This window comes from Phaseolus vulgaris, chromosome 2 (genome assembly GCF_051622355.1).
Source record: "Phaseolus vulgaris cultivar YP4 chromosome 2, ASM5162235v1, whole genome shotgun sequence".
In the NCBI taxonomy this organism is placed as follows: Eukaryota; Viridiplantae; Streptophyta; class Magnoliopsida; order Fabales; family Fabaceae; genus Phaseolus; species Phaseolus vulgaris.
Window position 1 is genome coordinate 28,846,933 of NC_143499.1, and position 61,013 is coordinate 28,907,945.

The 61,013-nt window shown below is 30.8% G+C and overlaps 5 protein-coding genes and 1 long non-coding RNA gene across 9 annotated transcripts; 2 read left to right on the top strand and 4 right to left on the bottom strand.

The window, feature by feature from the left end:
• The first annotated feature begins 2,714 nt into the window (after positions 1–2,714).
• Positions 2,715–7,007, top strand: LOC137811268 (uncharacterized). 2 transcript variants are annotated; one of them, XR_011081042.2, is made up of 3 exons: positions 2,715–3,015; positions 4,799–4,900; positions 6,713–7,007. It is a non-coding gene; the product is annotated as an uncharacterized LOC137811268 (long non-coding RNA). The 2 variants fall into 2 exon arrangements; XR_016518601.1 differs by lacking the exon at positions 6,713–7,007 and having other exon boundaries at positions 2,723–3,015; positions 4,799–5,636.
• LOC137811267 (protein HAIKU1) lies at positions 3,014–4,731 on the top strand. The gene has a single exon (XM_068612939.1). It carries the CDS (start codon positions 3,339–3,341, stop codon positions 4,296–4,298), a length of 960 nt encoding a protein of 319 aa, XP_068469040.1. The 5' UTR covers positions 3,014–3,338; the 3' UTR covers positions 4,299–4,731.
• A 12,589-nt stretch (positions 7,008–19,596) lies between the features above and the next one.
• Positions 19,597–20,850, bottom strand: LOC137811270 (abscisic acid receptor PYR1). The gene has a single exon (XM_068612942.2). The coding sequence runs from the start codon at positions 20,654–20,656 to the stop codon at positions 19,997–19,999; it is 660 nt and encodes a 219-aa protein (XP_068469043.1). The 5' UTR covers positions 20,657–20,850; the 3' UTR covers positions 19,597–19,996.
• An 8,495-nt stretch (positions 20,851–29,345) lies between these two features.
• MSP2 (microspore-specific promoter 2) lies at positions 29,346–31,631 on the bottom strand. The gene is made up of 4 exons (XM_068610780.2): positions 31,535–31,631; positions 31,242–31,388; positions 30,361–30,570; positions 29,346–29,644 (listed from the first exon to the last, which is right to left on the bottom strand). The coding sequence occupies exons 1-4, from the start codon at positions 31,607–31,609 to the stop codon at positions 29,480–29,482; spliced, it is 597 nt and encodes a 198-aa protein (XP_068466881.2). The 5' UTR covers positions 31,610–31,631; the 3' UTR covers positions 29,346–29,479.
• A 2,572-nt stretch (positions 31,632–34,203) lies between these two features.
• BOU (Mitochondrial substrate carrier family protein) lies at positions 34,204–37,874 on the bottom strand. 2 transcript variants are annotated; one of them, XM_068612941.1, is made up of 3 exons: positions 37,763–37,874; positions 35,288–35,679; positions 34,204–34,888 (listed from the first exon to the last, which is right to left on the bottom strand). In XM_068612941.1, the coding sequence occupies exons 2-3, from the start codon at positions 35,677–35,679 to the stop codon at positions 34,387–34,389; spliced, it is 894 nt and encodes a 297-aa protein (XP_068469042.1). In that variant the 5' UTR covers positions 37,763–37,874; the 3' UTR covers positions 34,204–34,386. The 2 variants fall into 2 exon arrangements, with proteins under 2 accessions (XP_068469042.1, XP_068469041.1); XM_068612940.1 differs by having other exon boundaries at positions 37,428–37,874.
• Positions 37,875–58,538: 20,664 nt separating this feature from the next.
• Positions 58,539–60,721, bottom strand: LOC137811271 (protein MIS12 homolog). 2 transcript variants are annotated; one of them, XM_068612943.1, is made up of 7 exons: positions 60,445–60,721; positions 60,306–60,363; positions 60,082–60,201; positions 59,816–59,908; positions 59,602–59,731; positions 58,800–58,937; positions 58,539–58,728 (listed from the first exon to the last, which is right to left on the bottom strand). In XM_068612943.1, exons 1-7 carry the CDS (start codon positions 60,564–60,566, stop codon positions 58,667–58,669), a joined length of 723 nt encoding a protein of 240 aa, XP_068469044.1. In that variant the 5' UTR covers positions 60,567–60,721; the 3' UTR covers positions 58,539–58,666. The 2 variants fall into 2 exon arrangements, with proteins under 2 accessions (XP_068469044.1, XP_068469045.1); XM_068612944.2 differs by having other exon boundaries at positions 58,800–58,916; positions 60,445–60,641.
• Between the last annotated feature and the right edge of the window lie 292 nt (positions 60,722–61,013).

Below are 61,013 nucleotides of genomic sequence, written 5' to 3' on the forward strand. Positions count from 1 at the left end.
ATTCTAAAGGAGAGATGATTGGTATGATGTCTCTCTCAGTTAGAAAAATCTTTCATCACTTAAACGATCATCTTTATAATAAAGAGAGTTGGTTCGGTCTCTCCTTCACTCAAACACTCACTCATCACTTGAATCTCAATGCTTAAATTATGATATTTGTTATAAAATCCAACAAGTTCTAGAATCATCAAGCACATTTCCTTCTTATCGCTTTAGAGACCACATTGTCACTTGACTGATATTAATGTAGTTACATGGTCTCATCTATTCTAAAACTTCAACATCAGTGCACATTTAAATGCTTAAGCGATTTCTCGTCGTATTAATGTGACCTATTTTATGAGAGAAAACTTAATCGACATCTTCCTTTGATAATTCTCAAATAATATTAGTGATATGGTTTGTTACTTGAACATCCATGTTGGTGTTTGATCAACATTGAGCAATTCATACAATGATGACTCACTACTTAAGCGTTAGTTGAGCAGTACTCCACCACACAAGTTATATCATTCATAAACACGAATTTCATAATTAAATAATTATAACATGTATATTTCTAACACAAATAATGTTTAAAACACGCCAAATATCCATTTCAAGTATTATAATATCTTCTTACTTTGAGTTAATGTATATATATATTAGCTAAATTCATACCAAAAATCAAATATCAAATAAATTTCACTATAAAATTAGTAATTGTAAATGCAATGATTAATTTACATTGAAATTTTAGGGTATTTATAAAAAATCAACTAAATTAGTTGATTAAATACACAATTACAATTATTAGAAATTGGCTAGGAGAGTTGAGGTCCTTCATCATGAAGAAGAAAGTGAGAGTTGAGGTTGCACTGTGCCAAAATGTTGCTCAAATGTTGAGTATTCCTCAAAGTTTTCAAGAAGAAGAAAATAGAGATCTTAATGCTGAGAGTAGAGATCCCGCCAAACCTTTAGATTCATCAAAAGCTACATGGAAGACAATATGAGTGTTCATCAATTAATCTATGAGATAGTGTTTATCCATTGTATACTTCGAAAGACATAACCCCTTTTCAGAGAGCAAAAACAATGGTATGAACTAGGAGAGAAAGTTTAACCTTGTATTCGTCGTTAGACATAAATACTCCATGATAGACATATTCCATGATCTGATGATCATGTAAACAATCAACCTCCATACCTTAGTTAGAAGCAGTTGTTTGGCAAACCATACTTAAGGGAGTAGTCAGAAATGGCTAGAGACCCAAATAATACTTGTTGAGCTAAGAGTGAGTTGGTAAAGAATACCCAAGGGAGTAGCTAGGAGTGACTAGGTGCTCAAAAGTACTCGTTGAAATAGGAGTGATTTGTTATCCGAAGAAATACGCATTGAGTTAGAAGTGGTTTGGGAAAGAATACTCATTAAGTCATGAGTGACTAGAGTCACTAATACTCACATGATTAGTTAGGAGTGCCTACGAGTCAAAAGAATACTCGAAGTGTACTTTATAACATGAGTTTGCCTAGTAAAACTTAATTTATTAATGAAAATTGTACGTAGTTTGTTGGAAAAAAAACTAGTATAAATCATTGTGTTTTTTTTTTTTTATATTATACGTTATTGTTATATGCACTAACCAATGAGATATCATTTATTATCAATACATATATTTAAAAATTATTTTTATTTAAGTGCTTTAATTAAGATTTTAAGTAGCATATGTTATAATTCATCATATGCGAGAGATATTGATTAATGATTAGATAAAACAAATTAGAAAATGCGGAAGTATTAATTGAAGTTACTATGCTTGATAAAATTTATTGGACGAATTAATTACATTCTGATCACTTGAATATTTACAATCAGATAGTTTATGGAAAATATTTAAATTTGATAAAAAAACGCAGTTAAACTCTTTCTTATTGTGTTTTTTCATCTTATCACAAATTACAAACTAACTTTCCATTTTCCAACTTCCACAAACTTTTCAATGTCAAACTACTTTTCTAAAAATAATCTTATTTACCTCTTTTAATATAAAACAGTGAAGATAATATAAAAAATCATTATATCTTTTTATATAAAAATGATAGAAATATTTCTATAAACATTTATAAGAAAAAAATAAAATAAAAAAGAAATTAAATTGTACATAAATTAAAAGTAATATTTTTTAGAATTTAATATGAAAGTGTTTTTAACAGTATAAACTAAATTTAAATGATAAAGAAACTTATTTCATTATTATTATTTATTTTAAAACGTTTATAAAAAATATATATAAAGGCAATATTTTGGAATGTTATCCCACACATAATAGAGTACATTCTGCCAATTCATATATATATATATATATATATATATATATATATATATATATATATATATATATATATATATGGACGAAAAAGAAAGTTTAAATTTTTACCTTAAAAATATAAATGTATTTATTATTCATTTTATACCATTAATATTAATTAATATAGTATATTAAATATTTATTAACTTATTTATCTAGAACACCAATTACGAGGACTCAAATTTAATCATAATCTTATATATGTATTTTTACGTTTTATGATAATTTTATTAGATTTAAATCCAATTGCTTTGTATGTATCCCCATAGGCCTGTGTTGTGTGGAGGAAGTCACATCACCGTGAAATTGCAAACGTATTGGATATACCCAAAATGCCCTTATATTTCATTCGTTCGTTCCCCCATTGACCACTCACCCAACTCCTTCTATTCTCCATCCTTAGGGTTTTCTATGCTTCTTCTTCCATTTTCTCTATTTCACACTTCCCAAAATTCATCTCCACTTTTTGAATAAGTCTTGCTCCCTCCAAAGCTTCGCTTTTTTTTTTTCTCAACAACCTTTTCCGGGTCTTTTCCTTTCCGTTAACCCATTTTCCCTTTATTCTGAGCTCCCACTTTCGTAATTTCCAGTTTCGATCTGATACCGTGCTGAATTTTCGGAAGCTGGTCCTCCAACCGTTCAAATTTCTGGCGAAGCTCCGAAAAGGGTATGTTTTCTCCCTCTTACTTCGGCTTTAGGGTTAACTTTGCTGCTGCTGGTGGTGGTATTGGTTTTTAATTGGAATAGAAGGAATTGGGAATTTTGGGTGTCGATTGCGAGTTTAAGATTTGCTTGACTTCAGGATGCTTAGATTACAGCTCAAGCTTGGTTTTGTTCATGTAGTGTATTAGAATTGTTGAAATTCACCGGGTTCTTTAGGTTTGGATTTTGAAGTTGTGGGTGTCGTTGGAAGCTTATGAGCGTTGGTTTGGTTTGCTTGAAGCGAAGAACAAGTGGTGATTTCTGAGTGTAGTAAGGTTTGATTTGGAAATGGATAACTCCAAAAACAGGCATAATGATAGTTTGGGTGTTAACAAGATGGGAAAAAATATAAGGAAGAGCCCTTTACATCAGCCCAATTTTGCTAATAATGCTGCTAGACAACAGCCTCAGCCTCAGGTTTACAACATTAGCAAGAATGAATTTCGGGATATTGTTCAGCAGCTTACTGGATCACCCTCCCAGGATCATCCACCTAGACCACCACACAATCCACCGAAGCCGCAGAGCATGCGACTGCAGAAAATTAGACCTCCCCCGTTAACGCCAATCAATCGGCCTCGCATGCCCCCGCCGATTCCAGTGCCTGCTGCTGCCCCTCATTCAGTTCCTCACAATAATGCCATACCAAGACCTGCTCAGTTTGGCCAACCGTTGCCTACTCCTGGGGATATATGGTCTAATACGACCGAGTCACCTATATCTGCTTACATGCGTTACCTTCAGAATTCAATAATGGATCCAAGTTCAAGGGGTAACCAAGTTCAGCCTCAACTATATCCCTACCCTCAACCTCAAGTACCTGGCAATGTCCATCCGCATCCCCCTCCCTCGTCTGCTTTGTTTCCTAATCCTCCCATGCCCATGTTCCCTTCCCCAAGATTTAATGGTCCCATTCCTCCTATGAATGCTACTAACTCTTCAGTACCTACTCTTCCTTCACCACAAGCAAATGGCCCTCCTCCCCCTTTACTTTCTCCAACCTCTCAATTCCTCCTGCCTTCTCCAACTGGTTACATGAATCTGCTATCCCCTCGATCACCTTATCCTCTTCTGTCACCTGGCATTCAGTTCCCATCTCCGCTTACACCAAATTTTCCGTTCTCATCCATGGGGCAGTCAGGGATTTTAGGTCCTGGCCCACAACCGCCTCCTTCTCCTGGCCTTGTGTTTCCGTTATCTCCTTCAGGCTTTTTTCCCATATCAAGTCCCAGGTGGAGAGACCACTAGTCTTCTGAATTCTTGTTTGCTTCTTTCTAACTGAAGAGGTCCTAGGCTTGTTCTTTGGCATGTGATGTACAATCAAGTTGTAAGAGCTCTTTTTGGTTATCTGTAGTGTTCATTTCTCATTTCTTTGTTTGTCTTTTGTTGACAACCGTAATGGTTGCAATCCTTTTTACTTTGACAAGTTTTACATTAGACAATATATTGAAGATCAGACAACTCAATTGGACAGTTGGACAGGAGCTGTAAGATGGAAGACTGATCTGTAGCTCAAAAGGAAGTAGGATTATAGACAATATTTGTTGTGTATGTCATCTTCTTTTGTAATATAGTGGTTTACATCTCAAATTTTTTATCTTTTCCTATGTAAGGTATTTTGAAATACTTCTTATGGTTATTACCATGTGATTTGCTACAAATATATTTTACTTCTGCAGCATATTTTATTGTTCTTATTTAAAGTAGTTCCTTATTTGATTTAATGGCATACTGGTGGAGATCTTTAGCTGCCTCTTTTGGGGGACAAAGGAGCCACACTAAAGGTCCAAGAAAAATTATACGCTGATTTTGTGTAGATTGATTCCATCTTTCTTTGGGCTTGTTTTCAGGTAAAATGATTTTCCTTGGGGTTACTGTTTATGTTTTACCCATTTGTTATTAAGTATAAAGGAGTACATTTTTAATTTTGAGTTCTGCTTTTAAAGGGAGTATGTAGGGAGAGAATAATATGGCTGACTACTTGACTGAATCATTTATGTTGATTTTGTTGTTTCTTCTTTTGTTAAGCATTTGGAAATCATTTGATGTTACTTAACCACTAGGCATATTATCATCTGTTCTTGACCATCCCTTGGTGACCCTGCTTATGTTCTGATTCTTTTGCTTATTAAATTAACTTTTATTTACCTCAGAATATGCTGCTCCCCTGCAAACTCATGGGGGGCATGTGCATAATATCCAGAACATGAGCCTGAAGATAGATTACTCAGTTTCCGTGTCATGTCATGCATTGAGAAGAAGCATTAGTTAGTTTTGTGGCCTCACCGGTTTTTAACTGTTAACGTCTTTCTTTTCTATCTGACTATAGGAGTGGGTTGTTTAATGTGTTCTTTTCACGATCATGCATTCCTTCTAGGTCTGACTTTGAATATTTCTTCTGCATCTTCCATTTCATGTTTCCTTATCTTTGGCGGAGCGGGGTGTTGATTCAAATGGAGATTGTATTTTATTTTAGTTCAATAAAACTACTGCACATCTATGATTCTCACTTAAAATTATAATAGTGAGAGAGACTGATCTTGATCTATGAGAGGTCCAATAAAAATAACTTTTTCAATATTTTTTTTTCCAATATGCCTCTTTGCAATTATTTTTCTTTCTTACCGTTTCTTGATGGTTAATAGTGAGTAATCTTCATTGCAGAGATAAAACCCTGATAGAACCCCTGTTTACTTGATTTTGCTAACATCCATCCATCAAATTGGTTACCATCAGTTTTAAAAGATAACTTTAGGTTTTTTTATTTTATTAAATCATTACTTAATTAATTTATTTCCTGACCCGGGGCCTAGGAGACAGTGATGCACATGATCTAGAGAGCTTAATGGTCATGAAATTTAAGTTGAATAAATTTGCCAACCTTCTGGATGTTACTCGTGTGATTTAGTAAAATCCTTGGTTTGGTCTGCTTTAATGTTCTGCAATTTTAATTTCGGTTTTGATGACCATTAAGAAGTCAAGGAATAAACGTATTAGGGTCAGCCTAGCGATGAAGAATTTAAGTAGTTGCATAGGGTCTAAACTCAGACTTCATTATTGCCATTGTAAAAATAATTCAACGAGTTGATTGAAAGTTTATAAAAAATATGGAAATTTGTATGTAACTTTAAATGTTGTATATTTTAGTAGTTTTTTTTTTTTTTAATTCGTTTACTAATGTCCTATAAAATACCTTTAGGGAAAATACTTCAATATTAGTCTGGCTTTTATAATTTGCTTTTATTGACTGATTCAAAACGTTAAGTTAGATTCTTTCATCGGTGTGCTTTGTAAAGTTTGTTTCAGCATCTCAATGTGCCAACTTTACTTTATATGCACGAGGGTTTTAATTCCTCCAAAATAGAGGGTTTGTTTCCTCTGAAATAAGAAGGTATATAATGAAAAACTAGGGTGCATGATGTCTATATGTTAAAACAGGCTGATATTTTAGTAATCCAAATCAAGTTTATGTCTGGGTTTTTCTGGAGGAGTTCAATGCCCGATGATAGCAAGAGACTGATGGCATTTTTGGATTTTCAGTGGAAAAGTTTTTCTTGTTCCTTTTGCTTAAAATATGATTTTGATTTTCCTAACAGATATGCAAATACTCTATAATTGAGTTGTGAGTGATATAGTAGAAGGTGCTTTTTATTTTACTGCAGCTGTGGAGATAGATAGTTCTCTCGTGAAGCAGTTGGAACCATGTCAATGGACAAAATCGTTGGCCCTCATCTTGGCACTGGTTCTGTCAAAGGAATCTGATATGCGTTTAATTATAAATATTGATATTAAATACTTTTCTAGTCTCTATAATATATTGTTTTTTTTTCTTTATAATTTTTTTATGTTATCCTCAGTTTATTTTTTTTTTCCTTTAGGAATAATTCGTTAAACATGAGGAAATTTTTTGTGTCAAACATCAGTTAGCATATTACACGTCATTTAACACCCACCTTAGCCCTATATCATAGTCTCAGTTAATTAATCTGGGAGAGCTGTTTGTAAATTGAAGAAGCAAGTATCTTCCCAAATTTACAAGCATCTGTTTTTTAATATTTCATTTGTCAACCACGTCACCAATATGAAAATATTGAAGATCAATATGATTTTTTTTGTTTTAATTCTTATCAATATACTCCAAATATATAATTTTTTGCCCTTCTACCTTCCTGTCACTGTGAGCATCCTTTTCTGACATTTATACACTACAATATTATATAGAAAAAATGGGGATATCATCATGAAGCCATCACCACTTTAAATTAATCATCATGATGAAATCAACTCCCACACAATTTAATTACTTCATTTATGTTCTATTAATGACTTCTTATCTCCCATCACATTTAATCCATTCTGCTTTATTTCGATTGAAGATTAGAGATAAAAAAAAAAAGAGAGTAAAGAGATGAAAAGTGAAAGAATGAAAAAAAATTATTTGGACTCAGTGATATGAGTGAAAATAAGAACAAATTAAATATTTTTATTTTTATTTACTTTTAATAATATTATTTTAAATATTTATTTTATTATAATAAATTATGTTTTCTGTCCAATCTTTTTTTCTTTGTGAAAAGATTTACATTCATATTTTTTATTAATTTTGTGTTTTTCAAATAATTATGTGCCTCTTCTTTTTTGTTTCTTTACTTTTTTTGTTTTTTTTTATCACTGGAAGCAAATGAATCTTTCAACCTTTTTTTCATTTATTTTTTCCATTTTTTAAATAAATAAAAATTAAAATAAATTAATATTATCAGTTAATAATATTGATTCATTTTATTAACTTATTTTTCGTTTATATATATTTTACTGTTTTGGTATTTTAAAAAAAAAATCAGTTTTCATTATCTAAATAAACTATCATAATGAATAGTCATAATGAAAGATGGAATTTGTTATCATATAATTCTTATAATTAATAAGAATTTATTACCTTTATAACAATTTTTTATATATTTTATTAAGAGTTTACTATTTATGTTTTTTTTTTGTAATAACAGTTATATTAGTTTTTTAACTATATTTGTTATTTTTTATTATCATACAAAAATATAAAGACGTAAGCGTGAGAAGACCCTTTTTTTCATTAATATAAATTAATAAAAAGTATAATGTTATATATAAGTACATATAGATACATATATATATATATATAAATTTATATTTTATTTATGTTTATATTTTTTTATCCCCAAATATTCTTTGTAAATTTAATTTAACTTAAATTTTAAATCTTAATACATAATATTGAATTGAACATATTTCTCCATTTCATATAAGTAAAATTTAAATTATTATAATTTTTAATAAAATTAATTTAAAATAAAATTCTAAATTTTAAGATTCATATTAGAAAAAGTGATGCGTATCGAGTTTTAACAGTTTATTTAATACTTTTTTTTATTAATTTTAACTCCATATTTATTTAAGTTATTTATATTCATTTAATGTAATAAAATATTATTTTATTTTATTTATATTCAAAATATTTGTATAATGACCCAAAAATTTACTAATCAATAAAACATCTACATTAGTAGTTACTAGTTGGTTTTAAATGTTTGTTGAGATAAATAATCTCATATGAATTATATATATATATATATATATATATATATATATATTAAAAACTGTACTTGTATAAATGGATAAGATTTAGATAATACTTACAATTGGTTGTAACAATTGTCTTTGATATCTCAGTCGCTTTTATTTCTCCTTCTTTATCGTATTCGCTTTCTAAGACTCGGGAGTAAACCTGTAAAAGGTTATCCGACGATAAAGTAAATACTTTGTATAATAGTTAATTATATATTGACAAAAACATACCTTATTTGTGTTTAACTCTTCTTAAAAGTTACTCTATAACCTAGACTGATTACCAAATTTTAACTCTTTTGTGCATCTCTTCTTCATTCTCCACTTCTTCGAGATAGAGGAATTTATTAGAAAAAAAGTAGTATTAGTAATTTAGTTTAATATTGTGTTTGAAATAAGGAGAGAATTGAGAATGAGGTGGTAAGAGAAAAGAAAAAAAAGTTGTGAAAATAATATTGTTTAGATAATTACATTTTTTTAAAGTAGTTTTTATTTATATGTTAAAATGTAAACAAAATTAATTAATATATGTACAAAATAATTAAATTTTTATTGGAGGAACGAAAACCTCTTTACTATTGCAACTTTTGGGTTAGGGTTTTCAATATTTTTTAATCTTCGGTATAAACAAAATTAAATATAAAAATTATGTTTTTCAAACATTATTTTACTTTAGAGTTGTGCTTCTAAAATAATTATTTTCAAATTGTAACCATCTCAATAAATTTAAAATCAAAACTAAGTTAGTGTTAACAAAAAATCATCAATGATCTTTCATTCACATGAAAAGAATAAACTCAACTTATACAAACCACCTTATATACTTAACTTACACAAACCAAACACACACAAACTATCACCATAGTGTTTTTAATTCATTTGATTACAATAAGTAAAATAAATCGTCCACTACTTTGGATAACCAGAATTAATATGTCTCAACCAAATAATTTAACTCCATCTATCGATTAAACAAAATGAATGATCAATTAGGTTGTCATCTTGATCATGTGTGGTATTAATTGTTCATGACAAGATCCTAATTAAAAGTCTGGTTCAGAAATCAAATCACTTAGTAAATTATAATCATGTGTGAACAAAAAAAAATTAGATCTAAATAAAACTTCCAATAATAGAGTCATAAGGAGATAATATAAAAATAATAATTTAAAAACAAGTAAAATGAGATTCAACAAGATTTTTTACTCATTACTATCTCAATATATCCAAGTGTGCTTAGATTTTTTTTTTTTTTATTTGGTTGAGGATCAGGAAAACAAAAAAAACTGAAAGAAATATAAAAAAATAAAATAAAAATACATTAGTATTGTATAGTATTGTAGTTGGGCTCACTCAAGTTTTGTGAAAACATAAATTAAAACAAACACAGACTTAGGCTGTCTGTGTCAATTCTTTATTAAATAAAAATAAATTAAAAATAGTAATATAAATTTATATTTTCTCTTTTTTATCTTCGTTTCTACTTTCTTTTCCTCTTTATTTCTTTATTTATTATCAAACCATTATTTAAAATCAAAATAATTAGTGGTTAAAAAATAGTAACGAATTTAAAAATTAATTTAATTTTTTTATTAATAATATTTAAATATCAATAATTTTTAATTTATAAAATAATATTTAACTTAATATAATAATTAATATTTTTTATTTTTAAAATTATTTATTATTTAATATTTTTTAAAGTGAATTATAGTCAAATTTATTAAAATTCTTAAAAATTTACATTATAATAATAGGACCCGTTCATTACAAATGAGCTAAATAAATGATTAAATTAATTATAAGATTGGATATGCTGTTAAATTAAAGGACAAGGTAAATTTAAGTTAGTAAGAAATAAAAATTATAATACATATGTACGTATAAAATATATATATATATATATATATATATATTTTCTAAAATGGGTTAGCTCATAAATTTTCGGATTGGATCGGATGCAAAATCACCCAATTTAACCTATTCTATAATTCTTTTAACTTTACTTAACCTATTTTCTGAACTTTTCGAACGGATCCTTAGATTGAATATAGTTTAACAATTATATATAAATAAATAAAGGAGATTCAATATTTGTGGTCCAAAAAAGAAAGCAGGCTATTTAGAATGAAACATGCAATTCCTATTTGAGATGATTCTTAACATTAAAAAGTTGAATAAAAACAAAAATATATTTCACTAGTTTAAAATTAATTAAATAATTTTGTTATTGAATTGAGTTGAATTTGATAAGAATTAAATTGATTTGGATGAAGTGGTGGTAGGTTATGAATAACAACAAGAACAATAAAAATGACAGAAATGGATGGCACAGAGTTGTTGCGTAATGCTCCATTCGTAAACAAACTCTCTTCCTCATAAGTCCTAACTCCCAACATAAGGGTCCCAACAAAATTATTTGTTCAGATTCATAAAACCTCATTTAACATCAACTTACCTCTTACATTTCTAACAAATTTTTTTTCGAACACTGTGTATAATAATATTATGTATGCTCATATCTTTCTTCTATTTTTACAACAGGGTTTTAAACAGAGGATGAATAAAAGGTTTTCAACAATATTTTTTTTTTACTTTGACAACAGTAGATTAAAAGAATCATTATAGCTGTGATTTATCAATACAAATTTAAAATTGTTTCATTTAAATAAAAAGTTATTTAACTCTGGTATAGAGTTGTAATAATATATCATTATTTTGAGAGAATGGTAAGAGAATATGTAGAAAGAGCAAAGAAATATGATTGAAGTATTTTGATCTGATTGGGGGCTTTAGTTGTGTGGGTGAGAGAATAGGCAATAATGAAGTAGGAAAATGGGTTGGATTTAGAGGAAAAATAGTGTAAAGTTAGTGTTTGTAGCTTCTATTCCTCCTTGTCGCTCTCTATCTCCAACTTTTTACCTTTCTTTTAGTATCAACTTGCCAACTTGTATCCACCCCAACACCCCAATTGGATCATCTCAAAACCCTCCATGTCGCTTTCTTTCCCCTTTCTTATCGTGGGGCTTAGTGCTCTTCACGTGCTATGTTTACTCAAACCATATGTGCTAAAAGGATCAAATATTCTTTAAACATCTTTTTCAACTTCAAATCCACAATAATTCATAATCATTTCTTTTTCTTCCTTTCGATTCCATCAATACCCAATGCATTAGAACTAATATCATGGATTGATATTGTGTGAAAAGAACGTCTATCAACATTCATATATAAAAACATCAATATTCTATCAGCATATATAAAAAATTCTTAATAATTAACAATAATTAACCTTAAGACAACATTTATTAGATCTCCAATACATCCCTCATGTCAAGAGTGATAGCTCGTGTGTGAGATAACATATTATGGGTGATCCGATAACGGTCTGATAGTAGGTGGTCTGATAAGCCCAACAAACACTTTCTATGATAGACTTGAAATGATGATATCATATTACAAAATGGACTTTAAGCCTAACTCAATTTTATAAAACCGGCTCATGAGATGTCATGAGATGAGGTTTACACCTACTTACACATAATGAAATATCATAATCTCTAGTCTAATTAGATACATAATTTTAAAAAAAAATATATATCAGAAAATAAATAAAAAAACAAATTTACACCAGTAATAAAAAGTTCACATATTTTTCTTATACTAAATATTCTAATTGAGAATTTAAAGGTAGATGGCAATAAGGTGAATTGGATAATTTGGATATACCTGCCCAAAGGGGTGGTCTGGTCTGGTCTCACACGTCCGACAATACATTCTGCATAACTTTCCCAGGAAAATAACTGTTCAACTCCTCATCTTCTACTATTTCAAAAGTTGCTTTTCAGCTCCACTAGCCCCACAACACAACACAATCTTATTTTTCTCTTCCAACCCCTTTTCATTTATTTTATAACAAAACTAAATTACAAACTTACACTCAAAAACCATGTTAGACTGTTATTTATTTTCAAAATATTATACACAATAAATTTTTTAATTTTTATGGTAATTACGTTAAAAAGTATACAAATATTAAATTTTTATTTGATTTATTCACCCACATATAGGGTACTGTTGTTTCAGTGTCATCATTCTGAAAACCGCCACAAGTAAAGAGGGAAAACAAGATGGGCCCCACTTGCTTCATCTTCATACCGATACTTTTTAATATATTATTATTTATTGAAATTTACTTGAATTAGATAGAAAATATGTTAATTTCATGTTTTTTTTTCTAAAGTTTAGAGAGACAAAATAGTTTCACTAATTATTACCCAATTGAACTGATATGATGGAGGCATGTGGAATGCCACGAGAACAACCGTGCAAGCAATGGAAAATGAGTATTGTCGATACTTTTTTTTACTATTGAACTGTGTTCTCCGCTTATTCAATAATTAAAAAATAATTTTTAACGACCACAAAATGTGATTTGATGATAAATAATATTATTAAGAAAACACATTGATGGTGATTTTTGGTGGAGCAATAAAGCATGTTTTGCGACAAATAATTGACTAAGAACTAAATTGGAAGCAAAAGAAGTTTGATTGAACTTGTGCACTTCAAGGCAAGTTGTTCATACACATACACTCTACATTCATAAAATGAAGTAAATCAATTGAAGACTGATAGAGTCAAATTTGTTGAACTCTTCTTTTCAACATAAATTCCCCAAAACGATGGAATAACATGGAATCTACATAGTTTATTCCTTTTTTGAGCTTTTCTCACATAGTATTATATTTTCAAACATTCATCATTTCTTTTTCTTACATCCAAATTACAATTCTGTAAACTATTATTTTATTATAATATTCTTTTATAAAAAGTAGTTGTTAAATGAATGCAGGTGAACTAAGAAATGTTAAAAAAATAATGATATATTAATAACTAATTAATTTTTCTATACTTACTTTACAACAAACAATATTATTATTTTAATATTTTTTCATATAATTTAATTACAAATTTATTTTTATTATATATATTTTTTTCTAAAACCATCACATAAATTTTTTTATACAACTTTAGAGATTGTCAAAGCATAACTTTTTCATTTTCTTTTCCATTTAACTACCACAATCTATTCAATCAAATTTACATATGCTACTTTTTATATACATAATATTTAAATATACGACCTATTACACGAACTTATAAACATAGTATCCTACTATGTTGTCTTCATCTTTTTTACTAAAATAGTACAACTTTATCTTAAATTTACTTAAATGTGGTAAACTATATTATATTTGTGTTGACCTCTTTTTGTTTTGAGCCTTATGATGTTTTTGATCTTTTCGATTTCTTTATCTAGTGTTTTTTTTTTTTTCATGTACTCTAGAACATTTAGTAATAACACATAAGTTTCCATCTTCGTTTTTTTGTCTTTATTCTCTTTCTTCCTTGAACATTTGAGCTTTTAGGTTTTAGCTCTTGATCTTGTTTTGCAGGGAGTTTCTCCTAATTTTTAGTTTCATCGTGGATCTCCCAATTTTATCTCCTTCATTTTTGTATTATGGTATCAAAGATCTTCTTTTAAAGAGATATATTGCATACTTTGATATTTTCTTCGTATTTACTGTTCTTTCTTGTTTCTAATTCTTATTTGTGGTGTATTTTCCCCTGTCTTTCAAATATGGCGAAGAAACAATCAATTTAGAGTTTTCGTTATCTTCACCCTGACGAGAATCTAGCCACACCTATTTGTTTTGCTAGTTTTTTATTCTTCGAACTATCACTCCTAGCATATTGGTTGTAGCAGTGTTAAATGCGAAAAATAAGATTGCGTTCATTATTGGTACAACTCATCGACCAACGAAAATTGATCATACTTTTTCTGCATGGAATCGTTGCAACAATATGGTCGTCTCATGTTTAGTTCATTCTATTTCTATTCCTATAAGACAAGGTATCATATGGATGGATATGGCTATATATATTTGGAATGACCTAAAAACAAGATACTCTCAATGGGAACTTTCGCATATTTTTTATTTACAAATGAAAAATACCTATTTGAATCAAGTTGACTTGTCTGTCACTGAGTATTTACAAAACTAAGAATAATTTCGGTTGAACTTGAAATTTTAAACCTGACCCTGTGTGTACTTGTCAAGTAAAATGCTCTTATTGTGTTTCTTTTATTATCTATCAAAGAAAACAAGAGGATCAAGTCATATCGTTCCTTCACGACTTGAATGACTAGTATCACAATATTAGGTCTTATGTGCTTTTCATGAAGCCTATACCTCCTATAACAATTTATTTGTAACTCAACAAGAACGTCAACCAGCCCAGTAATGTTAATAGTGTCAATCTAATGTAAACCGTATTGTATATTTTAATTATAAAGTTTACTTAATGTTTATATAAACTAATTATAAATATATAAATTAAAGTTGTTGATGTAATTAATTAAAAATTTATGATTAAAGTTTTTAAATTATGATAGTATTCTTTTCAAAGTAGCACATACATTGACACAGACACTAATACGACACGGACACGGACATGAAGATACGTATACCCTCTAAAATGTTGGATACGGGAACACGAATTTATATATTATATAATTATGAATTATATAAATTTACAATAAAGATTTATATGCACTAAATATGTTTCAATTTTTTTAGCAGAAAGATGTTTTTCATGACTGGTTCAAAATGATTTGTTCCTTATTTTCATAATCATAATAAAAATTTATACAATAAGTTTGAATTTTTGGAAAATTAATGTATTTCTCATTTTTAAAATTGTGTAGACCCATGCTAAAATTGTTAGGAGTCCAATAAATGTTTTTTTTGAATTAGACACTTCACTGATATGTGTCGTACGAGTGTCAGTGTCCGATACATGTGTCCGACACAGACACACCATTTAAGAGGAGTGTCCAGCTTCATAGATTCTTTTAAAAAGTAATGTTTAGGTATTTAATTAATTTTAAAAGTTAGTTTTTTTAGATGATACGTTTTAAATAACTTTTTAATTTAAGTATAGGTTGATGATGCTATTGAGGTGAGTTTTCTTTATTAACTTAAAAGAGTATATGAAAATTGAAATAAATTATAGTAAATATTTTAAAATTATGTAAAAAAATTATTGAATACACTAAAGCAAGAATTTTAAAGAAATGGTAGAATCATGTCATCATGTATGAAAGTTTGTCTATGTCACTCGTCTAAGTTTCTCTTTTCTTAGAAAAAAAAGCAAAGTTCTCATTCAACTCTAATTGAAAAATATGATGACTTAAAAGAAAAGATTGAAGTTATCATTATCTTCTATGTAAAAATAAATAAAAAAATATGTAGTCATCAAATTAGATGATAACTTCTTTATATCATTTTAGTGAAAAAAACATTTTTTTTCATGCATGATGGAGAGTGAAAACCGTTTTACACGTAGTAAAGAATCAATGTTATATCAATAAATGACTACAATATATATATTATTAAAGACAAGTTGTGAATTCTTTTTGTTATACTAAGAGTCAGAGTTAGTCAAACTTTCGGTCCTCACTGATCAACAACTAAGCCAATTCATTGTGCTAGTATCCAACCTCTCTGCGAAGATCGAAAGATCGCGTGTCTGGTTACACAAATGATTTATCGACCTCTCGGTCAAAAGAGAATCCACGTCACACTCCGGGTTAAATGCTGATAAAAAAAAAACACTTCGAGTTAAATGCACTAATCCCAATTAGGAGCAACAAAGTATGATTATACACTTATTGGGCCTATCTTAATCGTTATAACAGGACAAGACTCAGTAGAATAATATAAATAAGAGAGGACCCCTATAGTGAAATGTAATGTGATTTTGAATTCTGAAGTAGACCATTCAAGTAGAAATCAGTTGACTTGAGCGTCGAAGTGTCTTTACAAGTATATCTCTCAAACATTTAGAAGAGCAACCGAAATCAAAAGAAGATAAAAGGAATTTGATAGGGGATATTCGGTCTCAAATAATTTATAAGAACACTTTTAATTAGGTATAAAAAGCTCGACTAATCTAAAGCAAATAAACAAAGTGATACTATTCGTGGTGTATAAAGTGAAACGAATTCATCAACAAGAACAACCTTTCTCCATTCATGGTTTCAATTGCTTTTGGACAGTGCTCCCACAAAACTTAAATAATTTCATTCACATATTTATAATGCCAGAAACAATTTCTTTTAATCATACTACTTGTTATTCGAAGAAAAATACAAAAATTGAGGTCGTTTGACGTTTTTTTTGGAATTATGTTTGTATATTGGTATAGTCCACAAATTAAGTGAGGCTAAGAGTTTCATTACAAGGAAACAAAAGAAAGCAATGCAAGTTGTTAGAGGCAAAAATCTGATCCATACGATTGTCCATGTCAGTATACGTATGTATGTTGCCTAACAAATCCATTCTAAAAGGTTCCAATCTGGAAAATCAGTAACCTAACATGGAGACGTTGACAGTATCAGTATCCTCAACAGTGACAACCTAAAAGTTCCTCAACAATACTCGTATATATGTGTGTATATATTATTATTATTATTGTATTAACAATAAATATGATCATGAAAAGTAAAACCCTACATTGCCAGCTTATATAGGTACTGGAAAACCATGCACATCCAAGTAGATTTGGATAAACACAAAGGGGCACCACATTAATACATACCTCTGCTAGCAACACAATGAACGAGGCATCAATATCATGATAACAGCGACCAGAACTTGCAGGCAAAGCATGCATGGGGCCCTAGCATTGTGAACGAACGGTTCATAAAAATGCAACTAACTAGAAGATTTGGATTATTAAAAATGGCCTTATTGAGTACCAAGAGCCACCTTTTTATATTTAACCCAAGCTGCAAATGGAAGAAGCAAAACTACACTACAAAAACTTGGCAGAAAACGGGTCCTTCTCAATTTCCTACCTTTCTTACAAATTCCCCTTTTCCACACTGCAATTCAGAGAAAGATGCTCCACACTAGCTACCATCTGACACAATTATTTATTCCCAAATTTTCTCACTACCCACCACCTACTACACTATGTGAGAAACAAGAAGACTATGAATCAAGTAGGTGGCTTCACATTCTGATTATACCCTCCCTATGGGTTGCAGCATATCTGACCCATTTTAACCATTCCAAAAATATATCGGATAACTTAACTTCAGAATTTGTTAGGTTCAAATATGTTTTATTTTGACAGTGAGTGAGTGTTGGCCGTTGGGTGAACCCTACAGACATTATTTCTGGTCCTGTCTAATTTCTTATTAAAGTCAAATGTTTTTTTGGCCTCAGTGTTATTTTTCTTTTATATTATGAAGTTAATACGTGTTTCACCCACTTGTTTTCTATGAAAGCGTGTGTATTTGTTGATAGAAAGCTTACCTTAAGTATCACTTTAAGTTGTTGACATGGCAATATTATTCACATTGTAATAGAAAATCTGTATTTGTAAAATTTTGTATAGAAATATATAAAATAAGATACTTTATGTAATTAAGAGATAGAAAGAAAAGTATTGTATAATGTGTTAAAGTTCAATTACATAAAGTCTTATATTGGAAATGTAATTTTAGTTTTGTGATGTGAGTTCACCTAATATTCTTATCAAATTGAAGAATATAACTCCTCAATGCAATTTACATTATTCTTAAAGAGTATACCAACTTACATCTTTTAAAGTTCATCAGAATTAGGCCAACATCATGTTATAATAAACTTAGTTGTTGGTATGCTTTTAGTAATATTCTTAAAAAATATACACATTTTTATTATTAATTAAAATTGATTAAGGAATAACATTAATTTTTTGCTTTCATAAGCTTTATTACATTTTAACCAACATTAATGTGTTGAAATTAATATATTTAAAAAAGCATACAGTTGGTATTTTTAGCTATATAATCCCTTGATGAATAAGTTTCGTGACAGTTAGTATAGCATAAACATCCAAGAAAACTTTTAGTGTCTTGGGATATTTCATGACAATCAACTTAAAATAAAATTGAAGATGATTCGTAGTAAAGAAGAAGATAATAGTAATAATAATAAGAAGAAGAAAGCAATAAATTAATTTCATATAATTTTATTTCCTACTTTCAAAATAGTAACAAAATTGGTTCCACGAGCCACCTTTTCCTTATTGAGAAGTATAATGCGCATGGCAAACAAATGGCATAAAAACAATATTTTACATAAAATTATTTAAACAAATAAATATCATAGTTTTTGTTGTGAGTTTTTTTCCACATAATTTATGCACAACGTTGCCCATACTTAGAATAGTCCCATAGAGAATATACTAATTTCTAAAGGATATCTGTCTATAAATTAAGAGATAAGTAACATTAGCAAACTGAATTACAAGTTGCTGCATGCTACACCTACCAAAGATTCAATTTAAACAATTGAAATAAAAAATGTTGAATTAAAAATATGAACACAAATTGCGGAAATATAAAAAGGAAGGAACTAAAATTGCATTTAAAGCTGGTCTTTGTTGAACCAAGTTGATAAGTGAGTTTTAATTTATTTATTCCCACCGATCAAACCAGTTGTACTGTTATGGTGTTGAATGTAAAAGAGAAAAAGAATTGATTCGGGCATTGGTGAGAGCTTGATTGTGGGAGGGAAAGAGACTCTTATGATCATGCTCTCCGCTACTTCATATTCCCATTTCTGTTTCTCAACCCCTAATTTGACTTTCTACATTAAAAACACACTATAGGCACATGCAAATAAAAGAGTTTTGATAATTGAAAAATATGACATGGTGTTGGTATAAGTGCATTTCAACAACCTTCCCAACAAAATTTGACAGTAAACTTATTTGATTCGTGCAATAATAGCATAAGCATGTTCAATCCACAGAAGAAAGCATCTTCTTTAAGTAGGCTTGCACTCATGGGAGAAAAAAGAGAAGATATGTACACGGAATCAAATCCAGAGGAAAAGTAAATGATGATATTCACAGAACGGTTGAAAGACACCATGAAGAACAAACATCACAAGTCAACATTTCCTGTACACCTGCATTCACCAAAATGCCCTCACCCATTGTAATAACAAAATTCAACGGACCACCAAAGAGGACATGCTAGCTACCGCCAAAGAAAATCATCAAAAACACAAAACCAGAGTCTCACCCGAAAAAAATTAAGGAAAACTAAATGAATTTCCAAAGAGAAAAATAAAGAAAAGAAAAGAGAGAAAAACTTGTTTTTCTCATTTTATGAATTGGTGAGCGAGGGAGCGATTGTTTCAAATTCCAATCCCTTCTTTTGTTTAATTTTTTTTTGTTTTTATTGAGATTTGCGCAGTGGTGGTTTCGTTTGGTTTGCTTCACCGTGAGTGTGGCTTATAGTCACCGTCGCGGTTTGTTCCTTCGGTGACGGTGGCGAGCTTCTGAAGGTTCAGCTTGACGACGGTGTCGGCGAAGAGACGCGTGTCTTCTTCAGTGTTGCCGTCGGGGACGTCGACGATGTAGGATTCGAGGACGACGGTGTAGATCTTAGCGTCTGCGTCGGAGTCGAAGGCGTGGACGGTAGTGACGGAGCGGTAGTTGCGGAGGCGGTGTTCGCCGCCGATGATGCTGAAACCGGTAACGCGGCGGTCGTCGTCTAGGTAGTCGAGCCGCTCTGTACTAGTAGCGGCGGGGAGGCCGGAGATGACATTGACATCGCGTGTGACGCCCACGGCCATGTGAAAGGGCTCTTTGACGGCGCAGCTCTTGATGAAGTGCTTGTAGGTCTGGGGCTTGTCGAAGCGGCGGACGACGGACCATACAACTTCGGGCGGAGCCTGGACGCGCTGCGCGAGGAGGGAGGAGCATTGGCCCGGGCCGACGAGGTAGATGTGGTGCTCCGTGATGGAGGGGACGAGGGAGCCGAACTCATGCGGGGTGAGGCCGAAAGGAGGGTTGAGGTGGTGGTTGGTCGGGATGCGGTGGTTGTCATCGGAGTCTGGCTCCGATGTGGTGGCGGAGCTCTCACCTTTCTCCATGGCGGGGAGAGAGAAAGAGAGAGAGCGTGAGAAGGAGAGAGTGTGTAAGTGACGCTGTTTGGCACTTGCGGAACGAGACTTTGAGGAACGGTTAGGGGTACTCTTGGGAATTCCCCTCTCAAACTCTGTTTTCTTTCTCTGCCACTTGATAATATATGCAACTCCACCAAAAAATCACTACTTACTTAAACTTCAAATTATACTTTTTTTTTTTTTATTTCAAACCATACTTGCGAACAAAATACGGGGCTTAGGTTTAAGTGTCTTGCTAAACTAATGTTAAAAATAATTATCAAAATCAATTTTAAAAGATCTTAATAAAATATTCCTTTCGATTTCTTATTTAATTAAAACACTGATTAGCACTTGTCGGAGTTTAATTATAAACAATAAATAATAAAGTCAAACACAATTGATTCACTTGTCAAAAATTGAACTCGAATTAGAATTTTTTTTTACTAAGGTGAGAGTTTCATTACTGAATAATTTCAAAGTATTTTAATAACATGAGACTTTGTAGCTTTAGTGAACGCTTAACATTCAACCAATTAAATTTTTTTATTTTAATGAAGTCAAATAAAAGCTAAACAAATTTGAACATACGAATTATGAAAGACAGTTTTTTTATGTTTTTTTTACCTTTTATACATTTGAATATTTGCAAGTTTTTAATATCAAACTTATTTTATTTCGAGGAATTGTTAATTAGAAAGGATCAAACATATCATTCACCAAATATTAATCATGAATAAAGTTATTAAGTATTTTTTTAGAAACTGTAAAAGAAAAATAAAATTATACTTATATTATAGTAAAATAAATAAGTTTGAGTTATGTAAAAAATAAAATTAAGTTTGAACTTATCTTATTTACTAAAGAAAAATTCAATTAAATATTTAATAAATTTGAATAATTTATGAAAATAGATAAATTAGTTTATATTATTAATATGTGGATGTATATATAGTCATCGTTAAAGGTGGGGTATCTAGGTTTAAGCTTGTGTAGTGCCTCTATATTTTGTAGTTTATGTGTGTAGGGACTTTCAGTTCTTGATTTTTTTTGGATGGGACTTTTTTTTACCTAAAAAATTAAATTTAGTTTAATCGGCCCAGATCACAAACTATTTATACCCGCAACTTGAGTAAGTTATATAAAAATTAAAACATTTAATATATTTGAAATCTCTAATTTATGTACTATTTATGATGTAAACGAATTAAAAAAATATATTAAAAAGAGTGGAATAAACATTTGAATGTTTTGTGTTCTCCCATGCAATTATTGGGATTATTGGTTCTCCCTCTCTCATTATCTTCTTTCGTTTGTCATCTCTGGTCATTTTCATTTATGGCTATAACACTGTAAAATGTATATGTTATTATTGTCCACGTGAAGACAAAGTTAGAGTAAAAAGTTAGGAGTGAAGTTGAGGTGATGGAGGAATTAGAATTGGAGGTAAGAAAGGAGAAATGGAGTTGTGACACTAATGGTGGAGTTCCTTGAAAGGGAAGTAGAGGATCACTACTTGTTTCCAGTGAGGAACGACTCTTTGAATTTTATAACTCATGTTAAAATCTTCTACTTGCTACATCCACAATATCTATACGTCTAAATTGATCAATTCAATCTTTTTTTTTTGTTAAATAATATTGTATGCATTCTTGCTACGTCAAACTTATGAATTGTACATGATATTAAAACAATTTTTTAGGATGAAAATTACTTTAAATTAATCTTCAAGTAAACGAGTAAAAAAATATTTATTAAGTTACATGTCTATAGAAAAATATAGTATTATCAAAATAAATCTTGAAATATTTTTTTTTACTAAATTTGATAAAGTTATTTTTCCTTTCTTTCAAATGCAAATATTTTATTAGGTTGTTATATATAGTTAGTTTTGTTTATGTACAAAAAATGTTCTTATCTTCTTATCTTGTTAATTTTGGATTTTTTTTTGTAAATCTCTTCTCCATCTTATTTGAGATTGAATAGAGTATTTACAAAAGATTATTCAATAGTTAGAGTATTTAACGTTATTAAATGTATCTTATATTAAATGATATTAATATGTTTATAGAGATGACTGAGAACATTTTTTTATTTTAAATTTATATTATTATAACTTTTTAGGTTAATTTCATTTTTAGCTTACAACACAAATTACTTATAGTTGTAAATTAATTTTAATTATTATTGATGTGTTTGTCGTCTTATATTTTCAATATATACATAATCTCAATTATATTCATTACATTCTTACTTTCTCAATGGTCATTCTTCAGAATATACTACAATGTTGTTTTATATCATTAATAAGTTGATGATATTTTTGAAACCTATCAAACAAAAAAACATTCATTTGAAAATTCAAAATAATAATATTTACTTTTTTTATTTAAAATTTCAATATATGTTATTATATTATTGAAAAAAAACACTCATTTGATAATTCAAAATAATAATATTTACTTTATTTTTTAATTTAAAATTTTAATACACATTATTATATTATTAAAATTGATGTTGTAATGTGGTGTAATTTCTTTAAGAAGTGTAAAATTATTATTTTCCAACACTAAAATTAGACAAGCAATAAGTTTTATTTTTCTATAGGAAGATATTTATTTGACATTAAATTTGAATTTAATAAAAAGAATCAGGTATTGGTATTAGAGTTGGGCAACATTAACGAGTCATGTTATTTTTCCAATCCCTAGATTGATTCCTTGTGTTATTTTAGTATGGTTGAGGTTGGTTTGTTTTAGGTGTGCCAACCATATTTATATTTGTAGAAAAAATTCGCCACATTATTGTTTAAACCCAACTATTGCCCAATAATTAACGACACGATCCACAATAACTCATAGTCTATTTGGATGAAAGTTTTCATAAGGATATTTCTTTTTTCTAGAAATTTTATTTACCTTTTTTTTGGGATATGGAGCCAAAAGTTAGCTCATATTTTTATGAAACCATCCATACTCTGTACAAAAAATTAGTGGGTCTGATGATGTTTTCTCTATTTTGTTTTGTGTTTGTACGACTATAAAACTTAAATTACATTTTAAATTCAATAATATTAGAGAAAAAAATCTTACTATTATGTTCAACAAGAATAAACTGATCACAGATAATTATTTTGGAATTAAGTAAAAGTGTAAACTGTTTCATACCATTAATTTAAATGTCTATTTTCTATTAGTATATTTATATATTTTTTATCAGCAATAATATATTTATATATATATATATACATATATTAAAAAAGAATTCTAATAAAAAATAGCTTAGAATATACAATATATTGTGAGAAATCAATTACCAAAGTATTATTATTGTAAACTTGACGAACTTTGTTTTGAATGTGGTTTATATTACTTCTTTTAATTTCGTTTTTGTGGAGAATGGTGTTTATTTGTTTAAGCTATAATTTGCATACACGGAAATAGTTGAATTGCATCGACAAAGAATCATGTATAATAATATTTCTTATGATTTGATATTGAAAAAACATGACAAGGGTCAGAGAGAGAATGAACAAAATCTGAAATTGTTAATGGGCAATGAAATAGAATGTACGTGTTTATATATAATCAACAATTATTTATAATGTTTTAACAATAAACTATCTAATTAGAACAACTAATAATTTATATGCAGCTAATTAACAAGAGCTCGCTTCAGAACGATAATACTAACCAAGCTTACATACTATACCACTTACCTTTAATTAATATTAATTGACACAGTAAAAATACTTCTAATCTTTTATGAGATTTTAGGCAGGGATTAATTTTAATATAATATCTGTACAAAATAAATTACTCATGCATTGTTAGTTACTGAAAAATATTGTTTGGTGTAAAATATTTTTACACTATTACTCAATTACAAAATTATGTCCTTTAAATTTATTAATTTTAATAATAACTATGTTAAAAATACTTAGATGATAACATGGACCAGTGAAACTTGTTGAATAATATGACAATACATGTTTAAACATTCTACACATAAATTACTATACTATTAAATTTATTGACAAATAAATGCTTAATTTAATTTTTTTAAGTTTGATAATTAACTTGATATTAATAGTTAAAATATTTTATTTTCTATTTCTTACCCAAAACATATTTTTCAAATAAACATGATTATATAACTAATATCACATAATTTGTTCGAGTGGATGTTAAAGAATCTTAACTTTAAATTCTCCTGTTATTAAAAAACATTTTGACAAATATGAGAACTAACCATATATGTGTGTGTGTGTGAAGTACAAGAATTTGACAATGGATAACATTTCCCCCAATTAAAATCATGAACTAACTAAATTAAACTTGTAGTGTCGGTGAAATTATCTCACTACCAAAATAGTTAAAAACATGTGACAAAACATTAACTATAATATGTGTTATAATTAAAATTAACCATATATACTGATCTGATAATTCGTACATAGTTACCAAAGTTAGAGTAGATGAAGTCAACCACTACTATTTATAGTACCATATACTAGAATTAGTAACAAAATGATAGTATCTAAAGCACATGTAGATGATGAACAGAGTCAATTATAATAACAGTTTGCAGCTTGAAATAACATGAATATATGTACTTTAACATGTGGACAATATAAACTTAGAAGAATAGTTTTGTGTAGAATAAATTAAAGAAAAATAATGTAGTTGAAAATGAAGCAAAGAAGTAATTATTTTGATTTGTTTGTGTTTGCAATTACAGCTATATAGCATGAGGCATTTATAGGAAAAAGGGGATATTAAAGATGGTAGTATCCCACATTGTGATTATACAAATGCGTTCACATGGTTTGGGGTCAAAGGGAGCAATTAAGATTCCTTCACCACAACTTTAATCAAATATGTTACGTCAATTATCCCAACTCACTGCAACTTCCTGTGCTTCTAATTACACCTTACTAAACCTCTTTAAATTATATTATTCTTCAAACTTCTTCTGCAAATCTTGCAATTCAAATCACCTTAATTTTCTATTTATCTCTAATCCAGTTTTTTTTGTTCTGATAGAGGTAACAAGTGGATTGTAGAAAAATGGTTGATTAACCGTTTCATCAACTTTCAATTTATGATATTATATTTTAATTATTTTTAGAAAATCACTTTTAGAAATGTATAAACTCTTCACTTTAAACATACAATTACCATAATTTTTATGTGAATAGTTTGATGCTAAGATAATAGATAAATTTTGTCATTTTAAACTTTATTATGTATGTTTTCGACGTAAACTTACATAATATGGAAAAAAAATATATAAGAAAAATTATATTTCGAGCTCAAATTTTGCTAAGCAGTCATGGACGTATATCACGATTAATCTTTTAAATATAGCATCCTTATAATTATTTCACGACTTACTATTTTAATATCTACTTTGTTCACTTTTTTTCTTTTTTTTTAATTAATCTTTTCTCAAGTTAATTGAGATTTTTTCAATATATATATATATATATATATTATTTTATAAAAAAATAATAATTATAAAATATTTTAGGGAAGTTAACTTATTAAAAAAGTTGAAAGGTTATATATATTATATATTTTCAAAACATACCAAAGACAAAGCATGTTAACCATCCAAAAAGATTTCTATGTTTAATTGTAGTAGACTCTTTCAGTTCCAATATTTTAATAATCATTTTCCTAAAAAAAAATAAAAAAATAATATATATATAATCCTATTAAGTTCGGACACCTATTTTAAATGACGTATCTATGTCGATCACAGGTATCAGACAATAATACTTGTAGGACAAGTATCGATGAAGTGTCCAATTCAACAAATATTTGTTGAATTTTTAGTAATTCAAGCATGAGTCTAACACAATTTAAAAAAAAAAATATTAATTTTTAAAAAATTTAAAATTATTGTATAAATTTGTATTATAATTATAAAAATAAGAAACAAATCATTTTGAATCAGTTAAGAAAAATATCTTTTTAATAAAAAAAACTAAGATATATTTAATGTATATAAATCTTTATTGTCAATTGATATAATTTATAATTATATAATATATAGATTTGTGTCTTGTATCCTACATATTTTAAATATTATACGTGTATATCTTTGTCAGTGTTGTATTAGTGTATGTGCTACATAAGTACGATCTATAATATTATTATTTGTTTTTTCAAAAATATATGTTATTACTCAATTTTGTCCATTTTTTTATTATGTTGTCATATTTTAGAATTATTCAAATCTTGAATCAATCAATCACCCTATGAAGTTCTTATTCAGTGATTTTTATCTAATGCATATGCCTTCATCTCATTGAAATGGTGGCTACAAGATTTGATGAAAGAGAAATCTGCCAAGCTCGAGACATGGAAGAATAATTGGTGAGGAACTCAGCAAATAAAATAGCTAGGTATAACTGTATAGGAAATAATAATATTTTTATTTAGTGGAATACCTTGCTTAATATAGGGTCATAATTAATTGTATTTCGTCCCTAGGGATGTGTAAGGGATAAATGGCCCACAAGACCTAGCCAACATGCTTCGGCTTTCCATCCCCACACAGTGTTGCGTTATGTCAACACCAACTTGCAGAAGCTACCCACCTCTCCAACCATTTATGTGTTCACATCCATGGATCCACTCTTCTAATTCACTATAAATAATATCAATAATAACTACTATTCATACAATCATTTCTACATATACCTTCATCTTACCTCCAATAAAAATAATGTTAATTCATAATATATAAATAATTTAAAAATAATATTACTATGATTTTATAACATTAGTTTAAACTGTATATTTTTGTTTCGTTTTATGTCTCTTTTTAGTGTATCACCTACTTCATTAGATATCTTTATGTCTTGGCATCTTATTTCTGTTGCGTATGTAAAAGGGTGATGTATAACATCACTCAAGTATAATAATCGGATGTGACATGGATGGGTTAATATACCAAAAACCGATAAAATTAAGTAGTAGCTATAATGATGGATTTGAATATTTGATGCATTAAAAATGAAAGTGAAATTAAGTTGACGAATAAATAGAGGTATTAATGTAGTTATTTTGAAAGTGGGGGTTATGTGAAAGCAATTAGATTAATGTGGTAGAGCAGAATTCTAGAAGAATCTGATGATAATATTGAATGGGGAAATAAAAAGGTGAAATGATAAAGGGAATATATTATTGGATGAATATTGATGAAGCTGAGGATTGTGATTGTTGTCTGTATGAATAATGGTGTTAAAATAATAAAAGTTTGTAGACAGAGAAATAATTTGATTGGTTGGTGGTATCCAAAAGATAGCTAAAGTCTAAAGATGATGGTCATTGCACAACTACAAACTGTCTGCTTGTAGCCACCATTTGATTCCATTATTCTGAACTCAAGTTTATGCTTTTAGAATTAAATTTTACTTAGCGATAATCACACTAAAAACTTTGCTTTATGAAGTCATCTGAAGGAGACATATTAGTTCCCAACATGCTCAAAAATTAAGATAAAAGAGTTTGAAGCTGGCGTGGTTTCCTCTTTCAAAACTTTCAAATGGATGTCTGCATCATTCCACGGATTTTCCAGCTCACCACAATTACAAATCTCTAATCCGTTTCTAACATTTATTACTATAAAATCAAAATTCAATCCTCTCCTCAAATTCACCTGCTTCTACAAATATTCTCATAAATCAAATCATTAAATCAATCTCTTAAATAGATTTTAATATTAAAAAATAGGCTTTAACATTAAAGGCGTTTGAAACAAATCATGAGGGACCATTGATTTAAAGCTTTGATATTACCCATTCTCTGAAATGAAATAAAATTTCAACGCCAGAATATCCATTTCATTTAAATTGCAAGATTCACGAATCATAATGACCACAAATAAGTATTTAGCGTTTTAAATTCGGTGGTCATGAAAAGATCTCCTAGCCGGCAAGTAATAGCAGGCCCTGCTGTTCGCCATGTTGCTTTTTAATTGATACCATCAAAAGTAATAAGCACAATGCCAGATATTCCATTTTTTTAGTTTTTATATCGATGTATATGCCATTGTTAAGGCATGATCATCAATTCCTCTTTAGACCTTTCATTAGTGGGTGTATCTGATTCCAACTCCTTAACAAATTACTTTTCAATTATAAACTTTCTTTGGCTCTGACGGCTCACTACGATTTTCAAATTTACTTTCTAAAAAATATGGCATGTGATAATATAATATTTTTAACTAGCAAATTAAACAAAATATCAGTGAGTGAAAACCTGTTGCTTATTCCCTGAACACATCCTTAGTTTTGTTATGCTATATGAAATAAGAATTTAAAAACTCTAGGTCCGTCCAAAGAATGAGATCGATGGCATCTCTTTTCCAATAATTGGACTTAAATAATTAGAAATATTGCGTTGTCTGAATCTGGAACCAAATGTAGTGTTATTACAGTTCATGATTTCACATGGCCTTCTGTCCCTTAAAAACTGCGATGGTTCATTTCCCCAGAGCCAAACAATTGTACTGTGACTGTGACTATACTTTTTTTAACAATGATACAAGTCCCAAATAATCTTTTCCTTCACTATATAGTTTGGTGTAATATCAAATGAATAAAGAATCTCTGATTTCAGTTAAAAAATACTGTCCTAGATTTATCCCATGCTGTGACTATATCTACCAAATCTGATCTCATACTTTATTATTACTAGCATAAAGTATTGCAGAAAATTCAAAACGAACGACACAAATGTGTATCAATGCTCATGGTAGGCTAAAAGAAGTAAAAGAAACTAATCAATGTTATGAGGATCAGCAACCTAGTAGTTTTAAATGTGGCCAACTAACATTAGATACTCGTTTCTTCTCAACTTGGCATTTCTTTTCATTCTTCTTAGGTCTATTCTTCACCGCCTGCACCTGTTGCTTAGGAGGGCACGAGTTTCTAATTTGTTCCTTCTCATTCTCACATTTTTCCTGCAACGATATACATGTTAAACATTGATTCTGATATTCATTCCAATAACAGCATATTCTGCAACCAGCAGAAACACCTTGTAAATGGCTTCCATGTTGCTTGAGGTGTTGCCAATGCCAAGGTAACAATAATATAAAACAAATAGGCTATACAGTACACATTGCCTATGAAGTTGCTGCCAATTAATTTACATCATAAACTAATTGCTGGCTCTTTGGACTTTACTGTTTAGTTTATTTAGATACAACCAAAAACGAAAAGTATAACATACTAGAAGCTCCATTAATTCGTGATGCGCATGATTTTCTTTTATCTGTATAAACACACACTGTTTAGCAAACAGATGCTTGTGGTCCTCACAAATTTTTATGTTAGGTAAGCCTAGTATTTTAATCTAACTGGATTTGGCTATATTTTTTAAGGGTGAAAGAGACATAATGTTTATATTTTTTTTCTCATATCTAGATGTTACCATTTTATTCTTTATTCTTGGGCTAACAGGACAGTATTATATATGATCTAGGACCGAAACTCCAAGCACTAATTGTAGCACAGGAATCAAGAAAAAAAAGTGTATGAAATTTAGTTTATTTGACTATTGGATGGTGCCAGTTATAAAAAATTTACAGGGGTTAGTTGTAAACCTGTAATCTACAATGTAAACATTATTGGAAATAACGAACTGCTCTATTTCAGTAATGTTTTGTTTTCTTACCTGGGATATTTCAGTTGTCTTAATAGGCACTAATCCTCTCTCATTATTATTTGAGAGATTGTTGAAAGTTGGACATGAGGAACATATTTCTGTCTTGGATCCTTGGCTGGACGAAACCAACCCAGAAGTTTGTGTAGCCTCCCCAGAAGTTTGTGTGGACTCACGGGACAAAGGGATAGAGTTGCCACTTGAATCAATCTCTACGTAAAGCTAAAGGAACACATTATTAGATTAACTTACATGGCAGATAATATGTTTACACTTAGAAAATAATTGAATTCATATAATGACAGTGTTGATGCACAAAATAGTGATGATAGTGTGTGTGAGTGTAAGGTATATATGTTGCTAAATTTTGTTGCTCAGTAGTGGATGCTTATAAAAGGGTGTCATTTTCACAGGCATACTCCAGCTACATTTAGATGAGAGACTTAGCGGTTTAAGCATTATATGTTTCATTAGGTACTTGAAATCGATTCCCTAAGATCATAAACTTTTTTTGCAAGTGTTTGTCATCAAAGTTGTGAGCTTCCTATTTCTATGAATCTATGATTATCTCAGGAAGTGTGCAGATCAGTAATCAAGATATATTATTATCTATTAATCAAGACAGCATCTGGGGGTGTTTGTTGTCTAATATGGAAAATTAACTGTTTTAATAATTAAGAAAATTGTCATGGTCTTAATTATTTATCAAATTAGCTTAATTTATGCATTTTCAATTGGGTAAAATATTATGTGAGTTTGTTTCTATCTATTAATTCTGTTAGTGAAAAAAAATCACATACTGAAAGGATGAAAGTTACATAATTTTAAAATGTGAAATGCAATTATTAGAGAAAATGGGTGGCAGCAAAAGCAGATGGAATTGAATGTTTAACCTTAAAAAGTCTGTTTTCAAGAGAGGCAACTCGATCAAACAATGTGCCTTTAAAGAAATCCTCTTTGGTGGACAAATCAAAAGATTGTTTGGCTTTATCAGCAGGGACATTGGTGCCATATCTTTGTTTTCTTTCTAAATATTTCATCTGTCATGACAAGCATAAATACAGATATATAAGAAAAAACCGATGCACAGAAGGATAAATAAATGTTTGAAAGGCTAAGAATGATATGTGAGAAAATTGATGTGATTGTGACAAATAAGAAAGGGTTAGAGAAGTGAAAAGCTCACAATGAACTCCAAATGATCCAGCCTAGCAATGAGAGAGATGGATGAGTGATGAGAGGGTAGTTTGGGGTCATCCATTTTTGGCACGTTCGGAGTGTTCTGTGTTTTCATCAAATTAGAACCATGTGTTATATATTATGACACACAAGTGCTCTCACTAAAAAAAGACATAACAAACAAACAACAGAAGAAAATCAACTCAGCATTCAACTGCGACATTTAATCGTTCCCACCTTTTCCTTGGACCCAGACTGCTCATACATTAGTTTGTTATGTCACGTGCCACTCACCACTTTTTTCTCTCACTTCCTTTTTCTCCATCCTAATATTTATGCTCGTTACGCTGAACAGAACCACGTAGGAATAGAGTATACGACCAGGTCTTATGAATTACATAATATAGAAGGAATATTTTCTTTTACAAATTAAGATTGATTTTCTGGCGTTTTTCTTATCATGTTTTTCTTGGTATTAATACCTTTCTTTTCTATAATACATACTTTTGAATCACTAAATAATATAGTCTTTTCTCCTTTCACCTCTGTTATCTCCTTCAAACCTTTTCTCTTTCTCTCAACCTTTTAATATGTTTGTGTAGTGTACTAATAATAGTTATATAGTATAATATATATATATAAATAAACAACTCTAAAAACTGGTCTTAACCTTTTAATATGTTTGTGTAGTATACTAATAATAGTTATATAGTATAATATATATAAATATTTGAAAAACAACTCTAAAAGCTGGAAAATTAGTTGTTTTACAAGTAAAAAACACAAATCAATACTTTCTCAACCTCATTCATTTTTATTATTGGTAGAAAATAATAATCTATTACTCTTTTTTTATTCAGTAAAGGTTTATTTTATTATAATCAAATAATAAAGTAATGTTTGGAATGATTCTTTAAGAAACTTTTATATAAAAGATTAAAAAAAATTAAAAGGAACATATCTTGTCATTAGAGTTGTTGCTTGGGTCAACCCATTAATCCATTAATGTAAATTTTGACATTCTCACCATTTGTTGGATAACTATCATATATCCAAACTCACATAATTATCATTTGGCAATTGCTTCCTGCACCATATCACGCACCCGATCTTAGCGGAAAAGACGAAACTGTCCTTAAAAAAAATTTTCGAAATATGTGTTCTGGATATTTTTTTCCAGAACGAAATTTTATATTACGGATTTTTTATCTGGAATTGATTTTTTATTTTTGTTTCCGGATTTTTATTTCCGAAACACAATGATTTCTTTTCCGGATTTTTTTTTTCGGAATGTATTATTTTTCAATTCCGGATTTTTTTGTCCGAAATAGAATTTTATTTTTGGTTTCCAAATTTTTATTTTCGAAACTCAATAATTACTTCCGGATTTATTTTTCCGGAATATATTATTTTCAATTCTGGATTTTTATTTCCAGAATTAAGGGTATTTTTGGAAATTAAAAAAAATATGTTGGGTGCAGGTTAAAAATGATTGGGTGCAGGGAGCATTTGCCTTATCATTTATTCAATACTCACATAAATATCATTTATTCAATACTTCACATGTAGTTAGCAGTGATTTTTGAAAGATCTTAATTTCTACTTCACATGTAGTTAGCAGTGATTTTTGAAAGATCTTAATTTCTAACTCTATAGTTTATAAGAATGAAAAATGCTACTTTATAAAAAAATATTGTCTTTATAGTCAAATTATTGTAACCTTTAATCTTCTTGAATAATATAAAGAGAAAATATGAATAATAAGTATTAGATTGAATTCAATTTTAGGTAAGTCTTCCAAGTGTGTAACCTTATTATAATTATCTTTTATCATGTCATACTAGGTTTATGATTATTTCTTATTATATCATTTACGTCAAATTGTTGATAATAGAAATTTTATGGCTTCTAACAATTTCATTAATTATTAAAATGAATAAAGTAATAACTAATTTGTAGTCGCACAATCCAAAATAAAAATTCATCCAAAATACAGAAATTTATTCTTGATTGTTCAATTCAAAATACATTTGTATTTCAAATTCGGGTATTATATTTTTAGAGTTTTTCAAAAGTATGGGGGTGCACGAAGAAATAATGAGGGTACAGGAAAAAATCGCCTCCTATCTATCAATTATTTTTCAATCAAGAGAAGTGGTAGGCCAACCATTAAAATTGAACTGGGAACTGCTACAGAATCCTCACCAAATTTACAGAATTCTAACAGTGATAGAACCTAGCTATACCTTCATCCTTTCTGCAATCATACAATCCACTTTCTGAACAAATTCTGTACATTGACATCTCAGGAAACGGTGGAATAATCTAATTGACAAAGAGTACACATTTTTTCATTACAACAATTTCTGACGTATTTATAGTTAGGTTTGGAATAATATACACCATGAAATATAATAAACGAATTTAAGTTATTTTAGTTAAGATAGTGTGCCCACCAAAAAACATTAAGATACATTTGATCCAATTCTTGCAAGTTCCAATGATTCCATCCTAACTTGATCACAAACCCGAAGTACACACTTGAAATTGCAAGAATTGGATTCACAAGTTCACAACTGCATCTTAACTCTGAACTACACATTGAATTTATTTATTTTTCTACGACGTCATTTGTGATCTAAAACTATTTCAAGCATGAAGAGAAACACCTAACTCTGAAATAAAATGCTGCTGTATTACCACGGATGAAAGAACATTTCCCTGAAGCAATAACAAGTTATTCCTTTTGTGGCAATATTGCAATTGCAATGCATGAAATGAAAATGTTTTAGGAATTAAAAAGAAAAGGAAACATGGTTACTCAATGGCACCTCCTATCAGTGCTTCTGTGTGAATAAATCATCCAAGAGCTGATCTTGTCATCTCATATGCCAAGAAGCAAGCTGCATTAGCAGGAACACTTCGGGCCATTGCTGGACCAAAACCCTTATATAGGCCTTTGAACCCCTCAGAAGCTGAAATTCTTCTGAAAGCATCAATTGAACCAGAGAACTTCGGGTTTTTGTAATCATCTATTTGAATCACACTCTTAACAACATCAGTTGGGTACACTGCGAGCCAGTAGGCAGCTCCAGCCAAGCCTCCAGCAAGCAACAGAGAACCTCTATCCAGTTCCGAGGTATCAGTGCCACCAGCAAGTAATCGCTTTAATGCTTCATATACACCAAACATTGCAGCATTTCCAGGTACTTCACGAGCCATAGTGGGAACCAAGCCCTTGAACAGACCTCTTATGCCCCCTTCTGACCTGAGAACTTGCCTGGCCACATCCATGGGCCCCCCATATTTCACTGCCATGGTAGCTGTTCCAGTGCCAGCTAATGTACTTTGCGCTTGCAATCTGATATTCACCGTGAAAATAAACAGTTAGAACATCAATACATAGTCTAAGTACTTCTGTTTAAATGATAATATGAAAAGCAAATTCAGGAAAAGTTAACCAAGACTAGTCTGCAGCTCAATTCGCTCAGCTTATGCTCGTGACTATCTGGTTTCATGTCAACCACAACATACATGATTGGATTTGTTTAAAGTGAGCACTAAAACAAGAGATGCTTCACAGAAAACAAGGTTAAATGTAACTTGCTTTTAGCTAAAAAAATTATTGTTATCAAAGAGGTCAAAATCTATGAAAAGTTTTAGAAGAAAAAAGAAACAATAGATATACAAGTTGATAGAAAGAATATACAGGAAATGCAACAAAACCATGACCGTTAAATCATAATCAATGACCTCTGACCTGCATTTGATCAATTCAGTAGGGCAAGCTAGAAAGGAAACAGCAATTCCAGCTCCAGCTCCACAAATAACCTGCTGATTTACTGTGAGGGTAGCACCAGGATGCGACCTAAGTAATGTTTCCATTTGCCCCCTAACAGTAAACAGAACAGCATTGAAGGCTGCTACTGTGGCAAGTGGGGCTCCCATACCCTTGTATAAACCCCTTGGACCTTCAGCTGCCACTGTCTGCTTGACAGCATCAATTGCACCAGAATACCTGGGAAGCTGGCCGGGGAGTGGTGTAGGCTGGCTTTGGAGCTTGACCTTGATGGTGTCAAATGGGTGTCCAACTACCAATTGTGCTACCCCTCCAATAGTCCCAGCACTTAGGTCCTTTGCCACATCTCCCATCTGAAAAATCAAAATTCCAAGAATGAAAACTGAGAAATAAGATTAGTAACTTGAACATGTAAAGTAAAATTACTATAACAATAAAATTTACTTGACAAAACAGCCCATTTAAACAATACTGGAGATAACACAAGATCTGGGGCATGCACTTTATCTCTACAAAAGCATTGAGAACAGGATTGTGTGTTTCAAAAACACAACCACTTGGTGCCTCTTTCCCATTAATTTCTACCGTTCTCGTGAAAATGACAGAAGTTCAAGGTATATATGATATTTTTCAGGATAAAATTAGAGCTAAGAGGAGCGCTAAACTTCATTATTGTAAACCCTCATTCTAGTGTTTGAAAATGCATGTATCAAACTGTAATCCATGACTTTACAGATCTTATTATTAATCTACTTGGCTGGGAAACAACTGTAGAGAACGAAATAAAATAAGAATAAACTGAATAAGTTTTCCCAATGTCAGGGAACAAAGTATCAAGGATTTATGTGACTGACAATTTACAATTTCAAGGACTAGAATGAGGACTTCTTCTTTTTTTAATCCTCTAATTGGTAATGTCATAAGCGAAGCATATTCGGACACCAAAATGTCAAAAAGTAGATGTTGGAAAGTAATAATAAAACAAATTCCTTAATTTGCTTCATATCCTGTGCTACTTTAGAGAATATTTATAAGATGTAGTAATTACAACAACAGCAATAACATGAACAACTTTATCTCACTATGAGGTGGGATACATGAATCGCAAGACCTATTACTTTCAGTACAATTAATTTATCGCTGCTGCAGGTGCATGGCACCATCACCACAACCTTTATGCAGTAGAGATCAGACAACTGAATTGACCCAACCAGTCTTGTAATTAGTGCATGGATCATCTAGAGGTGCGTAAAACTCATACAATTCCACAAAATGGTATAAACCAAAAGTCATAAACTTTCTAACTGGTGAAAAAATCCTTACTTATCATTAAGCCGCTTAAAAGTTAATATTAAATTCCACACTCTTGAGCTTCACAAGCTTGACATGAAGGCATAATGAGTGTTGTTTGCTAACTAGCTCAAAACTGTTCTGCATTATTTTCTTATCTTAATCCTAAACAATCTGGGGTCAGAAATATATTCAAACAACTTTTTTTAAGAGTGTCATTATGTAACGGTTGAAGGAAAGGAAGGGGAAAATGCTGCAACTATGAAGATCAAGCTCCTTTCAAGTCATGTAAGACATTCACATCCCTTTGTGATCCATCATAATTAACTCTCTCAGAAGATATCCAGATACAACAAAAACAGATACCAAAAGTGGTTCAAATTGAAACAGGTGAAGGAAATTGAAACCCCATCTTCCACTCTTTCTGCTACACATATTAGAAAAATAACTACCACTCTTTCTTTCTCATTTAACAAAGCTCTCATCTAACAAAGCACCCACAAATTCACACACACACAACTCCAAATTCCCGGAAAATAACAATGAATGCAACACAGTAGATGCAGTAAACACATATCAATCAAGAAGTCAATGATCGTCTAACTAAATTAGATCCCCAGAAATAAAATAAAATGAAAGACTATTTTACTAAATTAGATCCCCAGAAATAAAATAAAAAAGACAGACTATTTTCCGAATCAAAGGTCTAAAGTAGAATACATATACAGTATAAGAAATCGAATAGATAATGTCGAATGCATCCATTTATCCTTGTAAAAAAATAAACTTTTGAACAACGCTGGAATATTACCGTGCTTTCACTGGTTCCCAAATAAATAGATGAGAAAAAGAATGAAGTTGAACCAACACTTTCGTCAGAAGCCCAGAGTGAAGAAAAGAGGAAGAATTGTCTGTAGAATGGAAGAGGATGGGATGAAAGAAGGAATGGTAGTATTGATCGAAATGAAGGGGATTCAAAATCAAGACAAAGGGTTGTTAGGTGAATCTGTGAGGTGGGTTGTTTCTGAAGGTGACAGATACTAATCCAAATGTGAAACACACTAAAGATTATAGGTAAAACCAGAAAATTAGAATTATCAAACCACACCAGAAGAAAGTTTTGAGAGAGATGTGCAATGTACAAACCCAGAGGTTGTTGAGATGACGAAGACAGGATATCTCAGAAACTCTCTGTCTCTATGTCTCTGCCTCCTCCAATGAAGATATGCTATGAACTTATGGTCGACCTCACATGAGTAATTGTAATTTTATTAAATTATTATATGAAGTAAATTTATAAATGTATTATAAATTTTATTATATATTTTTATTCATTTTTTTCTAAAAATGAAAAAATAATTAGAATTTAATGTAAAAATAAATTATTCTTAAATAAACAAGAGAAAAAAATATTAGTGAATCTATTTAAGTTTATCTTAAATTTGAGCTTATCTTAAAGAAGTAAAAATTTTACCAATAAATTTATTTATTAAATTTTAAAAACAACTTATTAAATTATTTATTTAAAAAATAAATTATATATATATTAAAAAATAAATTATTATATACATGTAGTCATTATTTAAAAAAAATGAGTTATTTGATTATTTTAAACTAAAAATAAATTATTTAATTACTTGTTTTTTAAAAGAAATAAAGAAATTATTTTTTATTAAAATATGAATAATGTAAATATTGTACATTTTGTGAAAAAAATAATATTATTATAATAATTACTGAAATAATATATATATTATTAAATTATAAAATATTTTTATTAAAAGTAATAACATTTTTTTTTAATTTTATTGTATTTTTTTATTGTCTAGGTGGTTTTTTTTATTAAGAATAATTATTTCAATTTAAAATAAGTAGTTATTTAAAACATAAAATTATAAGAAATTTGGTTCTTTATATTTTTTTAAAATTCAATTTTTTTGAAGTTTTTTAAAATTCAATTTCAGTTTAAAATAAATAACATTGAAATTTATTATATTTTAATATTATAAAGGATAAAATTAAAAAACTAAAAAATTAATCTCTTTTATATATTGTTATAGATTATTATCATTATTATTTTAATTAATATTTGTATATAATTTTTAATTTTTATTTATTTATTAATATCTCTTTAATTATACGAAGAACAGCAACTGTTATACTATTTTTAGTAATTATTAAAATTTATGTAAAATTATATTCTATTATATGAATTTATGTAAAATTACATATAATAAGAATTGTGAAAAAAATGTAACAATAATTTAAATTAAGAAATAGTAAAATTAAATTTAAAAATAATAATTAATACTCAATATAAACCATTTAAAAATAATTTCTTCAAATAAAAAACTACATAAAACTTTTAAAAAATTAATAAAAATATTAAAAATTTAATTAAATTGTAATAAATTTTAAAAAATATAAAATTATAACTATATAATAGTATATTTTTATTAAAAAATTATAAAATTATATTATATATATATATATATGTAACGTCCCTAATTTTACTCATATTGGCTGATATATTATGCATGCAATATCTAATTAACAGATAAACATATATTGTTTTCTCATATTTGTATCTCAAAACTAAAGATATCCCTCCTCATAAAAATTTAATATATACATTAAAAAGTTTTGAAAAAACAAAAACAAAGAAAAAAATTCAATTTACATCTATCTAATCCTTCTGCTGCTCACTGAGGAGCTCTATTCTCTGCAATCTCATCTGCTCTCGTGTAAATACACGATCATCACAGTTAGAGAAACAACACAACCAAATAACAGGGTAAGCTAGCCATATAAAACAAAATTCTATAAAATTTCACTTTGAAATTAATAAAACATAAATCATAAGTCTCATACAAATTCTCAAATCATCAAGTGTCATACAAATTCTCAAATCATCAAGTACCATTCAAATTCTTGCACCTGTCATACTACTCGTTGTGAATCCACACAAGTATGCGCATCAACATCTCAATATCTCATCATCTCGTATGACAGGGTAAATTTATATGACCTGAAAGACCAGATTATATTTTAAACCCCAGACAAAGTCATATGAACCTCCATCGACTCTCACCAACTGAATAACTTCATCTATGTGATTCCATTATATCAGTAGAGTCAGGATGTCTCATTACGGGTCTGACAGATCAATACACTCTAATAACAATCTCAACACGGTATTTCCTTTCTTGAAAATACTATGTCTTGATCACACTTTCAAATCATTGCACACTTCATTTAACACATCAATACACCATTCAATCATAATATATAATTTAAACTTTCTAACAATCCAAATGTATCCAAAAAGTTATTTAACAATACTAATCCAAAATAAACTATGCTAAAATAATAATAATAGCCATATTCATATATGTATACAAAATTTTGGATTGATCGAAAATATTTTAGGTTGATCTAAATTACACCAGAGAGCACCCAGGAGTTTTGGTTTGAACGAAAATATTTTAGGTTGATCGAAATCACACCAGAGAGCACCCAGGAATTTTGGTTTGAACGAAAATATTTTAGGTTGATCGAAATCACACCAGAGAGCACCCAAATTAACAAAGTCCCTGCTATAGCTAAATTACTCTAATCAACATCAACCACCAATACTCAACAACATTATAATTGTATAACAGCAACCATATATCCAATTTCACCTTCAAATCTTCTAGCTAGTGTTCTATTGGAAATTAAGGCTAGCTTCCCTTACTTGAAAATTAGAAGATATTCACTAAGAGCTCCAAAACCACCAAGAACCCAAAGGTAACTTAACCTGTATCACAGAGTCTTAATAAAAAATCTAACTATATCACTAGGACCCTGATTTAATAGAGATTAACCCTGAAGCTAAAAGGGTCACAAGCAAGCAAGGACAAAAACAACCTAACAAGTTCCAAATTTGACTCAAAGATAATAACAAAAATGAACTTACTCTATTAGAGATTCTGATCGGGCAGTCTTGTAGTACTCACTGGAGTCTGATGGTGGACTCTAATCGTCGAACAAATGAACGAGGAAGTCAGAATTGTAGAGAGAAGAGAGAGGAAAGGAAAAGAACTTTCTAGAGAGATGGTGACTCTTTTTAAAATGAAACCTGAATAACTTAATTTCTATTTATATGTCATTTTCATTTAAAATTATTCAGGAGTCATTTAAAATATACCACTTCTACTAAAGTAATTTTCTAGATCCTTACAAAAAATAAAAAAAAATATAAAAAAATATATATATAAACTAAACTAGTTTATTAACCAGTTTAACAAATATATCTATTTTGACAAGTTAATTTATCAACTCAAAACAACTTAAGAAGTTTATTAATTAAAAAACAACCTATATCAACTATCAATTAACTTTTCAACTAGTTTTATCAAATGGCCTAATTAATACTAATAAGTAAATAATATTATAAAAATATTGTAAAAATTTCAAAAAAACAGTTAGTCTATCATATGTGTAGGTGTATTTGTATATTATTTTAACGAGTTAAATAAAGTATTTATATTAAATTGTAATTTAATAATTTTATTTAAATATAATATTTGTATTATATTATTAATTTACATATATTTAAGATGTGTGATTTATAGTTTAAAAAAAATATAGTATTTATAAGTAAATAGATTACAAATTTATAAGAAAGAAAACAACCAAACAAAATTATATTGTGAGTAATTAAAACATGTATAATTATTTTTAGTTGAGGAATAATTTATATTTACTATTCTCTTTTATTTTTCTATTACATACCTAAAATAACTATATAATTTAAAATAGAAATATGAAATATATATATATATATATAATAAACGAATTTTATTAATTATCATTATAAATTTCTTTCTGGTCTTGAATATTTAAGATAGTTATTTGATTTTAAATATTAAGTTTATAATCAATTGAAAATAAAATAAGAATACTTAAAATATCAGTGTATTTATTATTTAATCACATATTTTATATTTATTTAAAATTCATAGTCTCTAATAAAAAAATTATATAACTTCTACTTAAAAGTTATTATCACATATATTTTCTAATTATTTTATACTCAAGTTTTCCCCAGTAAAAAAAGTAAAATATAGCTTATGTAACTTTTCGTGATTGTCATTAAAAAGTATTTCTATGCCTAGCTTCTTCTGAAGATTCAAACTTTCAAAACTATTTGTTAACTCTTCCTCTGATGTATACTTTTCTCTATTTTTGTTATTTTTTTATGTTGCAAGTTTGTAAGAATACGTTTCTATATCTTAAATTTTTGTTCTGATTTTTGAAGTGGGTGATATAGCACTTTTGGATGATAATAGAGATGCCAACTTGCTGCTCTGTACTGTGGTGTTAATGCCGGATTTGAGATATATGGCGCTTCATTTGGCTGTTTGCTCTTTCAATATAAGTTTTACATGTGCAGTATTTACCCATTGAGTGATTGTTGTGACAGCGTTAAAAAAAAAAAAAGAAAAAAAACACAGAACCTACTCCCTCCACCACTGTTCTTTTCTTTTTCTTTTTTCTCTTTCTCTCTCTCTTTCCATATTCTCTTCTCTCCCTCTCTCTTAATTTTCTCTCCCAATCTTCATCTATTTTAGAATTTGATCGGACCACGTTGTAGCTGACGAGTTAAGGAACATTTATACCCGATCAAATTTTCAAACAGAGTAAGTTCTTTTTTACTCTAAATATCATTTGTTATCTGTTTTTTCTTAGGATTTAGTCATCAATCTTGGTGGGTCAGTTGAAAAGTTTAATCATCTCAACTTATTCTATTATATACTAAATTTTTGTTCTATTTGGATAACTTGCATTAGACCCATAAATCTTGAAGCTTATCCAGACGCTAGGAAATAAAATTCTAGAAGTTGCTTGGAAAGCAAACAATTGAGGTAAGAGAAGCTAAATTTAATTTTTAATAGCACCCTAGGATAGAAGATCTGAATGCAGAAGGGATGTGGTCCCAATATTCAATTTTTTTTGCAGGGATGTTGTGTGTTTATATATTGGGTTGTTTGTTTATATATTATTTAAATTTGTAAAAATATTATATTTTGATAGTTTAATATTTAAGTGTTGTTTTTTTTTATGTTAATTACGCTTTTGAATATTGTGGATCACTTTTTGAATGATATTGTATGACGGAATGGTATGAAATTGAATTCATACATTTGAGATAATGTATGGACTGATGTTTGCTATGTATTAAGTATTAGAGGTGGTCTGTTGATTGAAGCACCTTCCCCAAAAGTAGTCTATCAGGCATTTAAAAAACAGTTTTAGAATCAACTTGAATAACTTTCAAGAACCAAGCTCTTGATGCCAAAAATATAATAACCTCTACTTTAAATTCAGATGAGTTTTTCAGGGTCTCTCAATGCAAATCATCAAAAGAGATGTGGGACACCTTGGAGGTAACTCATGAAGGTACAAATGAGGTAAAGAGAGCTAGGAAGCATACTTTAATCCAAGAGTATGAGATGTTCAGAATGCTCAAAGGTGAAACAATTGCTGAGGTGCAGAAAAGATTCACGCACATCAACAATCATCTCATGAGCCTTGACAAGACCTTTGAAAAGGAAGAGCTAAACATCAAGATCTTGAAATGTCTTGATAGAGCATGGCAACCCAAGGTAACTGCTATTTCCGAATCTAAAGATCTAACATCCTTGAGTATGGCTTCTTTGTTTGGCAAGCTTAGGGAACATGAGTTAGAGATGAATCGACTCAATGTTCAAGAAGGCGAAGACAAGCATGCAAGGAGCATAGCCTTAAAAGCTTCCAAGCACAAAGGCAAACAAGAATCCAACGATGATAGTGATGAGGAAAACCTTAGCTTACTGTCAAGAAAGTTTAGCAATTTCTTGAAGAGAAATCGCAACAAGGACAACAACAAAGACATGTATGGAAACAATAAATCAAATGATTTTAATTCTAATAACTATACTTGTTTTGGTTGTGGTGAGCAAGGTCATATAAAGGCAGATTGTTCAAACAAGAGCAAGGAGAAAAAGTCTAGCTACAAGGAAAAGAAAGGCAAGACAAAGAAAGCTTACATAGCTTGGGATGAAAATGAGGTATCATCATCAAGTTCTTCATCAAATGAAGATGAGAAAGCAAACATCTGTTTGATTGCTGAAGATGATGATGAATCATGTAGCTCAAGTGAGGTAAGTTCACGTGCTTCTTTAAATGAACAAAATTATAGTGAATTGCTTGAAGCTTTTCAAGAAACTCACGATGAAGCTAATCGATTGGTACTTTCAAACAACCGATTGAAAGAACTTAACAGCTGGTTGGAAAAGAGAGTGAAATCACTTGAAGATGAGATTGAAAAATAAAAAGATGATTTCAAAAACCTAGAAAATCATTTAAAAAATTCTTCTTGCAAATGTAACACTCTCATTTGCGAAAATTGTGAAAATCTTGAGAAAAGGGTGCATTATCTTGTTGACACTGTGGACAAGCTTTCCAAAGGGAAATCTAACTTTGAGAATATCTTGGCATCTCAAAGTTGTGTTTTTGGAAAGGCTGGTTTAGGTTTCAATCCACAAAACCAACAAGATAAGTTTTCAAATTTTTTTTAAGAAAGCCAGTAAAACAACCGATTGTTAAATCGAAACAACCGGTTGTTACATGCTTTTATTGCGTGAAGAAGGGCCATTCGGTTAGATTATGCAAAATAAGAAAGTTTTTTGTTCCTAGAGGCTACATGAAATGGATTCCTAAAGGATGTGAGGTTCCAAATGAGAAAAAGAAACCTATTGGACCCACATTTGTGAAGGGACCAAATCTTGTTGCTTGAACTCATGCTTGTGCAGGAAATCTAAAGAAGTGTGAAGGACTGAGTCATCTGATCAAGCCTTTTGAAGAAAAAGACCAACATTGAAGCTGAATCAATGTTCTGTATAACCCTCAACAGTCAAAATGAGGCTTCTTGATCTCAAAGCACATGGCTCATTGAAAGAACAACACAAAGGATAAGACATTCCTTATCTATGTTATTAATTTCTGTTTTTAAGTTCTTTTACATGTTTGAATAATCTTCTTAAAGTGTTAAATTTCATTTGCTTTGATCTTTTTCTACTCATGCTTAAAAATTCAAAATAAGTTCACTGTTGCAGAAAAACAAGCGATTGTTTTCTCGAAACAACCGATTGTTTTGAGTCTGACAGCACTGTGAAGAAACCAATTTAATTTCTATTTTGATTTTCTATCCGTTGCAGATCAAATTAAAGAGAGAATCCTTGGTCAATGAACCTGAGTTGAAAGTTGATCACGCTCAGAAAGAAGTTACAACAGTCATAAAGGAATATATTCCAAAATCTTGGAAATTCAAGAGCCTTAATGACTAGTCAAAGATTACATGTGAAGACCATGTGATTTTCAGCTTTTTCTGACATTTTCTGTGCTGGGCATGGTCACGTCCTCTCTCTCTGAAAATCTGGTACCCACTCCATATCATTGAATGCTTTATGATTCTGCTTTTGCTATAAATTCTGTTGCAGCTAATCTTCCACAAGAACAACCAATTGCAACATCTCTTGCAAAATCTGTGAGTGAGCTTTTCTCTGCTGTTCATCTCTACCATCATGGATTCAACTCCTCCCACCTCAAGAAGAGTCAAATCCAGAGCTGTAAGGTCTGGAGGAAGGCTTGAAGGATGGTTTTCTGGTGACAATGATCTAATTGAGAGATATAGGTTTGAAACTAGCACCAAAGTGATAAACAACCCCAAGGTTGTGTGCTTTGATTGGCTAAAAAGACAAAAGCTGGATAATGTAAGGAGGCTGCTCAAAGATCAATCTCTTAGAAAGTTCTTGGAGATGAAGGGGAACATCTATCCAGATTTGATAAGAGTTTTCTACACAAATCTCAAGTTTGAGGGAAACAACCTTGTTTCTCATGTAAAAGGTGTAGATATGGAGATTACACATGAAGTGTGGACTGCTGTAGCTGGTCTAAAGTACTCAGGCCTCAGAATTAACAAAGGGAACCTTGGTGTAGTGGAAGACTTCAACAAAGTTCAATACTACAAGAGTTGCTTGAAGAACCAAAATGCACAAGTCACTACTTGTTCGGTTGGTGGCTTAAGACTTGATGAAAGGTTGCTAGCCCTCATTATGACTTGGATTCTAACTCCAAGGGGAAGCAATCATTCTGTTCTCACTGAGGAAGATCTGGTGTACATCTTCTGCATTATGAAGAAGATCATAATTAATTGGATACACATCATCAAAGAGCACATGCAAAAGGCAATGAGGTTAAGTGACTATCGTTATCCATATGCTGTTTTGATTTCTAAATTTATGCACTATTTTGAAGTGAACTTAGAGGATGAAACATCTGAGTTGGTCAAGTCAACTCAAGAGTTGAACAATGGATCACTCAGCAAAATGGGTTTTACCAAAGTAGGTGGCAAATGGATTAGCAAAGATGGTGACTTTGGAGCCTCATGTAGTGTTGCTGCTGATCATGAACAAGATGAACCTGCTGATATGGATTTTCAACATGAAGATCTACCTAAAGCACATCAAGATGTTGTACCTAGTGCTGGTGCTGGAAATCAAGAAGAAAGAATGCAATCCATGTCTTCTTTTGAAGAACTCATGATGAATAGGCTTGATAGCTTTGCGGAGAATCAAAGGAATCTTCATGATCTTTGTGTCATCAATTTCCAGAGGATTGATAACAGGTTTGACAGTATGGATGCACGTTTCATGACTCTAGATGAACAGATTGAGGCAGTACAAAACCAAATCTTTGATCTTCAATATGCTGATGATGATGAATGAAGAAAAAACAACCAGTTGATGTATTGAAACAACCGATAGTTTTTGGTGGTTGTATCAGTTTTCTATTCTTTCTGCTTTTGCTGTTTTAAATCTGATGTATTAAGAACAATTATCTTTTTTATCTTTTCTTTTTGTCTATTTGTGAAGACAAATAGGGGGAAATATATGTTGTGTTTGGATTTTGGTTTTTATTTCTGCAAAATAGTTTGGATGAGTAAAACCTTATAGGTTTTTGCTCCTATATTTTGTTTGATTGTTTGCTCTGATATTATGTTCTAAATTTCTATATTTGTTTCTGTGCTAACCAAATATCATAAGTTTTGTGTTTCGCTTAAAACTGTGCTTTACAGGAACTGCTTCAGATTCAATCAGGTACAACACAAGCATCAGGGATTTGTCTTCATCAAATAAGGGGAGATTGTTGAACCAAGTTGTGTTCAAGCTTTGAAGAATCCAAAACCCTTTGAAGGATGTTGAAGGCTTGGTTGTGCTTGTTGTTGCTGAGCTGTCTTATATAGGATCTGGGTAGATTGTTTATGTAATCCACTATTGATTGAATCCAAAGCATATGCATTCTCAATCTTTTTAAAAGAAAAGTGTTTTTCAAACCAAGTGAAAAACAACCGATTGTTTTGTCGAAACAACCGATTGTTTTATACTTAGGTGTTTTTAGAAAAGGTTGAAAACTGTTTTTCAAATGGTTGAGCTGTTAAAACTAAAACAACTGATTGATTCATGGAAACAACTGATTGTTTGTTTTGGTACCATAATAGAAATTTTTTTTTAGCTTTGACTGAGCTTTAAATGTTTTAACTGATTACGCTCCAGTCTTTATTGCTTTGACCAATCTTTTAAATGCAATAAATAAGTTTGTTAAGATTTGATAAAAAAACAATATCTTTGAATATATTCAGAAAAACAGATTTGAGTAATAAGATTTTAACACATGTTTTTGAGTTTTTCAAAGAGTTTAGATTGCTTAGAGATTGAGATTGAAAAAAGAGTGTGAGATAGGATTTTTGCTTGTATTGATTTCAGATTTGCTTCTGTAACAAGTGTAATCCTTGTATTCTGTTGAACAAGTTTCTTTGTGTGTTTTGCTGAGAAGTGTTGTGTGTTCTTTAGGGGATCAAGATCAACATTCTTAGTGTTGGTGTGTTGGCCAAGAGAAGTGTGTGTCTTAAGGGGATCAAGGTCACTTTCTTGGTTGTGGTGTAAGTGATCTAGGTTTGATTGCTTAGTGGAATTCCTCAGTGGTTTCTGAGAAGACTGGATGTAGCTCTGGGTTTAGAGTGAACCAATATAAACATCTGTGTGCATTCTCTCTCCCTTAACTCTTTAAATTCAGTTTTGATATTTGTATATTGGTATAAACAACCGATTGTTTCTACGAAACAACCAATTGTTTTTCTGGTGCTGTGCTTTTAGCTTTGTGATTTGGCAAACTTGATTCTTTATCAATTGTTTCTTGAGATAATTTCATTCTTGACTTAAAAGTTTGCGAAAACCCTCTTTAAACAATTCACCCCCCTCTAGTTTAAAGCCATCAATTCTAACAGTAACAGAGATCTTCGAGCTTCATTGATGATCTAAGTCACTTAGGAAATTGAAGAAGAGATACGAGCATCATACCCTAATCTCTTTCTTGGTAAGTTCATTTTCGAGGACGAAAATTTTTGTAGTTGGAAATAATGTGACAGCGTTAAAAAAAAGAAGAAGCGCACAGAACCTACTCCCTCCACCATTGTTCTTTTCTTCTTCTTTTTTCTCTTTCTCTCTCTCTCTCTCCATATTCTCTTCTCAACCTCTCTCTTAATTTTCTCTCCCAATCTTCATCTATTTTAGAATCTGATCGGACCACGTTGTAGCTGGCGAGTTAAGGAACATTTCTACCCAATCAAATTTTCAAACAGAGTAAGTTCTTTTTTACTCTAAATATCCTTTGTTCTCTGTTTTTCCTTAGGATTTAGTCATCACCAAGTCAGTTGAGAAGTTTAATCCTCTCAACTTATTCTATTATATACTAAATTTTTGTTCTATTTGGATAACTTGCATTAGACCCATAAATCTTGAAGCTTATCCAGACTGTGGGGAATAAAATTCTAGAAGTTGCTTGGAAAGCAAGCAATTGAAGTAAGGGAAGCTAAATTTAATTTTTAATAGCACCCTAGAATAGAAGTTCTTAATGCGGAAGGGACGTGGTCCCAATATTCAATTTTTCTTGCAGGGATGTTGTGTGTTTATATATTGGGTTGTTTGTTTATATATTATTTAAATTTGTAAAAATATTATATTTTGATGGTTTAATATTTAAGTGTTGTTTTTTATGTTAATTACGCTTTTGAATATTGTGGATCACTTTTTGAATGATATTGTAAGACGGAATGGTATGGAATTGAATTCATACATTTGAGATAATGTGTGGACTGATGTTTGTTGTGTATTAAGTATTGATGCCTATGTGGTAACAGAGATCTCCGAGCTTCACTAATGATCTATGTCACATATACTAAGATATTAGGTGGTGAGAAGCTGATGGGGGAGTTCATGCACACTGTGACATATTTCAAATAAATGTATTAATGTTATCAAGAATAAATTTACTAATGATCTCCGAGCTTCACTAATGATCTATGTCACATATACTAAGATATCAGGTGGTGAGAAGCTGATGGGGGAGTTCATGCACACTGTGACATATTTCAAATAAATGTATTAATGTTATCAAGAATAAATTTACTTATGTTAAATATAACAATTCTTTTGTTTGTGAACTTTGTCATTTTGCAAAGCAAAAAAGACTTTCTTTTCCTATTAGTACATCTAAATCAAAATTTTTTTTTGATTTGATTCATGTAGATATTTGGGGACCATACTCAATACCATCAATTCATGGTCATAAATATTTCTTGACCATAGTTGATGACTATTCGGGGTACACATGGATTTTTCTTTTGAAACAAAAATCTGAAGTTGTTAAGGTTTTGGAAAATTGTTATTTTTGTTCAAACACAGTTTGAGACAACAATAAAAATAATAAGAAGTGATAATTTTTTTGTCAATAAAGGAATAATACATCAAACATCATGTGTCAATACTCCACAACAAAATGGTCATTTATTAGATGTAGCAAGAGCTCTTATGATACAATCTCATTTACCCAAAATTTATTGGTCATATTCTGTGATACATGATGCGCATATTATAAACATGCTTCCACACATGTTTTAAACTATTCTTCTCCTCATGAAATGCTTCTCAAAACTGATGCAGATTTTAATGGATTAAAGGTGTTTGGTTCTTTATGTTATGTTAGCACTTTGTCAACAAATAGAAGAAAATTTGATCCAAGAGCATCAAAATGTGTTTTTATTGGTTTTTCAAGGGGGACAAAATGATATATTTTGTTGAATATTCAATCAAGAGAAATTTTTGTGTCTAGGGAAGTTGTCTTTTATGAACATGTTTTTCCATACCAAAGGGTTCAAGATACTAGTAATGAAACTAACAGTCCTGACATTGATGATCAAATTTTGTTTGTTGAAGATCAATCTGTCTTAAGTCAGCCATCACAAGCCATTCTTGCACCTTGTGATAATACACCTTGTGATAATGTTGAAAATAGCAGTGATAATAATTGTGAGTCACAAATTGAAGTTTCAGAAGTAGATTGTTCCCATATAGACCAAAACCTCAATGAAAATCATGATATAGAACAAAGTTCTGAATCAGATCCATCTGTCTGAATGAGCACAAGAATAAAAAGACCACCTGAGTATTTAAAGGATTATCATTGTAATCTTAATGTTTTCAGTGCATCTTCAAGAGTTAAATATCCTTTGAATTCTGTTTTGTCTTATAGCAATTTACCACCTTCTTACAAATGTTTTGTTATGTCTTTTTCTTCACATGTTGAGCCAAACACTTATTCTGAAGCTGTGAAACATGACTGTTGGAGAAAAGCTATACAATGTGAGATATCTGCTTTAGAGTCAAATCAAACTTGGGAGACTACTCTTCTGCCTAAGAACAAAGCTGTCATAGGTTGCAAATGGGTATTCAAAATAAAATATAAGGCTTATGGGACAATTGAAAGGTATAAAGCAAGGTTAGTGGAAAAGGGATATACACAAACAGAAGGCATTGACTACTTTGATACTTTCTCTCCAATAACAAAGATGACCACCATAAGGTTGCTTCTTTCTTTAGCTTCTATTTATAATTGGGAATTCAAACAATTAGACATAAACAATGCATTTTTACATGGAGATTTGAAAGAAGATGTATACATGGTTGCTCATTCTGGATTGACTTCTATTCCACCAAGAAAAGTTTGTAAACTAAAAAAGGCTTTATATGGCCTTAAGCAAGCAAGCAGATAATGGTTTGCCAAACTGTCATCATTTTTGCTTTCTATGGGATATACTCAATCTATGAATGATCATTCGTTGTTCATTAATTCTTCTGTGGATCTTTTACAGCATTATTGGTATATGTGGATGATATAATATTGACAGAATATGATAAAAAAAGAGATTGCTCATTGTAATGCAGCGATTAGAATTCTCATATATATCAAAGGGACTCCAAGTCTTGGTCTATTTTTCTCTTCCACTACCTTTGTTCATCTGAAAGCCTTTTGTGATAGTGATTGGGGCACCTATAATGATTCAAGACAATCAGTGACTGGTTTTAGTGTGTATCTTGGGAATTCTCTCATATCTTGGAAATCAAAGAAGCAAGGAACAATATCAAAGAGTTCTTGTGATGCTGAATACAGGGCAATGGCCACTGTTACATGTGAAATTCAATGGCTAACTTATCTTCTTCAAGATTTCAAAGTTCCTTTTGAGCAACCATCTCTTTTATACTGTGACAATGACTCAACAAGATACATTGCAGCAAATCCAGTGTTTTACGAGCGTACAAAACATATAAAAATAGATTGTCACGTGGTCCGGGAAAAATTAAAGAAGGGTCTCATCCATTTGTTTCCCATTTCCACCATAGAGCAACTGATTGATATTTATACCAAAGCTTTAAGTCCTCAATCTTTTAAGAATATTTGTTCCAAGCTGGGTCTCATCAATATTTGCTCCCCAGCTTGTGGCGGGATATTAAAGGATACAGATACCAGAGTTATAGAAGGATCCTAATATTAATTGGGTGTCTTTTCTAATTATCCGTTGTTTCTCTCTATAGAAGATAATAATTTGGTGTCTTTTCTAATTATCAGTTGTTTCTCTTTATAGAGATGAATAACCTTTATTTTGTCTTTGTGTGTTATGATTCTAAAATTTAGTAATTGATTTTTTCCCTCTTTAGTTAAACCTAGAATGAGTGTACTATTTGTATATATTCAGACCATTTGTTTTGATTTGAATAACAAGAAAATGAGATATCCATTCTCATATCTTTTACCTTCCTTTTACTCTTTTATTCAACTCTGTTCTATTTCATAATATGGTATCAGAGCCATTTTCGAGCCTATCCTAACGAGTATTTGTTGGGCTTATTAGGCCACCCGCTATCGGGTTGTTATTGGACCACCCATCATATGTTATCCCACGCACGAATTGTCACTCTCGACGTGAGGGGGGTGTGTTGGAGATCCCTCACAAGATCCTTGTTCACCTTACCATATTAGTTCATCAAATAATTCATCCTTGAATAGAGTTTACTCTCACATTACACAACAAGAAAGGCAAGTTTTTGGTGATCAATCCAAGGCAATGATTGCTACTAGCAAAGGAGGTTATAAAAACAATGTTACGACCTATGGCATGGGTGGTGGATATGGAAGAGAATATACTTCCAAAATTTGCAGTTATTGTGGAAAGACAGGTCATACTATTGATACATGCTATAAAAAGAGTGGTTTTCCACCTCATTTCAAATTTAAAAATCAGAACCATCATCAAAGTCATGTAGCCTTTCACAATATAAATTTTAACAATAATGAGCAGAATCATGAAGGTTCAAAGTCAGAAGTGGAGTCTCAACAAATTGGTTTTACTCCTGAGCAGTATCAAACATTGTTAGCTCTTTTACAACAGGTCAAATCCAGTGACTTTCTAGTCAAGTCTCTGTTATTCCTTCCAACATGACAACACAAACTGGTAATAACTCTATTTCTTCTTTTAGTTCTTGGATTATTGATTGTGGTGCTACTGATCACATTTGTTCATCCTTAACTTACTTCACTTCGTATCATCAAATTGATCCTATTTATGTCAAATTACCAAATGGAAATCAAGTCATCGTCAATTATTCTGGAAGTGTTTTTCTCAATCAAAATCATGTCATAAACAATGTTTTGTATATTCTTTGCTTCACTTTTAATCTTCTTTCAGTAACAAAATTGATTGATAGACTATCATGTGATGGGAAAGCCAGGAAACACTTTGATACTGTATACCTAGATTTTGTTGCTGACCCACGTCATGTAAGATTAGGTTTATGTTCAGATGGGTTCACTCCTTACATCCAAGCTTCAACATCTTCGTATTCTTGTTGGCCAATATTTGTGACTCTTTATAACCTACTCCCTGAAATGTGTATGACTAAACCCATGTTTCTAACTTGTATTATACCTGGTCCAAATAACCCAACCAAGAAAATTGATGTGAACTTGCAACCTCTTATTAATGAGCTTCAACAATTGTGGAATGAGGGCGTTTTAACTTACAATATCTCCAGTAAAGAGAACTTTCTCATGCGAGCTTACTTGATGTGGACAATCAATGATTTTTCAGCGTATGACATGTTGTCTGGATGAGGAACTAAAGGTAAGTTAGCATGTCCTTATTGTATGGTGGACACAAAAGCTTTCACATTGAAACACGGGGGCAAAAGTTCTTGGCTTGACTGTCATCGGTGATTCTTGCCACAAAATCACCCTTTCAGGAGAAGTCATAGGAGGTTTCTCAAAAACAAAGTTGAATTGGATGGTCCACCTTATTTGTTGAATGGGGAGCAATTATGGGAGTTTCTTCGTGACTTTTCGAATGTAATTGATGGTCCATTTGAAACAGTGCATGGCTATGGACAATATCATAATTGGACAAAAAGATTCATATTCTGGGATCTTCCATATTGGAAATACAATTTGTTAAGACAACCTTGATGTGATGCACATAGAAAATAACTTTTTTGACAATGTCTTTACCACTGTTATGGATGTTAAGGGTAAAACCAAAGATAATGAAAAGGCAAGAATGGATGTCGTTGAATACTGTTTACGTGGAGACTTGGAGTTGGTGCAATTACAAAACAAGAAGTTAGCAAAGTCAAAAGCTAATTACACGTTCACAACCAAAGATGCAAAAGAAATTTACAAATGGATAACTAAGCTAAAGATGTCGAATGGTTATGCCTCTAACATTGCAAGGCATGAAAAATCATGATTGTCATGTTTTCATGGAGTGTTTACTCCCAATTGCATTCTGGTCATTACCTAAATTTGTGTGGACTGCATTTGCTGAAATAAGTCGATTTTTTAGAGATTTATGTTCAAATACATTAAGGGAGAATGATTTAGTTCGGATGCAAGAAAATATACCAATCATCTTATGTAAGTTGGAACGAATCTTCCCACCAGGCTTTTTTGATTCAATGGAACACCATGTTATTCATTTTCCTATGAAAGCAATCCTTGGAGGTCCAGTTCAATAATGATGAATGTATCCTTTTGAAAGGTACAAACATGTAATTATTTTCAATGTTAACCATTCAACACTAAACATGTAATTCTTCTTTATTCTAGGATGATGAGAGATGCAAAGAGATCAGTTGGTAATTTGGCAAGGGTCGAAGGTTCAATTTGTGCATTCTACTTACACAGGGAGATCACATATTTTTGTTCTCATCATTTTAAATAAGATAGTTTGTTGTCAAACACAACTTTGAGAAATGACCCTCGAGTTTGTTCAAAAGAGGATGATGAATCAACATTCTCAATATTGAAAAAATGTAGACAACCTAGTGGTTCGAGCAAACATTATTATTTGAGTGATGAAGAATTTCTTTCTGCTCATGTTCATATTCTCATCAATTGCAATGAGGTGAAACCAATTCTAGAGTAAGTTAAATATCCTCTAATTTGAAATCATTTTTTGCTTATAAATGATTGTATTCAATTAGTAATGACATGTTTTTTAAGACTACTTTTGCAAGTTTACTCCAACAACAATCAAGAACCTTCCACTATCATACACGAGTACTTTCCTAAATGGTTCAAGAACTATGTAAGTGTAATGTGTTATTGTGAAAGCTTATATTTCATTACTTTTTCACAAATTCATATCAATGATGAAGAATGTATAGGTTGCTGATGAAAGGAATGGGGTACTAGACCAAAACATGAAAGCACTAGCTTGGGGTCCAGATTCATGTGCAACAGAATGGAACATGTACTTTTTTAATGGTTATAAGTTTCATACAAAGACATGGGGTGAAGACAAAAGGACCATCAATTGTAGCGTGCATATCAAAGGGGTCACAGGCAATGGACAAGATGACTTCTATGGCGTAATCCAACATATTTATGAATCAAAATATATTGAAATAACTAAGAAGATTCCTCTTTTCTATTGTGAATGGTTTGATCCTAGAATGGATGTTGGGACTAGAGTTAATCCAACATATAATCTTGTATAAATTAAAATAAGTGGAAGATACATTCACTATGATCCCTTCATCTTGTCCCAAAAAGCCAAACAGGTTTACTACGTCCCTTATCCAAAGATATGTAAGAACTTTCGTGGGAGGTGTGTGGTCATCACAACAAAACCCCGAGGTTATGTTGAAGTTGACCATATACCAGATGAATCACTGTATCAAGCTGATGAAATGTCACATGTCTTACCAATTATAACAATTGAATTTGTAGAAGGCTTAGTTGATACCTCCATTCTTCAGGCAATTGATGACAATGATATCCAACCATCACACGATGAAGATGACGAAAATCTTAACCAATCAACCTCAGATAATGAGGAAAAAGATTCAAACTTTGATAAAATGGACGACTAAAGTATATATAAATTGTTTTTAACACTTTATCAACATTGACAATCTTACAAAATTTAGATGTTATATTGTTATTTTTTTGGTTGCAAAAATGGTTAGGACTAGGGGTAAAGATGGGTCGGTGCTCAGATGTGGCAATATACGGTGTGGAGTTTCCACATCGATGCATGGCCATCTAGCCATAGAGCTTGGAAACATCCCCTATTCATCCTCATTCCCCATAACTGACGGTCAGAAAAGTATTCCACATCCCTCCACCCCTTCATCCTCCTTCCCCTCATCGTCCACCCCCTCTTCTTATACACCTTCTTCATCGAGTGAGCAACACTCATTTAATCGATCATCTTTGTTATGTACAACTTCAGTTCCTCCTATCGTTGTTAAGGAACATGTTTTACCACGACCTATGTTTAATCACCCCCCATCACACATGCCAACACTTCATGCCACTACAACTCCATTACCTATAGTCACTCCCCATCCAGGTCCACCATTGCAGTCCTATTCTTCAGTCCACACGACTCATGCTCCCTCAGTCCACACGAATCATGCTTCCTCAATCCAAAGGACTCATGCTCCTTCACTCCACAAGACTCATGCTCCTTCAGTCCACACTAGCTCGATTCCCCCAGTCCATACTACTTTTGATCCCTCGCCTGTCCCCATCCATGAAGTCTCAGTCCATCCCATTGTTGTCAGAACCATGATCTCCCTCATGAGGAAGTGCAGCGTGATGCTAATGGGAGGGTCATCATTCGACTAATGGATAAAGGGTATGCAATTTTTTTTATTCATATTGTAATTTATGGTTAAAAATGAGATGCAATTGGACACCTAATCATTATAATATTGAGGCGATTGGACATGCAATTAGGTCACAATTTAGAGGGCCTTACCACCATTATGAAGCCATGGGTGAGAACATCCAACTTAGATTGTGGATTGAATTTAAGGTCAGCTTTATTATTAGTTACAACGAATAACAATTTATTTATGCTTAAATATTATGATATTAATATAATTGTTCTTCATTTTTTTATACTAGAGTGACTTGGGCCCCTCATGATGAGTGGCAAATTAGAAAGATTTACGAGTCAAAAGTCAGGAAACAACTATGTGACATGCTTAGTAAAGCTCGTGCAAAGGGTTCTAGACCTACTTGGATAAGAGAAGCATGGGGTGAACTTTTGAACTATTGGGATACCCAAAAATTCAAAGACAAATCATCCTAGAACAAAATCAATCGATCTTCGGTTAAAGGTGGAGCATTGCATTCAAGTGGCCGAAAAACACACTTGGATATTGCATTAGGCCTAATAAATATTACTCATTCCCTATGTGTAAGAAATTATATGTAATTCAGTTCAGATGTATAAGACATAAATTCTTCGTAACCATAATACCTTTCTCAGGAACGTAAATATGGACAACCTGTTGAACCAAATGAATTATCCCTCGTCACTCACACAAACAAGAAGGGTGATTAGGTAGATGGTCGTTCCCAAGAGACTTATGTAAGTAATTATTTTGTTTTAAATTTAATACTTCATTAACTTTTTAAATTTAAATGACTAACATTTACTATTTCCTTTACTCTTAGGAAACCTATCATGAGCGGTTGAGGATGATGTGATCAGGGAGTTTAGAAAGATCAACTCCTGGTATCTCTCCTATTTATGCAAAAATAAAGCTTCAGTGTTGGAAAGATGTTGTTGGAGGGAAGAGTAGAGGTAGAGTTTATGGCACTGGGGATTTGGCTGCTAACTTTTGCCATGGTGCCTCATCCCTCACTCAACCCTCTATATTAGCTTCTAGTGTTGATCATGATGATCAACTAGCTGAGAATGCACAACTTAAACAACAAATCTTAGAAGCAAATGCAAAAGCAGACAAGGTTGATAAGAGGAGTGCACAGTTAGAGGACACAGTGAGGTTGATGCAACAACAATTAGCTATGATGATGGAAAAACATGTTGCAGACACTTCTACAAGTACTAGTCAGGTTCACCCCCACTATGTCGAAAACTTTGATGATCACCATGTTCTTTGATTACCACTTCTATTGTAAGTTAAATTACTTGTTTATTTTGTTCTACATTTTATTTTAGTAAATATATTTTTATTTCATTTTAATTATTGTTATTTTTTTTCAGGTACTTTCCATTGTTTTCATTGCTCACTTAGTCTTATGCTTTGGGAAACATTATATGTATTAAATTGAAGACTTTTTTTAACTATGTAATATTGACAAAATATTCGTACTTCTTTCAGTTAGTACATTCACTTGACAAAAGTACTTTTTACATTCAGAGTGATTGGATGATTAAAAATGCACAATGTTTTATATTTGTAAATTTGTAAATGGTGGATGGTAAATTTGTAAATGGTTGGATAGGTGATGTTTAAATGTGGATGAAATTTGGATAGCTTATAGTGGATGTGATAATAGAATTTTGCAGGTTAGTATGAATGTGAGAATGAGATTCTAAATAGGACCATCAACTCTTTTTTTATGCTATGCATGGAAGCAAGGACTAATCCCTAACCAAGTCCACTTTTACCATAGCTAGGGTTTAACCATCTCTAAGTCATAATGAGCTAGCTAGGACTTAGCCCATGCATGTTCATAATGGGGTTAAGATTTAAGAAGGGTCTAACCCTCTCTAGGCTAGACTAAGTGATGAATAACGATGCTTATCTGCTTGAGTCACTATGCAAACGCCTTCTGCTCCATAAATGTCTGGAATCTAGAACTACGCTTGCTGGGAAGCGGAATGTAAGTGTTTTTGTTCATTATATAGATGTATCATTTTTTGCCAACTTTCTTCGTTATTACATGTCTAGAATATCTGAAGCTACCAATTTGTTAATAGGTATAATCTCTACCATAATTAGTTATTTTTTTAAACGATTTATTATTGTCTTAAAATCAAGACTACAAGGATATTGATTCCTTCGAAAATTTTGTCAATACAACGCTGCGACTGTTTTTCTTGGTTTTTAGACTATTGAATTATGTTTGATCTATCTATTTTGACGTGCCGAAATTTAGTGTCCCTAAAAGATTAAAACAGTTATCATTTTTCAATGTAATAAATACTTTATTTAAAATAATTGGATAAATGAAAACCAATAAAAATGTATAATATTAAATCACATACTTCATTGATGATATTGTAGTCCAACTAGATTGATGAAAATGACAAGTTTACATACTCTTCATGATACCTACAAATTCTTCAATGTCGTCTAACTTCTCATTTGAGAGGCCTGCAAAACAGGGATCGTCAATTAAGAATCAGAATTAATGAGTTTAACTAGCAAAAGTTGATGTAAGTTGCCTTTAGCAGAATGTACAGCAGACAGATCCATTTCTGTGCTATAGATCCTTTTTGTTTTCATTTGGTCAGTCTCTTCAATCATGCTGGAGTTTAACTTTCCCATCTTCATTTCAAGTTCTGAGGCGGTGGCCACAATCTCTATATCAATCAATGGTTTATATAAAGATCTGTCAACTCATACACTTAATATGATATCAACATATTTGACAATAATTCAACCAGAAAATACAATCCCCCCACCACCATCATATTGTTTACAGAAAACAATATAGGACACCCAGAAAATGTTGTTAGCATTATTTGGCAGGAGCTTAACATCCCAATCCACAGGCACCAATTGTGGTGCCCCCTAAATACTTGGTGCGGTTTTTAAGAAGCTGTATGTTTTCTCAATTCCATCGGATAAGAAATGATGTATAAAAAAACTCAATAAAATGACCAATGCGATCATGAATGTACATCATTTGACAAAATGACAAGGTATGAAACTGAAAAAGAAAAAAAGAACAAAGAATAGGAAATGCCCTTAATGAAGATTCCTCAAAAGCATTTTCTTAATAATCAAATCACGTTCTATCTAAATTGTACATATCCTATGAATTCAATGTTATTTTGCTTCACTAAACTGCACATCAAAAGCAATATGCATATGTTGAAACACATATACCGTTCAAAAATGGAGTGTCCCCTGCTTTATTAAAATGGAAAGCATAAGTTTGCTATAGAAAATAGTTCAGTGGGAGAAAATTGTAAGTGCTGATGGTCAAGATATGAACAAAAAGAAGAGGAGCTCTTTAATTACCCTGAAACAACTCATGCATAGAGTTTTGCTCGTATAAGTGTACTGCTTCATTGATATATCCAGCATTGATACTAGACTTTCTTTCTAATAGTTGAGTTTCTTGATTAAGCATTTCAGAATCCTGTGCCACCTGACATCATAATCATTACCAAGATAAATCAGACAAGAATCAATTCTGAAAAAGAAAGAATTTAGCAATCAGCATTCGTATTACCTCAGTTAGTTTTTCTCTCAATGAATCTAACTGAGCATCTATATCTGGATCAAAAGGAGCACCTGGATCAAGGCCACTCTCAGTTGACTCATCCTGGAAGTACACATTCATCCATGGTCAGACAATCAACCAAGAATGAAAATCTATACTAAGGAAGCTTAGTATAGATTACAACTGAAGTTTAGTTAATAAATAATGCTTAAAAACAGTAACAGATAAGGGAAAAGGAACATTTAAGAAGCAACTGCAGCAGAACAAGAACATACAGTGTTTGGCAAACGAAACCCTCGGGGAAGAGAAAAACAGTGACGGAGGATGTAATTCTCCCAAGCACCAAGCTGTTTGTCCAAAACAGATTGAACCCTCTGACGAATGCAATCAACACCCTTTCACAACACACCAGTAACATCAAACTGTTATAGTTCATTCATAATTAAGATCAATTGCCCTAATTGTTGTATCGAACGCAATAAGAGAGACATAGAGAGACCTTTTTCAGATCTTGGGACCTCTGGGTGCCTTCGATGTTCAACTTTGTGGATGCGTCCCTGCAATTGAAGTTCATATGCTCGTAATTTCCAGAATCAAGTTTGAAAAAAAGTAATAGAAGAAAGGGAAGGGAGTGTTACTGGTAGAAGAAACGGAAAGCTTCATCGAGCACATCGTCGACGTTGTTGAGAACTTCGTTACAGAAGAGTTGTGGGTTCAGATGAAGAGCATCGAACACCGCCTCACTCTCACTCTCTTCCATTCCCGCCAAATTCCCGATTTGCCTTTCAAAACTCTCAATTCTTGCCACATATGATGTTTATAAATCCAGTTTTATTCCAAAATTCATTTTCTCATAAATAATCCTCATTTTTACACAATCCCAAACACAGTCTATGCTTCATTTTGAAACATGATGGGTATGCTAATTTGATCAAGTATTTTTCAAGACAATTTTTTTAATATTTCATTTAGATGTAATAAATACTCCTGATATAGTTTCGTTGATTAATATTATGATGGCTGAAATAATAGATTTTCTATTTTTTAAAAATATAATTAGTTTATTTTTTTAATAATAATAAATTGCAAATCTTGAATCTTGTTAGTAATGATTCTTATTGAGAATATTTACATATGTAAATTGGAAATCTAAAGATAGTTTGTTACTTTTTTATCAAAATCTTTAAGTCATTACCACACAATGTAA

Excerpts from the sequence above, each read along its gene's own strand:
- LOC137811270 (XM_068612942.2), bottom strand. The coding sequence starts at position 20,656 with ATGGAGAAAGGTGAGAGCTCCGCCACCACATCGGAGCCAGACTCCGAT.
- LOC137811267 (XM_068612939.1), top strand. The coding sequence starts at position 3,339 with ATGGATAACTCCAAAAACAGGCATAATGATAGTTTGGGTGTTAACAAG.
- BOU (XM_068612941.1), bottom strand. The coding sequence starts at position 35,679 with ATGGGAGATGTGGCAAAGGACCTAAGTGCTGGGACTATTGGAGGGGTA. Across the intron at positions 34,889-35,287 it reads ACTGAATTGATCAAATGCAG|ATTGCAAGCGCAAAGTACAT; the intron begins GTCAGAGGTCAT and ends GGTGAATATCAG.
- LOC137811271 (XM_068612943.1), bottom strand. The coding sequence starts at position 60,566 with ATGGAAGAGAGTGAGAGTGAGGCGGTGTTCGATGCTCTTCATCTGAAC. Across the intron at positions 60,364-60,444 it reads GCTTTCCGTTTCTTCTACCA|GGACGCATCCACAAAGTTGA; the intron begins GTAACACTCCCT and ends CTTCAATTGCAG. Across the intron at positions 60,202-60,305 it reads GGTCCCAAGATCTGAAAAAG|GGTGTTGATTGCATTCGTCA; the intron begins GTCTCTCTATGT and ends GTGTTGTGAAAG.
- MSP2 (XM_068610780.2), bottom strand. The coding sequence starts at position 31,609 with ATGGATGACCCCAAACTACCCTCTCATCACTCATCCATCTCTCTCATT. Across the intron at positions 31,389-31,534 it reads TGGATCATTTGGAGTTCATT|ATGAAATATTTAGAAAGAAA; the intron begins GTGAGCTTTTCA and ends TTGTCATGACAG. Across the intron at positions 29,645-30,360 it reads AGACAACTGAAATATCCCAG|GAAAAATGTGAGAATGAGAA; the intron begins GTAAGAAAACAA and ends ATATCGTTGCAG.